At 48.1% G+C, this 60,948-nt stretch overlaps 1 protein-coding gene across 3 annotated transcripts; it reads left to right on the top strand.

Annotated features, from left to right (window-relative positions):
• The first annotated feature begins 8,978 nt into the window (after positions 1 to 8,978).
• Positions 8,979 to 51,661, top strand: SLA (Src like adaptor). Of its 3 annotated transcripts, XM_023546022.2 has the most exons (8): positions 8,979 to 9,111; positions 21,719 to 21,819; positions 35,051 to 35,150; positions 36,007 to 36,093; positions 39,490 to 39,593; positions 43,410 to 43,541; positions 49,460 to 49,592; positions 50,308 to 51,661. In XM_023546022.2, the coding sequence occupies exons 2-8, from the start codon at positions 21,759 to 21,761 to the stop codon at positions 50,519 to 50,521; spliced, it is 831 nt and encodes a 276-aa protein (XP_023401790.1). In that variant the 5' UTR covers positions 8,979 to 9,111; positions 21,719 to 21,758; the 3' UTR covers positions 50,522 to 51,661. The 3 variants fall into 3 exon arrangements, with proteins under 3 accessions (XP_023401790.1, XP_064124176.1, XP_003408238.1); XM_064268106.1 differs by lacking the exon at positions 36,007 to 36,093; XM_003408190.3 differs by lacking the exon at positions 8,979 to 9,111 and having other exon boundaries at positions 12,013 to 21,819.
• Positions 51,662 to 60,948: the final 9,287 nt, after the last annotated feature.

The raw sequence follows: 60,948 nt of genomic DNA, 5'->3' as shown, positions 1-60,948 counted from the left end.
TTAAGGCAGCATTCTTGCCTTAGAAGTCTGCAATCCACAGAGGAGAGTTTCTTTTTCTTTTTCTGCTTGCTCTCTCCCATTCTCCTTCCTGCTTTCCTTAGTCCCAGTACATATCTGCTTGTTGCTCCTGCCTGGCCACCAAGCTGCTAGTGCTCGGTGTAGATCACTGACGAAACAGATACGCTCCTGCCTTCGCAAAGTTTCCAGCTTTTGGAGGTCAAAGCAGCACAGAGATCAGGGAAGGTGGAGTGTGATGACAGATCCTTCGGAAAATACCCTTCGTGACCCTGACACCCATCACCACCATGCACTGACTTGTCTTTCTCACAGGAAGGAAGATTTGGGCACTTGTCTTTGTTCTTAAATATAGGTCACAGGGATTTCTCTGCCCCTTCCCAGAAGACCAACCACCAGTGGCCATCGAGTTGATTGTGTTTCATAGTAGAACTGTGCTCCATAGTATTTTCAATGGCTGGTTTTTGGGAAGCAGATTGCCAGACCTTTCTTCTGAGGCACCTCTAGGCGGACTAGAACTGCCAACTTCTCAGTTAGCAGCTGGGTATGTTGTACCACCCAGAGACTCCTTCCAGAGGCCAGAATATATATCACTTTAACCACTGCACCACCAGGGCTCCATACATAAAAATATGGGTAGTCCCCAGTGTGTATATATATATATATATGTGTGTGTGTGTGTGTATATACACACACACATACACAGGTAGTTCCCGACTTATGATGTATTCAAGTTACGATGAACCACACTTATGATAGTCCATTTTTGGTTATTTTGTATATCTTACTGTTAGCCATATGCACTACATACAATGTTGGGAGCACGCAATTTGCTGACATTATCGTTCTGAGATGTTGTGATCCAACCCTCAAAGACAAATAAAGATTGGTTTTATAAAGATACTGCTAATAAAAGGCAATAATAATCAAAACTGAAAAAAAAAGAATTATTCAGTTTACATCAGAACCAACTTAAGACAGAGTCATTGGAACACAACCCTGTCACAAGTCGGGGACTATGTGAAAGCTGGAACCTGTGTAAGGTGGAAAACCTGTCAGAGAAAGAAAACTCAAATATTGTCCACTTCAACGAGTGACAGAAGAGTGATAAGACCGCACCCTGTCAAAGGAGGAAAACATGTGAGACCCAGAAAAACAAGGCAGTCCTGTTGTGCTCTGGCTCTCACAGGTTTCACTGTGTATATACCCACCAAAGGAAGGTACAATGTCATGTTGCAAAATTCCTTGTGATGCTTCTGTTAGTCTGTTAGTCGCGTGGTACACAAATGGGGTGTACAAGACAATCCATTGGCATGCAGGAAAAAAATTCTAGAGTGTTTATTTATAAACATCATTTAAGAAATCTTATCTTTTTTAAAATAGTTATTTTTATGTTTATAATATATATCTTAGCAGATTCATCTATTTATCTAAATAACGACTAAATATATATGCAGGAGCCCTGGTGGTGCAATGGTTAAGCACTTAACTGCTAACTGAAAGCTCAGCGATTCGAACCCACCGGTGGCTCCACAGGAGAAAGACGTGGCAATCTGCTTCCATAAAGATTAAACCCATACCATCAAGTCGGCTCCTACTCATAGCGACCCTATAGGACAGAGTAGAACTGCCCCACAGGGCTTCCAAGGAGCAGCTGGTGGATTCAAACTGCCGACCTTTTAGTTAGCAGCCATAGATTACAGCCTAGAAAATCCTATGGGGTGGTTCTACTCTGTCCTAAAGTGATCCTATGAGTTGGAATCACACAACAATAAGAGGAAATTAGTTAAAAAACAAAAAAGCATAATTTCCAAAACTGAAATAAATTGGGCCCCTCTTCAGAGATCCTCCCCCTGTGTGGAAAGCCTGCTGACCTCTTTTTCATTCCTCACCAAAATCGAGAACATTGCCATCCCCCTTCCCCCTGTGAGGATCTGTTGTGCAATGACAGAAGAGAAGCTTCAGTGAATCAACACATTTGTGCAACCTTGCACAGCAGAGAAGTACTGTGGAAACGAAGCTTCTATTTTTTTCTTTCCTGAAAATAGAGATAGCGCGAAGAGACTGCCAAAGAAACATACACATTCAGGTCCCAGACCACTGGGGAATTCCCCTCATCCATAAGCTGGACAAACGGACCACTTAATCAACTTTGGAGATGGTTCCAGAAATACAAACAACTCCCATCTCCAGAGAAACAGTAGTTTGCTATCCCCCTAATGATGACTCGATGGCAACTAACAGCAACAGTGACATTGCTGGTTAGCTTATTGTCTTCCCCAGAAGCAAAAAGTCAATATTCACAATTTATGTGCTTTTGTTCAAAAGACAAAACCACATTTGTTCATTTATTCACTCAATGGATAATCATGAATGGCCTCCCCTGGGCCAGGCTCTGGCTTCCCAAAGCTTCTGCTCCAATTTGAAAAGAAAGGAGGGCATTCATGTTCAGAGGATCCCTGTGGCGCCCCTTGTACCATGCTGGGTAGTTTATACATGGTACCTATGGGTCCTAAGGAAGTATTATTAGTAACACCACTTAAACTCAGAAACCAAAACCAAACCCATTGCCATTGAGCCAGTTTCAACTCAGAACGACCCTACAGGACAGAGTAGAACTGCCCCAGAGAGTTTCCAAGGAGCGCCTGGTGGATTCAAACTGGGGAACTTCTGGTTAGCAGCTGTAGCTCTTAACCACTAGGCCACCAAGATTTCCTTTAGACTCAGAGAGATTCAGAAACCTGGGCAAGGTCAGACAGCACCTATATCCCTTGACCCCATCCGTTTCTCTTGAGTCCAATAAGCACATGTTCGATCCTGGTTGTGCGGATAAACCTACAAGGGGCATCTGAGGAAGGAGCAATCGCTTTTGGTTGGAGGGAGATCTGGGAATACATATGGACAAGGTGAGCCCTGGGTTGAGCCTTGAAATAGCATTTGCCCAGTGCCCTTGCAGAAGAGAGGGCATCCCGCACTTGTAGGGAAGGTCAGCAGTAAAGGTCAGTGATGAGGAGATGGGAAGTCTTCTGAAGCGCAGAGAGGAAAAATGTCCCAGGAAGCGTGGGGCACGGAGGTGACATCGCAGGAGATGGAGGTGGTCATGTGAGTGGAGAACAGACCATGATGAGCATCGAATGCCAGGAAAAGGGATGAAGTTTGTCCCGTGGGAAACAGGAGTGTTTGGCGGGTGCTTGAGGAGGGAGGGAGTGACGGGCCTCAGGTCTGGACTGGGAATAATAGAAGCATCAGAGAGGTACAAGTGCGGAGCCTTAGTGGGAGGCAAACGTAATAGTGACAGTGAGTTCACCCTCCAGAAGCAACTGAGCTAGACCCAGGTGGTATTGTTTATCAGGTAACTGGCTCCGTGTGAGTCACTTAAACTCTGTGAGCCTCAGGCTCTTCAAGTGAAGTGCAAACAGAGAAGTGGAAAAGAGGTAACGTGGGCAAGAATCAAGTGTCTTCCCAGCTTTCTTCAGCTTTCAGCTCCCTTTCCCTTCTTTCTGCTCCATGGACACAACACGTGCTTCCAGCCCCAGACCTTTACCCCTGCTGTTTCCTCTACCCGATGGCCCTTCCTCCTGATCTTCACTCTGACGTCACTGTGGGCTCATTTCAAAAGTCCCTTCTTCTGGGTGAGAGTCCCACACTGCCCGCATTCCCTCAGCCCCTGCCAGGCCATTACTTTCTCTATAGCAGTAATGCAACACCTGAAAATTCCTCCTTACTCATTGCCTTGTTTATTGGCTGTCTCCTCCTCTAGGATAAAGTCCCATGAAGGCAGGGACCTTGTCTGGTCCATTCCTAACTCAGCACCTACGGCAGTGCCTAACACACAGAAGGTGCTCAATAATTATGTACTGCGGCAATGATTGAATGAATGAATGAGTCGGTACTTATCCGGCCACAGAAGGGACATAAACTTTACTCTCATAGACTTTCTAGCTTGCGTGGGATCTTGAAAGTCATGCAGTCATACAGTTTAACCCCATTAGATACTGGAACCCTATCAACACTTTTGTAGCACAATGCTTTGCATTCAATAAATGCTTATTGGCTTCACTGCCTAGAGGACTGACTGACACTTAATTTTCTGCGTCAATGGGGAGCTTCCTATTTCCTGAGGATGCATTTTTCTTCTTCTAACCTTTCCCACATTTGTATTGAGATTAGGAAAAACACTTCCAAGCACAACTAGGAATTCGCCAACACTAGACCAAGCTGTAACTCTGACCCAGCACGAGCCTTCAACATCACACACCTGCCTCAGAGACTGTGTCACCTTAGGGACTCTAAGCCTCCTCCACCTGGAAGCCCTCCCGGATCTGAAGCTGGAGAAATGGGCTTCTTGTCAACTGGGTTAGGAGTCCTGCCGACCCCCACTCTGGGGAAATGTGACAAGTGGCTTTGGAGGACTTGAAGTGTGTCAAGGTAGCTGTTTACGTAATCGAACATTTCATGTCCATTGAGGTCGTGGCTACATACTCATATTTAGTTGAGCAATTCTCAGCCCATAGCTGGGATGATAGGAATCTGCCCATGGCCATGAGTCTGGGCCCTAAGAGCTAATTAGTTTGCAAAGTCCTCAGGAGATCAGCCACTTTCTGCACAGATGGACCTGGGTGTCTTTGTATGCCACGTACCACAGCCTCCCAACACCGTGTCACCACCAGTGAGTGAAGCCTGGGTTTACCCAAGATTTACACTCAAAGTCCTTGGTGGAGGGCATCACCTGCCAAATGTTTTGGTCTTTGTCTTCTTTGCTGACCCAGAATATCCAAGACCTCTAACTCTGACCATGCTGCTGGGATGGAATTAAACCCGCCTGGTCCTGTCTTGTTGCCAGCTCTCATGTGGACTCAGGAGATCTGGAGTCCTGCTCTTTCACCTCTCCTGGCTCCCTCCTGCCCCAGGTCTTTCTTTGTCTCACTTGGGGCCTTGATGCAGGTGATCGTCCCCTCTACTAGATCATAAAACTCCTTGAGGGCAGCAGTGACACCTCATTTAGGCTAAATCTGTGTATTCCCTCCCTGTCTGTTCCTCAGCCCAGGTTATACATATAAGTTTGCAATAAATGCTTGTTAAATCTATTAAATCAACAAATATGCAATGGGCACTCTATTGTGTGCTGGGCCTTGGGAGACAGGGATAAAAGGTGTCTGGCTGTGAGATCCTTGAGTGTAAGGTTTTGTCTTGTCCCCAGCACAGTGCCTGGGACATAGTGAGTGCTAACAAATGTTTTTTGGATGGATGGGTGGGTGGGCGGGTGGGCGGGCGAATGGATGGATGGATGGATGGATGGATGGATGGATGGATGGATGGATGGATGGATGGATGGATGGATGGATGGATGGATGGATGGATGGATGGATGGATGGGCAGGTGGGTGGCTGGGTGGGTAGATGGATGGATGGATGGGCAGGTGGGTGGCTGCATGAGTGGATGGATGAATGGATGGGCAGGTGGGTGGCTGCATGAGTGGATGGATGGATGGACGGACGGACAGACAGACGGATGGATGGATGGATAGATGGACGGATGGATGGACTGACGGATGGACGGATGGATGGATGAATCAATCAATGCCTAAATAAATGCCAACATTCTTATATTCAAGGACTTCTCCATAGACTAGGAGAGAAAAACGTGTGAACTGTTGAGATTCAGTATGGAAAGTGTTTGATGGCGGTCAGGGTGAAGTCCTGTAGGAACGGTGGGAAATGGTGGCAAAGGAAAGAGACAATCCTCTTTGAGGCCTTTGATGCAAACTGTCTACCTTCTGCCCTCCAGCTAGGCCCGACTCTGCTGGGCAGGGAGGCTCACCCACTCTCCCTCCCCAGCTCAAGCACTGCCTAGGCTGGAGATCTCTGTCCCAAACCCCCCAGGCCTCCTGACCAGACCAGACACTTGTTCTCCCTCTCAGGTCAGCTGTGCCAGGGTGGAGGGGGCAGGCAGAACAGCCAGCTCACAAGAGCCTCGCCCTAACACACTGCCCCAGGGACCACAGCCTGGCCTGCTGTAGAGCCCAGTCTGTGTGAAAGCGAGGGATCTTCTGGGCCCCATGCAGTACTTTGCACCTTGCAAGGGAATATTTTCACAGGTGTCTTGTTTAATGAGTTCAGAACCTCTAGGGAGCAAGTGAAATTCAATGGTTCTCAATCAGGGGCGATTCTGCCCCCCAAAAGATGTGCCAATGCCTGGAAACATTTTTGGTAGTCACACCTTGGGGCGGTGCTACCAGAATCTAGTGGTTAGAGACCAAGGATGCTGCTAAACATTCTACAATGCACAGGACAGTCCCCCACAACCAAAAATTATCCTGTCCAAAAAGCCAATGGTGCCAAAGTTGAGGACTACCTGGTAAAATTGGAAAACTGCGGATCAAAAGCCCCGAGTCTCTGGACTCACAGGTGAGCGCATGGCAGAATTGACTGTCTCCCACTCTTTGTGATCTATAGCCCAGGGCTCAGACTTCCACACCTCCTCACTCTCTGACACAGCCCCAGCTTCATCCAGCCACCTGTAAGGTTTTAGGAACTTTTCCTCAAACCTGCTCTCTTGTTTCCTCTCAGCTACTTTCATGAGGTGGGGGAACGGGGGGTGGTGGTGGTGTCGTGAATCACCTAGGATTCAGAAAGTCATAACAGCCTCCCTGGTCACCCAGTTCCCCACAAGAAAGGGGCTGAGCAGAGGCTGCAACCCCTATATCTGGGCCTCCAGATTTCGGGCTTCTCCTCCTGCAGCAGCTATCCGTACCTCCACGGCTTCTCCAGTTTACAGAACTTGTGCTTTGATGGCAACAGGACAGGCCTGTCTGCTTGCCCGCCTCTGCCAACAGACGTGAAGTTTCCTGAGGACTCGACTGTGTCTTTTCCCTGAACCTCCAAATGTTCCTTCTGGAAGCCTCCCACGTGTCGTCTGTCCTGTGTCTGGCTCCTTCACCTCCCACAGGTCTCAGCCCAAACAACACCTCCAACACCACCCCAGAACCCCACTACAGCACCGCCATGCTGCCCACCTGTGGAAAGTAGCACCTCAGGCCCCTCCATCAAGTCAGCCCAGTTCCTTATCTTCACAGCAGTTGCCAGGAGTTGGGGCCAACTCAGTGGCAGCTAACAACAAGAGCAGTCACCACAATCACAATTGCCTTAAACCTTTATCAGACGACTGTCCCCACCCCCACCCCCACCCCCATACACGGAAGATAAGCTCAAAACAGAAAGGTTTTTCCCAGTTTTTGTTCATGGCTGCTGAATCTCAGTGCCTGGAACAGCTTTGCTCCGTACATTTTTTATTGGATAAATGAAAGAGAGAATGAATTCTGAGGCTAACTCAACAGATTCTCAGTAAATGTTGGTTGGTAAGTCGCTACAAAGCTCACGGCCTCTTCCTCTAAGTGGGAAGCCCCTGGCCCACTCCGCGTAGATCTGGGGTGGGATGCCACTCCTGCATATTCCTACCTGTCTTCTCCTCCTCACATGTAAGCAAACGACCCCCTCGGTCTTTTGCAGTATTTCCTCCTTTCCTTTCCAGTCTGCTCTGCCCCAGCGGGTGTTTTCACAATCGTCTAAGGCAGCATATATCAAGTACAAGTCCCCTTCTAAATTTAGAAGCAGCCCCGATGTTTTTAATTCATCTGAGAAAACTGCAGTTTCCAAATGACTGTCTCAGGGTGGCTGTGTCGGCCTGGCCGGGTTGGGGCTGTGTGTCTCAGCCCCAGACTCTGGTGCTGGCTCTGTTTGGGTTTGAGCTGTGTGGTTCTGGGCAAGTCACTCGACCTTCTGAAACTCCGTCTTCTTTGTGAAGTGAGTGGTGCAGTCCAGCGTTCCCAGAGGGCCACCGGAATGCTGTCATCTGGTGCTCGGATCAAGCAGGCAATTCCCACACAATCTTGGAGGTGGCATTCCAGCCACTTGGACCCCCTTCACCAACAAGCCATAGGCCCCAGGCACTTGAGTGCCCCTGCTTAAGACTCACACGCTATGAGTTGGGGAGGTTTTTCTTTTTTAATTTCAAACCCACCCAAAAGTTGAAAGGGTTGTTCAACGCATGTCCATATACCCTTTGCCTGGATGCACGTAGTGTTAACATCTTGCCATGCCTGCTTTCAACTCTCTCATTCCCTCTCGTCTTTTTCTCTATTTTTTCATTCAGCGAATCATTTGAAAGTTGCAGACATCATGACACTTGATCTCTAAATACATCTTCTAAGAACCAGAACCTTCTCCCACAGAACCACAATATCATTATCGAACCCAAAAAATACTATCAGATATGCAGTGTGTATTCAAATGCCCACACCCCATCCCAATGTTGTTATTTCTAGCTCTTTTCCCTGACCCGGGATCCAACCAAGGACACGTTGCGTTAAGTCGCCAGGTTCCTTTGGTCTCCTTTGATCTAGAACTATCCTGGGGAAGCTCACTATTTCGTTAGCCTCCAACACCATTCGCTGTGGCAGCTACAGAGGCGGAGTGTGTCTCGCTCAGGATGCTGTTTTCTGTAGAGGGGGTTTGACACCCACTTAGTTCAAGCCCAGCCAGGCCGAGAGGCTCTGCACCAGGGTCTCATTTGCATCAATACAAGGAAGCTGCAAATATTGGGAAATGGAAAAAGGAGAAGTTGCCTCTTTGAGTCACGGCTTCATTGAGGTCAGCGAGCTCCAGGGATCCAAGAGAATAGTCTCACAGTCCCCTCTGCCTTTCAATTAGAGAAAAAAAAATTCAAGTCCCTGGAAGCCCAGGTGTGGCCTGGACATTCAGAATCAAGCTGCCTAAATTTCGCAGTACTTTGTTAGAAATTAATAAGGGCCTCTCTCTTCCCTGTCCTTGCAGAGAGAAATCTGCTCCAAGTGGTTACTGAAAACAGGAACCCACCTTTCTGCAAGCCCAGCCTGCCTTCCTCGTTTCTAGCAGAGGAAGTGTGTGGCTGGCTGGTGTGGCAACTGCCACGCGCTCTTGATAGCATGGGCTTCCCCAGGCTCTCAGGAGGCCCGGCCTCTGGCTCATTCCGCCCGAGCGGCAGCAGCTGATGGGGAGGCCGTGAGGGGGCTCCTGGCAACTGCTGCCTCCCAGGGGAGACCATACCCAGCTTTTGAAGGTATCTTGGGGCAGGTGGCAGGGGCTGGGTGGGGAGGGACCTCAGGACATCGCAGACACACTGCTGGCGGGGTTGACTTTCTGGGGACAGATGAGAGCTCGGTGAGCAGAGGGCAGGGTAGTGCTTTAAATAAGGCTCCAACAGCTAGCACGGTGCCCGGCCCCCGGCCCCCGGCAGCTGCTCAGGGCGTGTTTGGTGCATAATTCTAAGAAAAGAAGGGCCGTGGGCCTGGGAAACTCCGCCAGAGGCGAGCATCTTTTTACAGAACGGCTTGGCACCCAGCAGCCTTCTCACGAAGGACAGCTAGCCTCTGTTTGCCATCAGATTCCTGGCTGCGTAGCCGTGGGCCAGTCATGTGAGCCTTTCTAAAGCCTTTGCGTTTTCATCTGTAAAATGGGAATAAAACCCACTGCTGTCGAGTTGATTCTGACTCGTAGCGACCCTGTAGGACAGAATAGAACTGCCCCATAAAGTTTCCAAGGCTATAGTCTTTGCGGAAGCAGAGTACCACATCTTTCTCCCACAGAGTGGCTAGTGGGTTCGAACCACTGACCTTTCGCTTAGCAGCTGACCGTTTAACCACGTTACCACCAGGGCTCCTTCAAAGTGAGAATAATGACAGCCAATTCACACAGGAATTGAGCAGATTAAATGAGTAAATGCACGAAAACTACCTAGGCCAGTTTCAGACACACGCAGGTGCTCAGTAAAAGGTACCACATGGGACCACGATGTCTAAAGGTGCACAGAGCCCAGGTGGGCTGAGTCATCGGCTGTAGTGCTTGCTGGAGAAACGGGTGTGTGGACCTTCTTTGGGGAGAAGCTAGGGAATTGGCGTAAAATGGATAATTATCAAGGTAGGTAGTCAGGGCAGGAGGCTAAAGCCAAGCCCAATATAGGAGTTGTATAAATTCTGAAAACGAACTGTTAGAGTTGGGAGAGATTTTAGAGAACTAGAATTATCTGCACAGAGGGACCTGGGTATCTTCATGGCACACTCTACATTCTTTTAGGTGTCTAAGTATTGAGAAAGCCTGGTGTTCGGGTGATGGCTTGGGCCCAAATTGGGACTCTGTGTGTGTGTGTCTACCATTCTGGGTGGCAGGGGATGGAGTTACATGAAAAGTTATTTTCATACAATCCTCAGAACAATCCTGTAAGATTAAGATTATTATTTGCTTTTGACAAGTGAGAAAATGGGGCTCAGAGACTTGCCTGTGTCACACAGCCAGAAAGAGACTGAAGTTCTGAGGGGCTCTAAGGGGGAGGGCAGAGCCCCAGCAGGATTAGCAGCTGAACGCATAATCACTGCGCCACTAGGGCTCCATGTGAAGGACAAAGGTATGTAGGGAAAGCAAGGCTCCTCACTTGGAAAGCAATGCATCGCATATTCTACAAGTGTCCGTTATGTGCTTTGCCCTGGGTGCTGAGCCACAAGTTTATTCAATGAGGCTGTGGTCCTTTTGAAACTGAGGAGGTAGGCCTGAAGGACAGTTCTGGCAAAATCTGTTACAACTGCTACTTTTCAGTTTGGAAGAATGATATTCAAGAGTGCTTAATGCGCTCTGCAAAGTAGAATATAATAATAAAACTTTGGAATAGACAGACTGAAACAAGAAACCTTTTTAGACTCTGCCTCTTAGTCTACAATCAGGCTGGGAAGATGGCATCGTAGAAAGCACACAGCGCTGTAATTAACTGCACCTGGCTCCACATTCTCACTCAGCTGCTTATAGGCTGTGTGACACTGGGCAAGTCGCTTTACCTCTCTGAGTGTTAGCTTCCTCTTCATAAAAAGAAGATTATCATGGTGTTTGTTGTTGTGTTGTTGTTGTTAGTCACCGTCGAGTTGATTTCGACTCATGGCGACCCCATGTGTGCAGAGCAGAACTGTTCCATAGGGTTTTTGAGGCTGTGATTTTTTGGGATGTTTTGGAAGCAGATTGCCAGGCCTTTCTTCTGCGGCACCTGTGGGTGGGTTTGAACTACCAATCTTTCAGTTAGTAGTCCAACACTTAGCCATTTGCGCCACCCAGGTGTTTAAGAAGTCTAATTATATGCAGTATTATTATAAATAATATTATTATGTAATATTTATACAAATAATTATATGTATATTATTATATACGGTATGTAGATACTAAATACTAAATAGCGGCCGATGTTATTCCTAAGCCAAACATCTAAGGTACATCCAGTCCCTTTGGTATTCCTAGACAATAAGCAGTAACCAAAAACCCAAAACCAAACCCACGGCTGTTGGGTCATCCCGACTCATAGCAACCCTCTAGGACAGAGCAGAACTGCCCCCTAGAATTTCCAAGGCTAAAATCTTGACGAATGCAAACCGCCACATCTTTCTCCCACGGAGCAGCAGGCTGATGGGTTCGAACTGCTGACCTTTTGATTAGCAGCTGAGCACTTAACCACTGCATCAGCAGGGTTCCTTAAATAGTAACACCTTCTTAATAAAGGAAAAAACAAAACCTCCCCACTCGAAGAGTCACAAGGCCTGACGATGTACGTCCAAGGGGTCTGTGCTGCACTTGAAGACTTAGAAATCATTCCTGTCAGTAAACCCCAATCAGCTTTCTGCATTCATAGATGCTGATGGTTGTTAATTTTTCATTTCACAGGAATTTATTTCTTCCAGCTCTGAGAGAGGCTGGAGCTTAAAATTCTCACTAAGAATTTCCAGCATGTTGGACCAAACAGTTTGGTCCTTGACAGCAACCTGAGGAGACCCTGTTATACCTTTCTCCATCTATCAACCCCCCCACCCACCCATCCACCCACCCACCCACCCACCCATCCGTCCGTCCGTCCGTCCATCCATCCATCTATCCATCCATCCTTTTACTCATTAAATGTGCATTAAGGCCATACCACCTGACTGACTTCCTCCCTTTCCCCTAGGAGTCCCAAAAGAAATGAGTACGCTTTGTCCAAACCACTTCCTCCCATCTGAGAACCACCAAGGGAGGGAGCAGTTTATTCCGGTAACTCTAGCTGCAGACAGAAACTGTGGGGCCTCAAGGGCTCAGTGGCTTACTCTTGTTGTCAAACAGCTTTGCAAAGCCATACTCTCCAGCTTGGCACCTGCCAGGCATCCTGGCACCATGGCAGGGCACAAAGAGCTTCAGGAGAAAATGGAATTGTCCTAGGTACAAGGGGACCATTTCAAATTAATCAGGTTGCCCGTGAAAGCAGATCACTGCCTGCTTCCGCGAGGCTAGACACTGTACGTACAATACCTTCATCCAGCCAGCCAAATTAATTGAGCACTTATTATGTGCCAGGCACCTGCTAGGTAATGGTTTTCACTGAAGAATATAACAGACATGGAGTCTGTCCTCACAGAGTTTACAACCTGGTGAGGAAAGAGGTGGGTAGTAAACCTTAAAGAAACAAATACACGGTTACAAGTTGTGTTATGTGCTATGAAGGAAACAAACAGATCCCAGGGACAGAGAACAGAGGGGGACCAGTTGAATCAGTGACGTCTCCTTAATTCTCCCATTAACCCTGGCAGGTTTACAGATGTGGACAGGAAAAGTTACTAACTGCCACATTCCCTGCCCCCTCCACCACCACTCAACTCCAGCCCATTGCAATCGAGTCGATTCTGACTCATAGCCACCCTATAGGACAGTTGAATTTTGCCTGATAGGGTTCCAAGACTGTAATTTTTTTTTTAATTTGGTTGTCTTTTTTTTTGCTGTTGATATTATTTTTGTTTTATTTTACTTTAGATGAAGGTTTACAGAACTAACTAGTTTCTTATTCAAGTTAGTACACATATTGTTTTGTGACATTGGTTAACAACCCCACGACATGTCAACACTCTTTCTTCTCCACCCAAGGCTGTAATCTCTATGGGAGCAGACTGCCACAACCTTCTCCCATAGAGCAGCAGTGAGTTCGAACCACCGGCCTTTAGCTTAGCAGCTGAGTGCTTAACCACTGCGCCAGCAGGGCTCCTTGCAGTCACATGAGAGGTTTGAAATTGGCCATGGTGGGAGTATTTACACCACAGAAATTGGCACCCACTACAGACGAGCCGAGCCCACCCCCACCCCACGGTACTAGCACATCACTGAGCCATTCTCTCTCCGTGGCGCACGTTCCTTCAGTTCTCATCTATTCCTTTTTTCATTTCCTTTATGGAGCATCTACTGTGTTCCAGCCACGAATAAAACCAGACGATCACTGCTCTCCAGGAGCTTACAGTCAAAAAAGTGGGCGAGGCAGGCGTTAACCACACAAATGACTGTTTTTTAGAGGGCAGGGCAGGGTCCCTGAGGAGGGAAGGACTGAATAGCGAGCTGAAGAAAAAGCAGCACAGTGGTTCTCATGTTAAAAATGCCCTGGATCACTTGAGAGAGGCAGGTGCCAAGCCCAGTGTGGACCGGCCGCCTGGGACCACAGGGCAGGGCCTGGCACTAGTGTTCTGAGGAGCAATTCACCCTGGAGTCAGCAGAGGGCTCAGCGTATGCAAATATCCCATTAGCTGAATATTGCCTTCTTCCTTGATAAGTTCATGAGCAGTGCCAGTGATTCACATGTATGAATAAAAGACAAAACTGAGTCTTGATGGGAAACGTCAGGTGATAAAGAAATCACTGATTTCACACCCCTGTGCCTAGACAGCCTTCGGCATCTCCACAAAAGCCTCCGTCCACCTCCTCCTGCTCGCCTGAAGCCTGTAGTCCCCAAACATCCATACCTGAAATGACCAAAAATGGCCTCTTTCATAGTCACCGTTCACCCATTTTGTGTACTTGCTGGTATCAAAACTGCCAGTGTCTATTACATGGACCAGTTTACAGGTAATATATGTGTCCAGAGCCTGGCCTGGGCATAAACCCCATTTACAACATGGCTTTTGTTGGAATACGTGTTCTGGGTCCCACGGACTCACAGACTGGGTGGCACTAAGCCCCCTACCCCTCTGACGGCTCCAGAGTAGCGAGGAGAGCTCGCTATAGAAACGCTGACCTAGAAAAGAAAGGAGGTAGGGGCGGGTATTTTGATTCCAGTGAGATCCTAAGGCGGACTCCACTTTACACACACTCCATCGAGGCTTTTACGGGACTGCCTTGCGGTGTATTTACCATAGCAGAGAGAAGGGCCGTGGAGAATCTACCAAGTGCACAGCTTTCTACACGTACTGTCTCTAATCCTCACTTGTGAAAACTCTGCAAGGCAGATGTGTCATGTCCGTTTTCACAACGAAAGCAACAGAAAGAAGTTAGAGTGACGTAATAAGGGGTGAAATTGAAATTTGCCTTAGTATCAATAGATCCCAAACCTGGCTCCTTCTGTGATATCCTAAAATTGCCATAAAATGTTTATAAAACGCACCCATCCTAATCTGTTTTTAGCATCAAGCCTCTCTGTTAGCCTGAGTGTGAAATCCCCTCCAGGCACCCAAGAGAAGGGGACAGACACGAGCTTGTGGACTTGTGCGTCAGACGTTGCTAGGACCACCACGGTGATGATTCTCAAGCCAGCTGACAAATGGACAATGGCTCTGTTGGGGTGGGCAGAGCACTAAACAGGGAGTCATTGGCACTTGATCCAAGCTTACTGTGTGACTTTGAGCCAATTGCCTGCCTTCTCGGAGCCTTTTTAACAAGGGGGCATTGAATTGTTATTTTTCAGTCTTTGCTTTATGATATCCTAGGACTGGGGTGTCCTGTCAGGAAAGGTGGAGCCCTGGTGGTGTAGTGGTTAAGAGTTCAGCTGCTAACTGAAAGGTCCACAGTTCAAATCCACCAATTACTCCTTGGAAATCCTATGGGGCAGTTCTACTCTGTCCTATAGGGTCGCTATCGCAAGGGGTTTGGTTTTTGTTTTGTTTTGTTTTTTTCTCAGGAGAAGTAGATGGGCAAGAGGGCTGAGCCCCCAGGCCCCTAGACAGCAACTTGTTTTTACCTGTTTTATGTGTTGAGCTTCAGGAGAACCTTTCTTTAAAACACAGTTTTGGACCAACAGGTCTAGAATATCTTCTCCTTGGAGGGTAAAGGGCTCTGAGTCAGGGTCAGCCAGGAGGAGAAGGCTGGGGTGGTGGGCGCTGCTCGCTGAGCTGGTCACCTGCTCTCCATAGTGCCTGGCTGGCCAATGCCTGGTGCCCACAGCTGTACTGCAGCCTCCTCCGCGGTGCAGGGAAAGGAGGACACAGTGGTGGGGTGGGCAGGGGGCAGGCCTACGGCTGCACCTGACCCTGCAAGCAGAGTCGGACCAATGTAGGTCATGGAGCAGAAGGCCGCTGGCAGTCCCCAGACATGTGCTCCGGGAGGCGCACCTGTTGAGAGGGGTCAGGATGTGGTGGGGTGCCCCGGAAATCCTGCAAGGTCCTTGGCAGGGAGACCAACTGATGCTAAGCCCCTTGTGTTGGTCCTTGTTTTCCCTAAAACAGAGTGTCACCCACAGGTGGCGCTGAGTCAATCCTGGGGGACCGGCCACTGTCATGTTGGGGCGGAGGGGGGGCGGTCTGAGGCGAAAGAGGCCTGATTGGCTCGACCCCTTCCCCATCACATGCGAGTGCTCTGAGGCCTGAGAGGAGCAGCAGTTGGCTCCAGCTTGTGCAGGAAATCAGCTGGCCACCGAGTACCCCCAAGGAGTCCAGCTTCAGTAAATTTTTAGCTGCCATTTACCAAACACATCTCTGCTTTGGATAGGACCTATAGTTTAATTCTCAAAACAGCCCTGTAGGGCATGTGTTTATATCCCAAATTCATGGATTTGAACACTGAGGCTCAGAGAGGTGAAGTCACTTGCCAAAAGACACACAGCCAGTAGCTCTGGGAGTTGGAATTTGAATCCATGCCTTCCTGCTTTAAAAAGCCTTCTCTAAGTCTCCTTTACTCTTTCCAAGTTCTGTTTCAGATTATAAAAGCAATCCATGCTCCTGACAGACAATGCAGACATTCTAGAAAAGTGTAAAGAAGAAATTGATAAACTCGCCTATAAAATCACTACCAATCAGAGAGCCCCTGGCGAGTTCCCTTCAGCATTTTCTATGTATATATGCGCATGTTGTTGTGATTGCTGGTTGTCAACAAGTAGGTTCTGACTCATGGCGACCCCAAGTGTGCAGAGTAGAACTGCTCCACAGGGCTTTCAAGGCTGTGACCTCTGGGAAACAGATCGCCAGGCCTGCCTTCCGAGTCACCTCTGGGTGGGTTTGAACCACTAACCTTTCAGCTAGTAAAACAGTCAAGTGTTTAAGCATTTCCGCCGCCCAGGGGCTCCATGTATATGCAAGGACAGAGTAGAACTGCCCCACGGGGTTCCCAAGGCTGTAATCTTATGGAAACAGGCTGCTACATCTTCCTCCTACAGAGTGGCTGGTGGGTTCGAACCACTGACCTTTCAGTTAGCATCTGAGACCTTAACCACTGCGCCACCAGGGCTCCTTATGTACATGTACAGGCATGTTACATTTTCATAAAACTGGGATATTATAAACAAGCTTTGTATCACTTGTTCCCACTTTTTTCTTTTCTTTTTTGGCCCACAGCTTTAATTCTTTAAAACAATGAATGCTATGAAAGGCTGGACAACAAACATTCCACAGGGTTCACCCTGCCCTTTGACCACACCAGGCCACCTAAGAGTGGCCGTGACAACAGGGGCCTGAGCAGCCTTCGCTGGCCTCTCTCTCCTGTCCCTCTGCCCCTTCCAAGTGGAACCCCAGACCCAGGCTTCCAAAGACTTCCACGGTAACATCCAAGAGACTTCTCAGAGTCTCTGTGTCCCTTTTATTAAACATTTCCCCCAAGTGTATAGTTCTTGAAATTTGCTTTGATAGCTGCTAAAAATCACTTTTCTGTTGCATTCTTAGACTGGGCCAGAGGGCAGGAAAACAGGGTAGAGTTTCACAGGTTTTAGAGTTCGATCTGGCTTTGAGTCCGAGCTTTACCTCTTACTAATCTTAAAAGCATGGACATGTTACTTAGTTTTTGAGCCTCGGTTATCTCATCTATAAAGTAGGGTTGCTGGGAGCAATCCAGGATAGGATGAATATAAAGTGCTTAGCCTCGTGCTGGAGTTCCTGGTGATTGTAAACAATTAATACACTCAGCTGCTAACCAAAAGGTTGAAGGTTGGAGTCACTCAGAGGTGCCCCAGTAGAAAGGCCTGGATACCTATTTCCAAAAAAACAGTCACCAAAAACCCTATGGAGAGCAGTTCTACTCTGGCACACATGGGGTCACCATGAGTTGGGGCCGAGTTGGCAGTCATTGGTTACTGGTCAGCCTCATGCCTGACATGCAGTAAAACAGCTGGTCAAAGGCAGTGGTGGTGGTAGTTCTGGCTGTTACTGTTGTTGTTGAAGTCACCCCTATGGTGGACAGTGAGATTCTCCATTTGCGGCATCTCCCTCCAGTGCCTCAGAAGGTCATGTGAGGTGGCCTGCAGCCGGTTATTAATCCCAGCCATTGCCAAGGTTCCATCTCTGATTTTAGCCCAGAGCTGAGACCTGCCCTCTTTGGTCCCAGTTCCCTGGGTTCTCTCTCCCCTTTGGTACAACACGAAGCAGCATCTTCCTTTCCAACAATGAGGCCTAGGCCTTAGAAACACAGGGTGAATGGGGTACAGAACTATTGTGGCATGGCCCAGGGAGGGAAGGTTCTGAGAAGCGTGACCCCCAGCAGGTGAGGCACAGCACACAGTAATGCATTCGTGATCTGGGCAAACAGAAGCCCAACCAGAGAGGCGCTGCCAGCAGGCACCACACCCTCACGCCAGGTGCCAGCTCCCATGGTGGCCAACTACACACTGACCACAGTCCCTTGGTGATCCGTCCTCCCTGTTCAGACAGTGGTATGGTCCCAGGCAAAGGACGTGGGTTCAAAAATTGGGAGGGGAGGTGGCAGTCCTTGCCTCTCTGCTCTGTGGTCTCCAGCTCCGGGACCTGAGCAAGGGAGCTAACCAGGCAGAGTCCACACAGAGCAGGCGACAGAGGACCATCGGCCCCCAGGGTGCCAGGGGGGATTGAATGCAGGCCTGACTAAACTGTCCACCAGAAGTGGGCATTAAGGACACACAAGCTGCCTTCACTCAGCCCTGAAAATATGAAGACAACATCTAGAGTCTGTCTAATAAATACCAAAGCAGTTGGGTGAATTCTGACTCATGGTGACCCCACGTGCAACAGAGCAGAACTGTGCTCCACAGTGTGACCTTTCACAGGGAGATCATCAATGGGCGTGACCTTTCAGAAGCAGACCATCAGGCCTTTCTCCCGAGGCACCGCTGAGCAGACTCAGACTTCCCACCTTTTGGTCACTTGCTGAGCATGTTAACCATTGCGTCATCCAGGGACTTCTGTCTGATAGCAATTCCTAAGAATAAGTGATGTAGCGTTTTTCTCTTAGTCATGATTTTCCAAAAGCCACTGAATCTTGATTACTGGAATTAAAAGACTCTTTCTCTGGGGATCATCATTCCTACTCATTTCATTTTTCAGAAGAGGAAACCAAGGCTCAGTTTTCAAAGGTCACGCAAAGATGACAGTGTTGGTCCAAAGACAGGATGGAAAATAGGAGGTGAATCTCAGTTATGACCCCTTATCCTGGAGACCTGAGAGTTACACCACACAGGAAACAGAGATGGAGAATTCTCAGAGCCAGTGTTAATTAATCACCTATTAATTACCTCACTTCTCCTTTGCTCTTTTCTTTCTGTTCCAAGATGTGATTCTGTCTCTCGCCCTCTCTCCCACCTCCAGCCACTGCAAAAACCTGTCAGCGATTAAATCAAATTGTTCAACCATTTCAATAGGGAGACTCCCACTTGCCTCTCTGGGGCTTTTTCATTTGTCTCAAATAAAAGCCTCTTTCAGACCAGTTAACTCCTTCTTGGAGACTTTAGTAAGTCAGTGATCAAGCCATGAAGGGGCTGTTGGACCCTAATGGATTTTTCTGACTCAGGTGGGATATACAGTAGGCTTATAGCCTGGACCCAGCCCTGCTGGCCCAAAGGGTGGGCTCTGCCTGGCCAGGCAGAGAAGGCCAAGTGCGAGAAACAGAGAGAGAGAGAGCATGTTAGAGCAGAAGCCAGGCTCCCAAGCATCTGACTCTATTCTCTTCACCTTGTCACCCTGGGTTCATGTCTTTCCTTGGATGGACCTCAGTTTCCCCATCTGAAAAACGAGAGTTGCAGACCTTTTATTCCTGTCCTGGATTCCACAAATCCCGCCAAGGTAGCACCTAACGCCTGGGAAGAATTTTAACATTGCTGGAAAGGGAAGGGATGTTAGAAATCTCTCTGGTGAGAGCAAGGTTTTTTCTGGACGGGGTTTTCTGGAGGTATGACCTAAAGGAAGGACAGGGATAGGACATGATCACCTAGTTCTGAGAAACCAGCCGGTGAAAACCCCATGGATCCCAACGGTCCGATCTGCAACTGAGCGGGAGGCTGCTGCTGGACCGGTCGGACAGCGTTTCTTTCAGTTGTGCGTGGGGTCGCCGTGCCTCGGAGGCCGGCTCCACTGCGGCTGACAACTTACAACACGCCAGGCTGGGAATGGGAACAAGGCAGACCTGTCCCTGCCCTCCGGGGCTCAGAGTGAGGGTCAGGGTGATGCTGTTAACAGCTAACTGCCCAGCCCACGTGAGGATCAAACATGGTCCTGGGTGGCAGAGTAGGGCTGAGAGAGGGAGGAAGCAGGGCCTGAGCCCAGCACTGGGAGGGGCGTCACCCTTAGACCCTCCACTTTGTTTCCAACAGAGCTTATCCCTCTCATCACCTAGGGGCTGACGGGGAACAACAGGTCGCGCGTTTAGCTGCCATCACGTCGCCCCTCCCAGCCTCCATTTCTGAGGTGCATTTTCAGTTATATTTTTTGCAAGCCTTGTAATTACACTGGGAATATCACAATTATATTCCAACATATTATACTGAGTTAAAAGTGACAAATTGTCCACATACACGTTTAAAATATCATTAACTTTTTAGAAACACACACTTTGGTTTTCCTTCTTTCATACCCACCCTCCCAAAATAGAAGGTGGTACAGATCTCTCTCAACCTCTGAAAGGCCTTGCCCTGAGACCATAGATCTTTTTAGAACCTGAACATGGAGGACTTAGGAAAAGGATTTGAGGCTGGGGTGGGGGTTGGACTGGCTGACTTCTGGACCCTTTGGAACTTGTAAGATTCAGACTCCAAGCTGAAGATGAGGAGTGAGTGGAGAACAAGTGTCCAAGTGGGTGGACACCTGCTGAGGGAGCAGCCTACCCCTCATCCTCTTTGTCCCTACAAGACAGGAATCGCTACATCTCTCTGTGGGTGCTCCCTTCTTCTCTGTGCTTCCAGCAGTCTGGGAGATTGCAGATAGCCTTAATTCTGCCATCATCCAAGTCCCTTTTCTAAAATGCTTGCATGAGGGCCCAGGATTTCAGCATTTACCATTATGGACAGATGAGGAAATTCATTCTCGACAGCAACAACTAACACAAACTGTACACCAGGCCATGTTCTAAGTGTTTTGCACACTTTATCCCGGTTAATTCTTGCAGCCACAACCCAAAATTGTCCTGTTATTTCCTGAAAAAGGCAGAGAAGGGTCAATAACTTGCCCATGGTCATCTGACTTAGAAGCACAGAGCCAGCATTCAAGCCAAGGTGGTCTGGTGTCAGAGCTCCCTCTCATAACCATTACAGAACATACAGACCAGAGAGTCAGTTAGCATCAGAACTTCAAATCCCAGCTCCAGTGGACAAGCCACTTCTCGCCTCTGAGATTCGGTCTCGTTAATTGCAAAGTGGGATCGTGATGTAGGGAATTTACAATGATCAAACGTTAACAGCAGATTTAAGAGTGCTGCAACCAGTAGCCTGTTGCTGGGGAGTCAATTCCATCTCATGGTGACCCCATAGGTATCCAAGTAGAAACGTGCTCTATGGGGTTTTCAGTGGTTACGCTCTTTTCGAAGCAGAGAGCCAGGCCTTTCTTCAGAGGTGCCTCTGAGTGGATTCAAACTGTCAACCTTTTGGTTAGTAGACAAGCTCTTAACCATCTGCACCACCCAGGACTTGGGTAGCATATAAAGTGTGCTGCGAATACACAGTAGTGTCACAAAGATTTCCTTTTTCGCTGTTTGTTAAAGCATGTTGAAAAACTCTAACAAATGAGAAAAAGCAGAAGGAGAAAGCTCCCTTTGCTCACCCCTTTAGCTGGTAAAACCACACAAGGCCTGAGGGTTAAGTGCCCTGAATTCCTCGTGAGTGGAGTGCCTGGCAAAGTGGAGAGATTTTTCTGGGCAATCTGAAACAAGGCCCAGCTTTTCGCCATCACACACCCACCCTGCCTCACTGTGCTCAGCCAGGGCGCGGGGGAATGGAAACTTTTGCCACCAACAGTACTTGCTAGCAACTTCCTTCTGTGCGGTTTTTCTCTGCCATTCCCTTGATAAAAGTACCCGAGCTGCACCCATGTAACCCACACTCACGAATCTCATCTTCGCATACCAACAGCTGCCTTTCAAGAAGCAAGCTGCTGGAAATGATGCACGATGCACTCTAAACTGGGTCATTCTGCACGCAGAGGGCTCAGGGCTCAGCTGAATTTCCCTGTGTGTCTCCTGTGCCCTAGGCTCCCAGCGGATCCGATTGCCCGGTGGGGAAAGAGAGAAATGGGGAACAGCGTGAAGCCTGCGCCTGCCCCACCCGAGAGGCCTCTGCCCTGCCCAGATGGTGAGTCCACCTTCTTTGTATGGTGCTGAGCTCTGTCCACAGGACCCTGGACCCACAGCCGAGACTGAGCAGTGGTGGGTGGTTGCTGACAGTGGCTGAAGCAGAGCGATGGGTCCTGAGGGGTCACCGTGCTTGTCCCCCTCATTTTGTCTATGGTTAAAATTGTTCATGAGTAAAGTTTCAAGGGACCTGGGGGTTAGCGCTCCTGAAGGATGCTGAACCCTTGGCATTTTGAGATGGATCTTAGAGATGAGTGGTTGAATCCCTTTATTTTACAGTAGGGGAAATGGGCCCACAAAGGGATGTAGGTTCTTGTCAGTAGCTACTTGTAGAGTCAGAATTCTAACGCAGGCCTGTCTGATTTGGAAACTGAGGCTCTTGTTCCCACACCCTGCCAGCCCTCCCGTCTGAGGGAAATGAGATAAAATATTATCATGGACATAATTAGCTGAGAAAGAGCTTTTCCCTATGACTTTACTAAGCTAGACACTACTCCTGTTAGGTCGTCCTGAAAATAATGGAGCCTTCGTGTTCCCCTGGTAGGATTACAACGTGCCAAGCATTTTAGGGGAGGTGCAACCTTACAAGTTAATTAGCAATAAAAAAAAGTCAGCCTTCTGGAGAGATGCCAGGTTGAGACAGACTTCTTTTGTTTTTTTCCCAAATTTTACTTATTTTGGTGTTGTTAGAATATCCACAGCAAAACATGCACCTATCCAACAATTTCTACACATACGATTCAGGGACACTGATTACATTCTGCGAGTTGTGCAACCATTCTCACCTTCCCTTTCTGAGTTGTTCCTCCGTCATTAACATAAACTCACTGTTCCTAAGTTCCTATCTAATCTATGGAGTTGCTATTATCGATTTGATCCCATATAGATAGTTATTATAAGAGCATAATGCTCAAGGCTGACTTTTTTTTTTTTTTTTTACTAGTTAAGCTAAGCTATTATTGTTCGGTTTTAAGAAGACTTCAGGGGATATTTCTGGTTTAAAGTTTAAAGATGATCTCAGGCTGAGACAAACTTCTGATCTGACCGAGTCCTTTGGCAAGTGGCCAGAGGTCTGGCAGGTGATTATCAGCAAGCAGGGCCCAAAGCATGCACTGCTGTGTCCTGGCCCTTTCTAACACCTTGGCCATGTTTCTCCGGCTTCCTAGTCACGTGGTCGCAGGTGGGGTACACACACCGTGTGGGTTCTCTAGGAGAGTTGGCGGATGATGGCCAGCGAGGCCAGGTGGTCCACTAGGGTCCACAGAGCGGTCACGGGGGCACCTTAGCACACGCTACCCTCCCTCCTTACATCACAGGCTTTTGGGGGTTGCTCCCCTCTTCTAATGTCTTCCCAGCCCAGCGCTGACATGAGAGTGGGCGGAGCCAGGCTACTCCGAGGGCTACTCATTCTGGCCCCTTATAAAAAGCCTTTTCACTTTTTCCAAATGAAGACACCGGATTACAGTTCACAGCCCTTCAGATTCCCCCATCCCTCCCTCACACACATTCTCTCAGATGCAGGCATTCCACTGGCTCTTCCTCGTCTAGCCCAGCAACTCCCCCCAAATCAAAGGGGAGAAAACAAAGAGAGTGCACCCCAGAGCCCAGGAGCCCAAAGCACATGATAAGGTGAAGTAGAGTTCTGAGCACTCCTGGCTGAGAAGGGGCCCTTCCCTCCTGTGCAGATCTCAGAGCAGGCCACAGTTAGGGCAGAGCACTGGGCCTGCTGCTGCCTCGGGGCTAAGTCTGGCTCCTCCACCTTCTCCAAACTGGCTCCAGCCACAGCTGCCTCATCCAGTCACACCAGGTACTGTGGGGTCGATTCTGACTCATGGTGACCCCATGAGTGTAAAGGTAGAGCTGTGCACCGTAGGGTTTTCAGACATAGATTTGCCTCTGAGTGGTCTCAAACTTCTAACCTTTTGGTTAGAGACTAGACCGTTAACTGTTTGCACCATCCGGGAAACCTGACATTGTGATGATCAGGGCCCAGTCAGCTTAGGAGGCACCCCCGACCTAAGCCATTTTGTGGTGTCACCTCTCAGACTGGTGCCAAGGGGTGGCAAGCTTGAGCAAACTCCATGAAAACATCGACCTCCGAGGACTAGCTTATTTGCTTTATTTTTCCAATGCAAATCTTCATGAAATAAGTTTCTCTTTTTCTACTGTGTGGGTGGGGGGGGGCGTCACCTTGAAGAAGGAGGCAGAGGGGTCTCCCCTGCCTTCCACCCCCCAGGTTAAAAGAATTCCCCAGGTCAAGCCCAGTGTGTGATCCAGGCAACCACATCAAGTGCTGGTGGGCTGCCTTCCTCCCCCACCCCTGAGAAGTTTCCCTTGTGATCAGCCCTGAACTTTATTTCCTCTTTTGTTTTACACCTTCTTGAATAAAGGGGAAGGGGGAGGTGCAATGGAGGCCGGTTAATTAGTCCTTATCTGCATATTGCAGAGGGCCGGCTTTTCAAGGAATGAGACAGCTACTTCTCCTCAGCTTACTCGGTGAGTGTCAAATGCAGAGCCGGTGGTAGCAGCTCAGAGCACGCTGATTGCTTTAGGCAAACAGGCACTGAGAGGTTCCTCTAACTTACTGTTCTAGCCAAGAGCTAAAAGCCCCAAAGTCCCCTGGTCCTGCAGGGATCTGCAGGTGCCTGAACTATGGCCATTCAGGTAGACAAGTCTCCGAGCTTTCAGGAGATCATTCTGCCCCAAGCCAGGAGTGTGGATGCTTTGGGAGAAAGCTTTGACCATCCATTTTCTCCTAGGCTAAGCTTTCCAGAGCGTTCTTGATTAGTCTAGATTCCAAGGACGGTGCAAATGGTTAATGTGCCTGAGCTGAAAGGTTAGTGGTTCCAATCTGCCCACAGGTGCCTCGGAAGAAAGGCCTGTCGATCTCCGTCTGGAAAGTCAGCCACTGAAAACCCTACGGAGCAGCGTTCTGCTCTGACACACATGGGGTTGCCATGAGTCAGCATCGACTCAGTGGTAACTGGTTTGTTGTTTTATTTGTCTAAGGTCACAAAACCCACAGAGGCAGTAGGACTTGGTGGAAATAAGACAGGTTTCAGAGGCAAAAGACCCTGATTGGGCTTCAGGTATTGTCCCTCCCTCTGGACAGGTGTGATCTTAGGTAAGTCACTCAGCCTCACAAGGGACTTGGCTATAAAACAGAGACAGAACAACCCCTCCCTCCCAGCAACGCTGCAGCACAAAGAGCTGCCTGATGTGTCCGTAAAAGCAGTAAAAAAAAAAAAAAAAAAAAAAAAACTCCATTTGGGGTTATCTGATTGCAACAGGCTGGTATTAAACAGCCAGTCCCAAATGTTGTCAAGTGCTGGAACGGGCGATTCCAAGTAATCCCAATAGTTCACTTTACTCCACAGCTCTGCACAGGCTTCAGACTCCTCCTCTGGGCAGGCACTCGACACACCACAGGGAATTCCCAGAGTGCAAGCAGCGGCACATTTCCATCCTGAGAAGAGAACTCAGAGTTCCCTGTGATCTTTTCCCCCTCTTTGTTTCCTACCTTCCTATCCTCCACCTGAAAGAGACAGGCTGACAGATGTGGCAATGCAAATGCGAAAGCAGGTCAAGCCCTTTCTTGTAAGGCCTGGTGAGGATGGAAAAAACACGGCATTTACATACCTAGCTAGGCGGCTGCCTCGGTGGAAAGAAGGGGGTGGGCGAGGGCCCGCAGAGGAAGCCGGGCAGGGAAGGCTCAAGGCCTGGCTTGGAACTTCTCGGTGAGTAGTCCTCAGATCACCTGCATCGGAGTCAAAACCAGAAAACCAAGCCAGTTGCCATGGAGTCAGCTCTGACTCACTGGCGACCCCATGTGTGTCGGAGTAGAACTGTGCTCAGTGACTCTGACCTTTCAGAAGTAGGTTGCCAGGCCTTTCTTCCGGGGTACCACTGGGTGAATTTGAACCACCAGCCTTTCAGTTATTAGCCAAGTGCATGAAGCATTTGTGCCACCCAGTAACTCGGCCAAGTTAAAATGCAGACCTGCTGATCAGAACCAGGTGATGGTGGGCAGGAGCAGCAAGCTGATTTTTTTTATAAGCCCTTCAGGTGACTCTTATGAAAAACCCAGACCTGACCAGTTGCCATGGAGTTGACACCGGCTCACAGCGATCCTCTGTGTCTCAGAGTAGAACTGTGCTGCATAGGGTTTTAATGGCTGAACACTTGACCCAGGGATTCCAGGTGAATCTTAAACCCCCTAAAGCTTGCAGACACCAGACCTAGCTTTGAGTCTGGCCCTGACGCCAACACACAACACACACAATGAGAAAAGAGAGAAGGTAGCGTGTCTCCTGAGCGGCTCTGCGTGCTCATTTGTAACGTGGGGACCATTACACCAGAGCTGCTTAGGCTGTTCCTTTCCCAAAAAGCATCCCATAAGGTGATGTGGACTTGAACACGGCAGCCTTTGTCCTTAGGCTGCTCCACATCTTTCTGCCAGGTAACTGGTGCAGAGTGGGGTGCAATGCATGCTGGGTGAACGGGCAAATGTTTTGTAACTGTGCGGCTGTGAAGCTCAGCAGGGAGAGAAGGACAGAACTCTGGTAAACCAGGGGAAGGCAGCTGAGGGACATTGGAATGGCGTTGTCTTCAGGCATAGGGGCCTGGGTGCCGTGGACATAGCTGATGGAAGGCAGAGAAAGGGAGCTGTAGGTCCTTGTCTAGTCTGACATTGTACAGTTAAGCTTTTTAACTAGCCCATTACAGGTTCAGGGTCAGGATGGGCTGACTCTGGGTGCAGCCAATCTGACCTTCCGTGGCTGGAGGCATATTTTGTCATCTTCTAAGATAGAAGCTGTGAAGAAAACACTGGGGGAGGAGGGGGCATGGGATTCTCACTGAACTCCAGGGCCTGGGAGGCTGCTATCAGCAGCTGTGGGACTTTGGTTAGGTCCAGTATCTTCAATTGCAAAGCAAGAAGGCTGGCTTGGTGATCACCAAGACCCCTTCCACTGGGATGCTGCATGAATCTCCCAGCGTTGTCAGCTCTCTGAAGGGAGTGCTTGATCAAAAAGAGTTTCCACCTGTCCTAGGTGGCACTAAGAAGGGTAAGGGGGGACCTGTGGTTGGAAACTATGGGGAGATGGCATCCGAGTCAACCAAAGGAATCCTAGTCACACCTACCTGTTACTTGTGCTTGCAGGGTACCAAACACGATCCCAAGTGGTTCACAAATATGAACTCTTAAGTCTCACAACCACATGAGGCAATCACTGTTAGCATGGCAACTTTAGAGTTGAAGCACAGAGAGGTTAAGTTCCTTGCCCAAGATCACACAGCTCATGAGTGGAGATCTGGAATTTAAGCCCAGGTGGCCTAGCTCTAGAGTCCTTGCTCAGAACTGCCACAACAGATGCTTGGAGTGGGTGAGCTTTCCAGTGCCCTCACTCTTCGGAGAGTGGATGGTGCTGTCTAGATGGAGAGAGAGTTTGCTTTCCAGATTTAGTCACCCAGACCCTCAAGTGCCCCAGTGAGGGACACCAGGGACCAGGATCCCATGTCAGATCTTTGACTAGAAGATCCCCATTTCCCCATGTGTGGTGGTACCCAATCATTCAATTTTTATATAATTGTATGTTTAGTAACTACCACGCATCTGTCAGGTTGTTGTACTGTGGTGGTTTGCGTGTTGCCATGATGCTGGAAGCTATGCCACTGGTATTTCAAACACCAACAGGGCCACCTGTGGTGGACAGATTTCAGTGGAGTTTCCAGACTAAGCAAGGCTAGAAAGAAGGACCTGGTGGTCTACTTCAGAGAAAGCTGGCCAGTGAAAACCATGTGAATACTAGCGGAATACTGTCTGATCCAGTGCCAGAAAATGAGCCCCTCCGGTCAGAAGGCACTCCAAATACGAAAAGAAAAAACGAATCCTCACAACTAGACCCATAAGCAACATCACGATAAAGGGAGAAAAGACTGAAGTTGTCAAGGATTCCATTTTACTGGATCCACAATCAACACCCGTGGAAGCAGCAGTCAAGAAATCAAACTCTATAAAGTGTTAAAAAGCAAAGGTGTCACTTCGAGGACTAAGGTGCACTGGACTCAAGACATAGTATTTTCAATTGCCACATACACACACGAAAGCTGGCCAATGAGTAAGGAAGACTGAAAAAGGATTATAAATTGTGGTGAAGAGTATTGAATATACCGTGGACTGCCAGAAGAAAGAACAAATCTGTCTTGAAAGAAGTACAGCCAGAATGCTTCCTGGAAGAGAGGATGGTGAGACTTCACCTCGTGTACTTTGGACATATTATTAGACCAGTCCCTGGAGAAGGATATCATGCTTGGTAAAGTAGAGGGTCAGTAAAAAGAGGAAGACCCTTAATGAGACGGATTGACACAGTGGCTGCAACAATGGGCTCAAACACAGCAACGACTATGAAGCTGACTCAGGACGGGGCAGTGTTTTGTTCTGTTATACGTAGGGTTGCTATGAGTCGGAACTGACTTGATGGCACCTAGCAACCTAACAACAACAACGTGTGTAATGAATATTATTAAAAGAATATAACTAACCCATTAAACCATGACTTTCCATTGCTCAGAATGGGGCTAAAGTTTTAAAAAAAAAAGAAAGTGAATAGATACAAAGAAAAGCATTGTAAGTAAATAATAGTATGGGTGGTACTCAGCTGTGACAAAATAGTGTGGCCAAGGGCTCTGTCATCAGATCACCTGGTTGTGAAACCTGGCTCTCAACCAGTGTGTGCTCTTGGGCAAGTCTCTGACCCGCACTGTGCCTCCATGTCCTCATATGCGGAATGAGGTAGTAACAGTGCCAACTGAACGGTGAGGCATGAGGACTAAATGGATAACACGCAGCCCAGGGCCGGACTCCTAACAAGCACTCCAGCACCACGCACCATGCTGCTGGTAGAGATGGTGAGAACGAGGCTGGGGGTGGAGGAAGTGTAATGAAAGCACCTCGAGTCTGGGAAGTCCTAGGTGGCTCAGGCAAAGCTGAAATTCTCAGGCGATGGAGCCGAGCAGATTGGCTTTGGCCGTTTCCTACTTCTGCTCTGTCCCAGCTCCACCGTAGCATCTGAGGGTGCTGAGACCCAAAACAACCTTAGAGTCATCTAGTTGAAATCTGCTCCATTTAACAGATGGAAAAAGCAAGGCTTTGGGAGAAAAAGATTTCTGGGCCACTGTGTCTCCCTTCATAACCCACAATACAGCCCTTCACGTATAAATAAGAGGGCCCACAGGCACAAGCCATGGCTCACAGTGACTCCTCTCAGGCTAGTCTGTTTGGTTAGCAGTGTGTTTCCTGAAAAAGATAACTAAGGCCTGCTTCAGTCCCTCAGGAAGCCACGAGTTTGGGCATGACTAAACCAAAAAACCAAACTAAAACCCATTGCCATCGAGTGGATTCCGACTCATAGAGACCCTATAGGACAGGGTAGAACTGCCCCCTAAGGTCTCCAAGGAGCAGCTGGTAGATTTGAACCGTCAAGCTTCTGGTTAGTAGCGGAGCTCTTCACGACTGCGCCGCCGGGGTCCTGGGGCCTTGACTAAGAGGAAGGCAAAACCAGAAGCTGCAATCCCTGGTTGTTTAGCTCCTTGTCCACCAGCTGTACTGAGCTGCTCGCGCCAGCTCTGAAGTCTCATTTGTGCTCAGTCTTTGTCCTAACCTGCTAAGGATCGAGTATTAACTAGGAAAAGCCTGGTGACTAAGTGCCAAGGACGGCTGTGAGGCTTAGTGAAGTGACCGTGGCTTTGAAATCCTCATGAGCTCACTGGCCATCTTACTAAAACTCTTGCAGCCTTGGTTCCTGGCCGTTTCAGTGGGAATAGCTGTAGGATATTCAAAGTACCGAATGGCTAGTATTGCTAGACAGTTACAACCAGGAGCTACTGAGAATGTTGTCAGTATTTACAAAGAGATGGTAGCAATGTTCCAAAGGGCAATAATGCAAAAAAGGGCCCGTCCTCTTTTGACTCAGTGATTTTTGTGGCTAGTAAGTTCTACATAGGTCTCCTTCCTTTTTGGGGCTCATTTCCTGTTTTAAGTTTGTGTATGTTTTGTTCAACCTGACTCATTTTTGAGTTGAACTATCAGCAAATATTTGGTCTTTGAATTTCATCTTCTCACGAAATGGAGTTTGTTTTTAGATGATGAGACCATTTTCAAATTTACACTCCTAGAGGGTTTTCAGACTTCAGAACACTGCCAGCTGAAATTGGTCCCGGGTTATGGGATGATAACCTTATCCCTAAAAAAATGATACTGCTGCCATTTTGTTGAGGCAGGCCCGGTACATACGATGCATCATTAATCCTAAACCCAATCATAGGAGACAGATTTTGATATTCCCATTTTTATACACGAAGAAATCAATCAAGCTCAGATTAGTTACAAGTAAATCTCTCCCCTACTCCCTGAGCTGTTAAGTGGTGGGGTGGCGTTTTAAGCCAGGCCTGTCTGGTCTCAGAGCCTATCCACGTTCTCCTGTAAACCTTTGGCATTCTCCTTTTGTGCCCTGTGTGGGTTTCTCCTCTTCGCGTCTTTATCTTATGTCTGCCCTGATCCCGTCAACTGCCCAGCGCCCTCTTCTCCAGGTGACCAACTCACGGATCTGATTCCATCCAGGTGCCCCGCTCTCCATAAAACCACGGGGGTCCAGGAGGGCATCAGAATATGTCTGAACCAGGCTTCGAACCCCTGCTGAGAACTTGCCTTTCCTTCCCAAATATACTGAATCAGAATCTACATTTTAACGAGATCTCCAGGTGACTCTTCGGTATAATAAATCTTGAGAACCAGCGCTTGACTAGTGGTTCTCAGAATTGGTCCCTAACCAGCAGCTTTAGTATTACCTGGAAGCTTGTTAGAAATGCAAATTCTGAACAGGGAACTTGTTAGAAATGCGAATTCTCAACAGAGAACCTGTTAGAAACACAAATTCTTAGCAGGGCTTCAAAGCCCAGGTTTGAACTTTTAAATCTCCCAGCTTTCATCTATTTCACTGTAGGGACCTAGGCTTAGGGAAGACTGGCTTGAATCCAGGCATAAAATCTTGCTTAGAATGGCTGCCCTCTCCGCTTAGTAGAAGGTCAGCGAAAAAGGGGAAGACCCTTGAGAAGATGAACTGACACAGTGGCTGCAACTATGGGGTCAAGCATAACACGGATTGTTAGGATGGCGCCGGACTGGGGGGTGTTTCATTCTGTTATACACAGTAGGGTCGCTGTGAGTCAGAACCCACTCGAGGGCACCTAACAACAACAACCTCTCCACAATAAGTTACAAACCAAATTTCCATACATATGAGTGACTTTGTCCTTTGTTTTTCTAATGCTGGTGATAAAGATGATGGGGATATGAATGAAGTCCCCTGCAAGTGACAAGGCAAAGTCCATTCCCTTTAAATAAAGTCCAAATGAAAGATTTCCTCATGGGTTTTCCAACGTTCTAGCCCCAAAAGCATCACGGTTATGGAAATTCCATAGGAAATTTTGTTATCGTGAGCTTGAAATTCCCTGACCTCTTGAGCAACCCCCTCATTTCCCCACAGAACCAATTGTCTTTTTAGTGGGATTTTGTTTTTGTTTCTGTTTTTAATGTTACAAAAGATGGCGTTCTCTTTCACATCTTACTCTGGAATGAGACATTGAACCCCAAGTCCCTCCATAGGCTGACAATCTATTTCAAGGATCTATTATTGTCACGGGAGGAGCTCTGGCAGCACAGTGATTAAAGCACTCAAATGCTAACCAAAAGGTTGGTGGTTAGAACCCACCAGCTACTCCGCAGGGGAAAGATGTGGCAGTCTGCTTTCGTAAGGACGACAGCTTTGGAAACCCTATGGGGGCAGTTCTACGCTGTCCTATAGGGTCACTATGAGTCGGAATCAACTCAAAAGCAATGGATTTGGTTTGGGGTTTATTATCATCACAACCCAGAACGGATAACAAATCCTGGGCCTCTTGTTTCGACACTAGCCTTACACAAAGGGCTGGTTTTCTGATGGCCGCCCTCCCTGCTGCTCCCCCCCAGATGGGTTTCCTTCTGCCTGGATGGTTGTACAAACCCAGCACAGGGACAGTGTGAGGCTGGAGGAAGTGTATTAGGCCCCTCACTGCAGCGGCCCCTTCCAGGACCTGTACCTAATTTTGTGTTTGTAATTTCTTTCTCTTTCTGAAAGAGGACCTCCAAATTTGCATCAGCTTCATGCCCCACGGCATCTGGATCCACCCTTTATGAGAACTCAGGACTTCTGACTACACCCCACCCCGCGCTGCATGCATACACACACACCTCCTGGGCCCACCTCTAATAATTGGGTAGGGCCTGGGCTGTACAAGGGAAGGAAACCTTTTCTTTTTTTAATTGTATTATGCTTTAGGTGGAAGTTTACAGGTCATTTTAATTTCCCATTCAAAAATTTATACATATATTGTTTTGTGATATTGGTTGCAATCCCCACAATGTGATAGCATGCTCCCCTTTTCCACCCCAGGTTCCCTGTGTCCATTCGTTCAGTTCCTGTCCCTTCCTGCCTTCTCGTCCTGCTTTTGGGCAGGAGTTGCCAATTTGGTCTCGTATATTTGATTGCACTAAGAAGCACTTTCTTCACGTGTGTTATTGTTTGTTTTATAAAAATTATAGGCCTGTCTAATCTTTGTTTGAAAAGTGGCTTCAGGAGTGGCTTCAGTGCTGGGTTAGCAGAGTGTCTGGGGGCCATAGTCTCGGGTGTTCCTCCAGTCTCTGTCAGACCATTAAACTGGTCTTTTTTCATGCATTTGAATTCTGTTCTACATTTTCCTCCTGCTCTGTTCAGGGCTCTCTGTTGTGATCCCTGTCAGAGCGTCTGAAGTGGTAGGAAACCCTTTTCTTAATTTACCAAAGCAGGTGGGGGAGGCTCCCCTACAGGCTCAGGGCAGAGCTGTGGCAGGGAGGCCTAGGCTGAGCTGGGCCCACCCTTCCTCGTCCCAACTCGGTTCTTCCTCAGGCACCCTGACGCCTTTCAGAGGCCGCCCTTCCATCTCTCGGTCCTATAGGGTTCACAGTCGGCTGTGACTCAGTTTGCCAAGGGGATAGCACATTCAAGCACACTGGCCCACTGTGATAACTTGGTTCTGATTCATTTATCAATCAGTAACCACACCCCTTACCAAAACCCTCATCTGTATTTCTCACACATTCCCATATTTAATCTCTCTTGCAACTCAGTTTGTCCTGAGGCCCGGTGAGTCTGTGGTACGGGCAGAGTCTGGAGGTTCCAGCACGCGGATGTCTGGACCCTAGAAAGTGGCCGCTTGGGGCCACCATGCCTGTGTGCTGGGATTTCTACAGATTTTCCTGGGGTGAGGTGCAGGGATCGCCCCCTGCCATGATTATTCGTGTGTCATATAGGTCGCGAGCACCACAGAGCGGGAGCCTTAGACTGTTTGCTCACCAGCACTTGGCCTGTGCTAGGTGCTCAGTAACAACTGCCAAAGGAATCAATCAGCCATAAGTTATCCAGAATCTTGAGTTCAGATGCCCAGCTAGCAGATGGAGTGATAAACACCGTAGTAAGCCAACAGTGGGTTTCCTGATTTGTAAGACCTGTCATTTCCCCTCAAATGTACCCCAGTGTTTCCCTGCATCTAATCCGTATGCTGGGCAAATAATCCAAGAAGCTGGACTATCAGAAGAACGGGACATCAGGATTGGAGGAAGACTCATTAACGACCTATGTTATGCAGATGACACAACCTGCCTTGCTGAAAGTGAAGAGGACTTGAAGCACTTACTGATGAAGATCAAAGACCACAGCCTTCGGTATGAATTCCACCTCAACATAAAGAAAACAAAAACCCTCACAACCTGACCGATAAGCAACATCACCATAAACAGAGAGAAGATGGACATCGCCAAGGATTTCATTTTACTTGGATCCCCAATTAACACCCACGTAGGCAGCAGTCAAGAAATCAAACAACATATTACCTTGGAGAAATCTGCTGCAAAAGACCTCTTTAAAGTGTTCAAAAGCAAAGATGTCACTTTGAGGACTAAAGTGCGCCTGACTGAAGCCATGGTGTTTTTAATCACCTCATGTGCATGTGAAAGCTGGACAACGGATAAGGAAGACTGAAGAAGAATTGATGCCTTTGAATTAAGATGTTGAAGAAGAATATTGAATACACCATGGACTGCCAAAAGAAGAAACATATCTGTTTTGGAAGAAGCACAGCCAGAATGCTCCTTAGAAGCATGGATGGTGAGATTTCATCTCACATACTTTGGACATGTTATCAGGAGGACCAGTCCCTAGAGAAGGACATCTTGCTTGGTAGACAGTCAATGAAAAAGAGGAAGACCCTCAACAAGATGGATTGACATGGTCGCTGCAACAGTGGGCTCAAGCATAGCAATGATTGTGAGGATGGCACAGGACCAGGCAGTGTTTCCTTCTATTATACATAGGGTTGCCATGAGTTGGAACTGACCGGATGGCACCTAACAACAGCAATGTGCCTGAATTATGACAAAATCACTAAGGATGTGGAGCAGGGATTTTGCTTAGTGGCAAAAAGCAGATTCCCACCTCGTCACTGTGCCTCTGCTCTGTAGGCAGCTGCACTCACATGAACCAACTAGCATGCCTTCCTTTCAGCACACACACGATGAAAAGCACTCCATTTTTCTCCTCCTGTCCCAGAGAAAGCCCCGATTAAATAAATCCCCAACGATGTGCCTTACATTATGCAAAGAGGGAGTACGTTGCTGAGCCTCAGAGTTAGTGCCTCCCCATCCTGTTGGGTCCTCAGACCTCACTAATCATAGCCCTACCCCTCATCCCAGGTCACAGATGGAGACCCACGAGGCCCAGAGAGGGAGGGGAGCTGGCAACTCCCTCCTGAGTCGATGAAATCAAAGAGGGTGTCTTTATAGCACCTTATCATTCATGAGGTGCTGCACACGCTCCTCTCATCTCATAAGGACCCTGGAATGAGGGATTATTCTCCCCATTTTAAAGATGGGGAAATTGAGGCTAGTAGACGTTGCCTGAGGTTGCCTGTATCATTAGATGCAGGGGGCCGACCCTGGAGCTGGGTCTTGTCAGATGAGAACATCAGGGCCAAGTCACCCCTGAAACTAGCAGCAGGTTGCTTGACCCCCAGTGCAGGGATCCCCTAAGCACCCTCCGCTCCCAGGGCCACCTTTTTGTTCCCTGTGAATACAATCACAGCCTCTGGCCTTGTTTCCCCAGGACTGGACAATGACTTCCTCGCTGTGCTGAGTGACTACCCATCTCCTGACATCAGCCCGCCCATATTCCGCCGAGGAGAAAAACTGCGGGTCATCTCTGAGTGAGTCAGCTTTCCAAAATTCTCAGGGTCTTCAAAAGAGGGTGTACTCAATTTGGGTGGGATGGCTAGCTTTTAGTTATAGCTGTCCAATTCGCATCGCCCCTGGTTCAGTTGTGAGGGGAGGCTTCTGGCTCACAGTGTGGCCTTCCTCCTTAATGCTCTCTAACCTTCAATGGCTCTCCATTGCCTGCTGGACAAAAAGTAAATTCCTTAACCTGGGCCTTTGATACAACTTATGGCCCAGCTTCTGATTATCTTATTGGCCTCACTTCCCACTCCACGCACAGGCTTGATATTACATATCTGTACGCACTCAGGAAGGAGGATTCGGGGATCTGAAAACACTTCAGATGTAATGAATGAAAAATGTCACTTTTTACCCTGTTGTCTCTTCAGTCTGATTCAAAAAAAGGTATAGAGGAAAATAAGGGCTCCGAGTCCCTTTTACTTAGATTCCCACTGGTGTGGACACATCCTTGGTAAATTGTAAATTAATATAACGAACATGTATTTTTAAAAGCTCCCAACCCCCGACCATCAGTTGGGAGTATTGTCTGCTGAGCCCTGAAAAGCAGGTATTGCTGGAATGTGGGAAAGCTCCTAGATTAGCTTGGAATGGGAATATCTGTTGTATAAATAGACTGAAGGACCGAACTTTCACATGGAGAAATTCAGGTTAACACGGCCAGTGAGACATCGTAAAAAGGAACGTCCCAACCTGCCCCACCATTAGTTAAGCGTGATTACTGTGGTTATTCATTCATATCTAATCTGATAAACCTAGTCATATCTGATTACTCATTCCTCTGCTTTGCCATTTACCCACCTATCGGTCCTATCTGTTTTGCTCTCACAGCGAAGGGGGCTGGTGGAAAGCCATTTCTCTTAGCACTGGTCGAGAGAGCTATATTCCTGGAATATGTGTGGCCAGAGTTTACCACGGGTGAGTACATTGCTCAGATAGAATTAATAAAAGATGATATTTATGCCGGTGGCTCAGAAGATTGCAGAGAGATTGCAGCATGGGATAGAGAGAGGGCCGTTCACATTCTCGGGTCTGTCAGTAAGGACAGCAGTGACCTTGGGCTTAATCCCTTTCCCTCTCTGGGAATCAATTCCCCCGTCAGTAACATGAAGGCTGTTGGACCCGTCAGCTGTAACACGGGGTTCCTGGAACATAGCAGTAAACACTCAGGAACTGTCATCATAGGACGCAGTGTAGTGTAGTGGCTAAAAGTCAGTCTGCCACTGTCACCTGCTGGTGATGACGCTGGGCAGACTACCCAACTTCCTATGCATCAGCTTCCTCTCCTCCTCTGTCGAAGAGGGGTCATAATGTGCAATGATGCCCGTTGCCGTCAAGTCTATTCCAGCTCACAGAGCTGCCCCATAGCGTTTCCAAGGAGCACCTGGTGGATTCGAACTGCCCACCTTTTGGTTAGAAGCCAAGCTCTTAACCACTGTGCCACCAGGGCTCCATACAATGGTAGAAGCAATAATATACGGTAAAACCTGCAAAAGCTGGAGGCTGTGTAACATGAAAACCTGTCAGAGAAAGAAAATTCAAATCTTTTCCACTCACAGAGAGTGACAGAAAAGTGCTAAGACAGCGACTGTCAAAGGCAGAAAACGTGCGGGAGTCCCAGAAAAACAAGGCAGTTGAGTTGACTTCTGGTTCTCACAGGTCTCGCTGTCTAATGGTATGGCCGGAGTACAGGGTTGTTAGAAGAATTAGATGGGAAAGCACATGTAGAGTTCTTAGAAGAACAGCTAGCGTTAGAGTAAGTACACAGTAAATATCAGCTATCTCCTCGTCAAATGCGTATTCAGAAGCACAGAGAACGCTCACAGACCTAGCTGGACTAGGGGATAAGTCCAGCAAACGAGAAAACAAGCACAATATTTTTTGTACAGTTGTGCAGCTGAGGCCATTACAGCAACATGGTTGGCTTTGTAGCCCAGCAACCCTGGGTTCAAATCTTGGCCCAGCCACTTCCTTGGAAGGGCCTGGGTAAAGTAACTCACCACCTTGAGCTATAGCCTCCTCATCTGCCAAGCTATCCAGCCCGGCCCTTGGCCGGGAAGCATGTATATAGGACGTGAGAAGGAAGGGGGCACCATGTCCATTTGAAAGTGTCCAGAAATAACTTCTGACATTCAGAGAGGGACTTTGCAGGCCGCGTGCTCAAGAGGCGAAGTAGCGAGAACCGCCTGAATATTTTATGGAATGGAACTCAGTGCATTTAATTGCATTATTAATGATTGCAATTATGAATACCAAAACCATTTTCAAGCTTAGGATGATGAAGGTGACAATTAGTGGGGCAGTAGCTGCTATGTGAGTTATGGTCTGCAAAACACCTGAGACACAGGGCTCTTCTCAACCATCTGGGCATCACTGATCCATTCATGCATTTAGCAAACATGTAGCAACACCTTTATGTTTAAGATGTGGAGCTGAAATCTGGCAGGAACTAGGGGTGGTGAGGAACCCAGACGAGGAAAAAGTAGTCTTAACCCTGGGAAGCTTCCAGGGTAGCAGATGCAAGAAAAGTCCTTAGAATACAGACTAGGAAGAGGGGCAGGGCAGGGAATCTGATGGCCCAGAAAAATCCCTTCCAATCCTAGCCCTATTACTGGCTGATATGGTGACTTAGACACATTATTTAGTCCCTCTGAGCCTCAGTATCTTCATCTGTGAAAGAAAGGTAATATTTGCTTTCTTATAGGGTTGATAAGAGGATTAGATTTCAAGTATTTAATATGCCATGTGGTCCACCATTAGCACCCATACATGGTAAAGCTGGTTATTAACTGTTTTATTTATCTTTATTTTTATAAGTGGAGTTTCATGTAAAGACTTGAATGCATAAATGTTTGCACATACACTAAGACAGTTAATATGCCAACGTTGTGCTGAACTAAGGGAATAGCTGAAATATTTGGCCAAATACAGCAAAATCATGACCTTAGTGACCAAATCAGTCGGGGTGATGAGAATGTAAATGAACAGAATCTGATGCGACGTCCTGGTCTTCTCACACATACTGCTTCAGTGTTCCAGTGATCTGCCTGTGCTATTGTGAGTCCTACAGGGGCCGCAAGCAGTAAGCAATTCATAATGCTAAAAAAATTAAAAAAAAAAAAGTTGCCATTGAGTCGACTCCAACTTGTGGAGACACCATATGGAGTTCCTGAGTGGTGTGAACAGTTAAGTGCTCGGCCACTAACCCAAAGGTTAGCAGTTCCAATCCACCCAGAGGTGCCATGGAAGAAAGACCTGGCAATCTACTTCTGAGAATTCAGCTACTGAAAACCCTGTGGCACACAGTTCTACTCTGACACACATGAGTCAGAACTGGCTCGCTGGCGACTGGTACCTTGGTCACAGCACACGCTAATTCAGACATGTTGACTAAAAGCCAGGGTCCATTCACTGAAGTGCTTGAGACATGGGGTCGTTGAAACAGTGATGTCCTATTGCTTCCCAGTCCACACCAGCCAGCTGCTAGCAAAGCGTTTGCTTCCAAACAGAGCCAGCCAAGCCTGCTCTGCAGACTGAGAAAGGGCCCCCTCTCTCTGGAGCGTAGATTCCTTTGTGTATGGAGCTGCCTTCTAGAGAGTATTCAGGAGGGTCTGCTCTCATGTGGGAGGTGAACGTTCCATTGGAAAGGTGAGCCACAACAGTACAGCTGCTTTTTGTTACTGCCACATGGAAAAAAAACAAGGGACACATATAGATGCAGAGCACAATGACAACAGTCTTTAAAGTATATTAAACAAAGCAAACAAGAAGGAAATACAGTCACTGCAGAGCGGGGATTGGTCAGTTGTTGATATCACACACCTCTTCGTTTATTCCTTCTTGTGTCCGTTCATTCATTCAACAAACATATGCCAAGCACGATACCCTGGACACAAGGACGAACAAAAAACGGACAGAAACAGTCTTTGCTCCTATTGGGTGCTCAGGGAGGGGCTTGGCAGTCGGAGGCTAAGGGAGACAGACTTTAAACAAGCTACCAGACAGGTGCATGCATGTGATAGGATACAGGAAGTTTACATTCCAGTTGGCATTTGAGACACGAGGTAAGGAAGACACTTTATGCATCTTTGTGTTCTCATCATCCAGTGGGATACCTAGCACATAGCAGGTACTCAGGACATTTTATTTGAAAGAATGAATGAGTGAATGAACAATTAGTTGACTGCCTTCCTCTGTTAATTCCTAAAGCTTTGTACTAACTGGACCTACATCTTAGGTTTTGCATTTCCACCTTTTTTGGGGGGGGGGCAGAGGGCACACTCAGGGTGCTCATGGCTGTCTCCCTCTTCCCAGCTGGCTGTTCGAAGGACTGGGCAGAGACAAGGCTGAGGAGCTGCTGCAGCTGCCAGACACAAAAATGGGCTCCTTCATGATCCGAGAGAGCGAGACCAAGAAAGGTGAGCAGCTGCAGGCTCGTCTTGCCCTGGCTGGGTCGGACAAGCAGGTCTTTTTCCCTGACTGACTCATTACCTGGCTTCACTGTCCCTCCTCCTACGACTCAAGCAGACCATTCTGACGTCATTAGCTCCCTGGAGACCACACTCAGCCGGTGGGGTCAGCGTAAAGGCAAAGGGATGGAAATAGACAGCCAAGACCTGGCTGGGCGCAGCCACGGGCCCTGACCAACACCAGGCCCTGCCAGCTCCTGTTGGAAAACTTTCCAACAACTGAGAACAAAACCAAACCCAGGAGTGGGCAGCATGTTTGACAGCGGGACCTAGGACTCTGGAGCAGACCTGCCTGCACGCTCATGCTCTGTGACTTAGGCGTGTTATTTACCTCTGAGCTCAGTTTTCTCATCTGTAAAATGGGGGGAAAGTCCCTCCCTCGTAAGGTTATGCTGAGAATCAAATGACTAAGATTTGTAGTGCTTCTCCTACACGGAGGCCCTCAACATCCGTGCCTTCTGTGCCCTTAATTAGCTTAGGGCATCAGGACAAGCAAATGCCTGTTCTTATGTATTTACCATGATTTTTATCATAATTTCCTTGCATCTTGCTCATTAAGAATTTGGTAACACAGAAATAGCGGGGCCCTTTGTAAGGGTTTAGAGCAAGGGCCCTGAACTCTGGTTTCAGCTGCACCCATTAATAAAGAAGCCGCCTCCTCTCTCTGAGCCCTGGTTCCCTTACCTGTAACATGGAGTTAGCAATTGTAAAGTGCCTAGTACAGTACCTGGGATATAGTAAAAACTATTGTTGTTGAGTCGATTCTGACTAATGGAGACCCCATGTGTTACAGAGTAGGACTGTAGGGTTTTCTTGGCTGTAATCTTTACGGAAGCAGATTGCCAGGCCTTTCTTTGGTGGTGCCGCTGGGTGGGTTTGAATGGCCAACCTTTCATTTAGTAGTCGGGCACAAACTGTTTGTGCCACCCAGGGACTGTGGGATGTAGTTGCTGTTGCTGCTGGTGGCATTGAATCAATTTTGACTCCTAGCGACCCCATGTGGCAGAGTAGAACGGCCCCGTAGGGGTTTCTAGGCCGTAATCTTTATAGAAGCAGATCACCAGGTCTTTCTCCCATGGAGTCGCTAGGTGGGTTTGAACTGCTAACCTTTTGGTTAGCAGCCAAACTTATGTAGTTAGTACTTAAGAAAACTTGTAGGAGTAGAACAGTTAACAGCTAAGACTTTCCCAGAAGAATAATAGTAAATTTTTAAATATTGAAGATTTTTTCAAGTTCCCAACTTGCTTCTCGTACACTTGCTATCACAGAAGACAAAATGCAGTGTCTGAGCGTACTTCCCATGCACCTACTAAGAGTCAGAGCTGCCTGATCCTGGAACCCTTCACCCACATGGGCGTCAGGTTTGCTTTGGGGAATCGAGGACCATGCAGACAATGGGATCACAAAACCCAGAACAACCTTTCTCTCAAAAGTTCTGGTAGAGAACAAGATGGAAACAAAGGCAAGACTTCTTGTGCATGCCCCCGGGGGTCCCCAAGGCAGGACCTGAGGCACAGTCAGAGCCTCCTAAGCTGGCCCTGAGAGAGGGGAAGAACCGAGCACTTCTAAAAATAAAGAGGTCGTCAGGGAGACGTGCAGCAGGGCCATGCCGGGGTTGGGCGGCAGGCCCTGCTCATCGGCTATGCAAAGTTTCATGATTTTCCACCTGTCACCCTCAGCCTGCTTACCATACTTTCAGTCCCAATGGCATTACCAGAAAACACATGTCAGGTTGACTCAGAGGGCAAGCCTGGGCAAAGCTGGAATACCCACCCAACTGCTCCTGAGAGGACAAAGTCCAAACCCCAGGTTTGCATTCTCAAGCCATATCAGTCGGGGCTCCGAGCCTCAGTTTCTCCACCTATCAAATATTTGGGGACAAGAGAATTAACGGAGGTGTTGCTTGGAGACTGCCCAGCCCTCTTCCCAGCACATACAGCAGAGGCCCAATAATCCCTGGTTCCTGCCCCTTCCCACTGCCCAAGCGTCTCTCACCCATGCAGCCCAGATGACAGGGCAGGTAGGGCCATTAGCCATGACCCAAGTCCAGTCCCCTCACTTTGCATTTGGGGAAAATGAGACAAAGACAAGAGAAGACGCTTGCTCAGTCATTCGAAATGCTGGTTTCACTCTTACAAACCCACATAGGAAATCACACTAAGAGAAATGGCACACTCAGGACATCATGGTAGGAGAAATGACACACAGGACATCACGCTAAGAGAAATGACACACACAGGACATCATGCTAAGACAAATGACACCCAGGACATCATACTAAGAGAAATGACACACACATAGGACATCAGGCTTTTTACATGTTTCTTAGGGATGCTCAGAAAAAGGTCTCAGCTGCCATTTTTTCCAAATTTCTTAGAGAATCAAGCATAAGTCAAGGGAGTGGGGACCAAAAAAGGGGACATAACTATAAGCCCCTCCCCTCAACTGTGCGGATGGGGATGTGGTGGGGCAGTGGCTCGAGGGAGGAAAATGGCAGAGCATTAGAGGGATACACAGTAAGGACTTAGGTACGCCCGTAGATGCTGAGCTACAGATGGCAACCAAGCAACAATCATTTCATTTGGCCTAAGAAGCCATATAAGGATGCGGCAACACCCCAAAACTTACTTCAAAAGGCAGAGAAAACTGCGTACGTAAACACCTGTGATCGCGACATGACTAACCATGTGGGCTGCTAAAATAACATGGCCAGCTCTCCTTGAAACCCTGTGGGGCAGTTCTACTCTGTCCTGTACGGTCCTATGAGTTGGAATCGACTCTATGGCAATGGGTTTGGTTTGGTTTGGTGGTCTCTATAAGGTGCCTACTGAAAGATTACCGGTTCAAACGCACCAGCTGCTCCATAGGAGAAAGATGTGGCGGCCTGCTTCCGTAAAGATTACAGCCTTGGAAACCCAATAGGGAAGTTCTACTCTATCCTATAGGTTTGCTAGGAGCCGGTGTCAACTTGACAGCAATGCGTTTTTTTGTTTTGTTTTGTTTTGTTTTGATGGTCTCTAAAGTAGTCCCTGGCTGTGTAGTGGTTAAGTGCTACAGCAGCTAACCAAAAGGCTGGCAGTTGGAATCCACCAGGCGCTCCTTGGAAACTCTGTGGAGCAGTTCTACTCTGTCCTGTAGGGTCGCTATGAGTTGGAATAGATTCCACAGCAACAGGTTTGAGTTTTCTTTCTTTTTTGGTTTTAAAGCAGTCCCTGGAAACCCTGGTGGCATAGTGCTTAAGAGCTACGGCTGCTAACCAAAAGGTCAGCAGTTCAAATCTGCCAGGCACTCCTTGGAAACCTATGCAGCCATTCTACTCTGTGCTTTAGGGTCACTACGAGTTGGAATTGATTCCAGGCAATGGGTTGCTTTTTTTTTTTTTTTTTTAAGTAGTCCCTGGGTAGTGCAACTAGTTAATGCCTCATCTGCTAACTGAAAGGTTGAAGGTTCGAGTTCACGCAGAGGTACCCCAAAAGAAAGACCTGGTGATCTGCTTCCAAAAACTCGGCCATGAAGACCCAACAGAGCACAGTTCTAACCTGACACACGTGGGGCGCCATGCCTTGGCGTCGACTCCGCAGCAGCTGGTTTTGGGTGGTCTCCAGTCAGTGAGCTACGGAGTTGGAGGGCCATTGCTTAAGCCACAAGGGTGCCGTGTCCAGGTACCCCTGTTCTGTCACAGTGCTGACAGAAACCATCTCGCCAGCTGCTCATCCCCAGGCCAGGCGTGTGGAGCAGCACCGATTTGTTCTCTGCTTTCCTCAGGTTTTTATTCGCTGTCGGTGAGGCACAGGCAGGTGAAGCATTACCGCATCCTCCGTCTGCCCAACAACTGGTACTATATCTCCCCGAGGCTGACCTTCCAGTGCCTGGAGGACCTGGTGAATCACTACTCAGGTAAGCGGCCCTCCATTAGGACCACCACACAGCCTGCTTCGCTGACTTCCCTGTGGCACCGTCAGTCTAAGTGGGGGCAGAGATGGGCACGGGTCACCTAGAATGCCAGGTCCTCTAGACTTGCTCTCGGCCCATACTGCCCTCTTTAGAAGCTCCCGTTCTTGTTCACTCAGGCTGTACGTTGCAGGCTAAAGCAAAAAAAAAAAAAAAAAATCTGCTGCTGTCGAGTCAATTCTGAGTCATAGCGACACTACAGGACAGAGCAGAACTGCCCCATAGGGTTTCTGAGGAGTGGCTGGTGGATTCAAACTGCTGGCCTTTTGGTTAGCAGCCGAGCTCTTAGCCACTGTGCCACCAGGGCTCCGACTAAAGCACACTGCCTGGGAATGCTGCCATAGTCAGGCCAACACATGTGACCTCAAATCCGTCCCCTCTCCACCTGTAAGCAAAGCAAATTAAGATGTCTCCTTGTTCATAACCGCAGACAGCTTGCACTTTCCGAAGTGGGCCATTGCACTTTGGGCCTCTGGGGCTTTGTTCTGAAAGGCCGCATATTTCCCCTTTTCTGCATGTCAAAGTCCTCCTCATCCTCCAAGGCCACGATCAGCACGCCTCCCTGATGAAGTCTGTCCTCGAGTTAGAATCGTTGTCTGAATTCTCTGCTCCGTAGCACCCGGTATTTTCTCCCGGCGCTCTGGTCGGGCCACCTTGTGTTCTGATTATGTTCTAATCTGTATCTCCCAACAAGCTCTTAAAGATGAGACATTGTATTTTATTTATTTCTGTGTCCTCCCTGGGCCCATCCTCCAAGATGCTGGGAGCCTAGGGTGGTTTTCACGGAGGCAATGCCGTAGGGCAGAGTCAGGAAAGAAAAGGTCGAGTTAGACTGTGAAAGGCCTTGAACGCCAGGACAGGAGTTTGAATTTTTTTGTATGGAAAACAGGCTAAGCTTCCATATAGTGCAGTGGTTAAGAGTGAAGCTCTGGAACCTCTATGTTCACATCCCAGATGGGCTTCTTGTTAGTTGGGCGGCCTTAGGCTAGTTGCGTGTCTCCTTGTGGCTTTCTTTCTTCATCTGGGTGAGGCAGACACTAGTGGCTCCTGCCACGTTGGGGTGTGGAGTCTGTGGGGACCATGCTGAAGAAAGCCCCAGCATGTTCACGTGAGCCACCCTAACCCTTAGCTCCCTTGACTCAGCCCGAACTTCTCATTCTTCCTCCCTTCGTCTGCTGCCCTGGAGGAAGGAAGAGAGGTTGCTTTCTTTCGCTTTGTTGGTGCCTTCCCACTTCCAGGTTCATTATGTCTGGCCTCACACCCTCTGGGCATCTTTGCTAGTGTTTTTAGGATGCAGGTCTTGAGCTGAAGAAGCAAATGGCATTTCAAGACGCAGATGGCCTTTGGTTGTCACACTTGGCCTCTCAGAGGTCTGTTGAAGAGAAGACAATGGCTACTTGGGAGAGACAGGCCGAAGCTCCCACCTGGGCTTTGCCAACTCTGAGCTGAGGTCTCGGGCAAGGCCCTGCACTCCTCAGGGCCTCAGTGCCCCCCTTACCGGAGTGCATGGGAACAGCCCCCTTGCAGGAGGTGGTAGCGATGACGAATAATAGCACAACCATTTATGTAGTGTGTCCAGGACAACCGGGCTCATGGTAGATACAAAATTAATCATAACAAATATTACTCCTGTGATAGCTGAAAACCTAGCAGTTAGCTAAAAATGAAAGAGGAAGGGAGTCCTGGAAACAGGTAACCTTTAGTGATTATGAGTAAAAGGTGGTTGTGGTATTGGCTTTTAATAACAACCATCTGAGGGGTGTGGATACCAGAAGTTTTGCATAGACAGAAGCAAACATGGAAAGGAGGCAGCCCAGCAAACCTTGTACAAACAGGGGGGCCTCAGGCTCCCAGGCCAGGGATGCCCCAGTCCACCTGGCAGCTGTTCGCCCACTGGGGGGATCTTCCACCAGTGCAAAGAAATGCCTTCCTTCCCAAAACACATCCCTGGCAATTGCCTTGATAAATGGATCATAGGTATCAGCTCACCTCTGCAAATAACTGACAAGGGTTTGAAAACCTGAAATTTTTCTTATGCCCTTCAGGACCCCAAAGTGGAAACAATACAGCTAATTTTTACCTCCCACTAGATGCAAAGGGTTAAAGCACTGGGCTGCTAAAGGAGCTTGTCCCAGGTCACACGCTAGTGGGTGCCAGGGCACAGATTAAGCCGGGCGAGTGGACTTCTACGTCCTGTGCATTAGTGTGTTTTTAAAATAGGCTAATGGCAGGTTTCATGGCATTGCACTGGGCAAATCAGCTATAAGAGATCTCTTTATAGTCTCAAAAAGCAAAGATATCACTCTGAAGACTAAGGTGTATCTGACCCAAGCCAAGGTGTTTTCAGTTGCCTCACATGTGTGCAAAAGCTGGACAATGAATAAGGAAGACACAAGAAGAATTGATGCCTTTGAATTGTGGTGTTGGTGAAGAATATTGAATATTCCATGGACTGCCAAAAGAACAAACAGGTCTGTCTTGGAAGAAGTACCACCAGAATGGTCCTTGGAAGCAAGGATGGTGAGACTACATCTCACATACTTTGGACATGCTGTCAGGAGGGATTAGTCCCTGGAGAAGGACATCATTCTTGGTAAAGTAGAGCATTGGCAAAAAAAAGGAAGACCCTCAACAAGATGGATTGACACAGTGGCTGCAACAATGGGCTCAAGCATAATCACGATTCTAAGTTTGGCACAGGACCAGGCAGTGTTTCGCTCTGTTGTGCTTGGAACTGACTCAGCGGCACCCAACAACAACAACAGTGGAAGGGTGGAGTCCTGAAGCGGTGCGAACCAATGGTTTAATGCACTCAGATGCTAACCAAAAGGCTGGAGAGTCAAGTCCACTCTGAGGCACCTCAGAAGAAAGGCCTGGCTATCTATTTTCCAAAAAAAAAATTCAGCCATTGAAAATGTTATGGAGCACAGTTCTACTCTGACACACACGGGGTGGCCATGAGTTGGGGTTTACTTGATGGCACCTGGTTGGTTATTGGGTTCTAGTCAATGAAATGGGTTTGGATCATATTTCTGTGGCCCTGAGCATGTGACTTGATCCCAGGATCCTCAGTTTCCTCATCCCAAAAATGGGCTTGACAATCCTGACCACACAAAGTTGGTGTGGTGACTCAGTGAGAGAAAGTGTGGAAGGGTGGCTCAGTGCCTGGCAGATGTTACACGTTTATGAGTGTGAGTTCTTTTGCTCTTTGTAAAAATTTCTCTTTTCACTCAAGTACTAACCTTGATAAGGAAGGGCTTTCATGAGGTTTCCCTGCCTGGGCTGGAGCTGGCCTGGGCTGGAGCCTGTAGCTGATTTCTCTAGAATTTGCATCTGGCTTCATCTCTCTCACCTCCTAACCTCAAGGTCCTTTCAATTTCCAACCCAGGACATGTAATTATTTTAGATTCATATCCAATTAAGCTGTCCTCCTACCTCAAGGTCTGATTTCTCATTTCTCTGTGCATGCCTGTGTGGGTGGACACTCGAGTTCACAGTGAAATTCAGACTGAAAACCCTGAAACAAGGCATTACTGATGGTCACCCTCTGAGAGCCTGGGCTTGCTGCTGCAGCCACAGCTCCCTTTTGTTCTTTAGCAAGGATACGGAGGGCTCCATCAAGAAGGTGGAAAGCTCGCCGGGGTCATCTAGGCCAATAGGTATTACAAAGTTCATAAAGAAAATGTTCTACATCCAACTTTGGTGAGTAGTGTCTGGGGTCTTAAAAGCTTTTGACTAGCCATCTAAGATATATCTACTGGTCCCATCCCATCTGGGGCAAAGGAGAATGAAGAAAACCAAAGACATAAAGAAATATTAGCCCAGAGGATTAATGGACCACAAGTACCACAGCCTCCACCAACCTGAGCCCAGAAGAATTAGATGGCGCCCAGCTACTACCACCAACCCCTCTGATAGGGATGGAAAGAGAGGGTCCCGGACAGAGTGGGAGAAAAATACAGAGCAAAATTCAAATTCACAAAAAAAGGACCAGACTTACTGGTCCAACAGAGACTGCAAGAACACTCCTGAAGTTCACCTTTCAGTCAAAGATTAGACAGATCTATAAAACAAACAACCACACACACGAGGAACGTGCGTCTTAGTTTAGTCATGTATATGAGACCAAAAGAGCAACACCTTCCCAAAAGCAATGATGAGAAGGCAGGAAGGGACAGGAAAAATGGATGGATGGGAACTGAGGTGTGGAAGGGGAGAGTGTTGACCCATTGGAGGGATTGCAACCAATGTCACAAAACAATTTGTGTATAAATTGTTGAATGAGAAATTAATTTGCTCTGTAAAGTTTCACCTAAAGCACAATTAAAAAAAAAAAAAAAAAGAAGGTGGAGGGCATAGACCGTCTGGGTGCAATGTGCCTGTATGCACATTCATGCTCAACCTGGAGATGGACTCGCTCTGGGCCCCAAGGTGACCCACTCTGCTAGGGGCTATCCACATTTCCATCCGTGGACCTTTCATCTTGCTGTGACATGAAAAGCACCAGGGTCCTCAACCTGAAAAAGGCTACACGGTATTTCCTCAGTCTGTACAAACACCTGAGGCACAGCCAGAAACAAGTCCTCTTCAAAGAGATGGAGGTTACCTAGATCCTAACGTTCCCGGAAAGATGACAGGCCCTGGAAGCTCAGATATGCCACAGTAGCCATAGATAAACAGAAATGAATTTAATTTTCATTCTTTTTGTGCATGAATATCTAGGGTAAAGAAGAGAGACTTTCCTCCATTCACTCTTTGTCCATTTTCTCTCCTTTGCTCTTCATCTTCATTTTTCTCCAGCTTCCCTTCCCATGTCTTTCATCCTTTTTGTGCTTTCTTTACTTTTCCTCCTGGCTTCCTCTCTCTCCTTTCCTCTTTCCCTCTTCTGTCTGCCTTCCTTCCTTCCTTCACGCCTTCCTTCCTTCTTTCACGCCTTCCTTCCTTCCTCCCATGCTTCCTTCCTTTCTCTCGTTTCCTTCCTTCCTCCCACCCTCCCTCCCTCCCTTCCTCCCTCCCTCCCTCCCTCTCTCCCTCTCTTCCATGCCTTCTTTATCCTCCTTTCCTCCCACAAATGTACTTGGCTCACCAATGCTGTACTAAATGTCTTTCTGTGTACTTTGGGGGAACGGTACTGAACACAACCCATCAGTGCACACAAACCTCAGCCAGTGCATTGGTGGAAGGAACGGTGCCTCAGCGAGAGACCGCTGGAAGCTGTGCAAGTTTGGGGTCGGAAGCCGTAAGGCGTTTGAGGGCAGAGTCTGGATGGATTCCCCTCTGTGCACAATGTTGCCTGCCCTGTCATAATCATCGGCCCCTGGGCACCCTGCCAGGAGTTCTCACCTGTTAGCTCATTCCTCACATCACGTAGGAGGAAACTGCGGCTCAGAGAGGCTAAAGGCCATTTCCCATCAGGACTGACATCCAAACCCAAGTTTGGCCAATTTTAGATTCTAAGCTGTTTTTTCTCTCTGTGCCTGTGATTAAAGTGCTTGAGTGCCAACCAAAAGGTCAGTGGTTCGAAACCACCATCGACTCCATGAGAGAAAGATGTGGCAGTCTGCTTCTATAAAGATTTACGGCCTTGGAAACCCTATAGGGTTGCCATGAGTCAGAACTGACTACAACATGGCAGTGGTTTCTGTTTTGTGGTGTCTAACTAAGTGTAGGGTATGTTCAGGGTACAGAAACATTTCTTGAATGATCAATGCATACCCTCAGCCCTGCCATTGCCCACCATACCCCTTTCTAAATCCTGCCCTGTTTCCCTGCAGGAACGACCAGAGAGCTATGCTGATGGCCCCATGCCCCTCCCCACTGCGGCGTTCCACATGTCACTAACCAGGTGTCCTTTCCCTCCCCAGAGGTAGCTGATGGTCTCTGCTGTGTGCTCACCACGCCCTGCCTGACCCAGAGCACAGCCACTCCCGCTGTGCGGGCACCCAGCTCGCCTGTCACCCTGCGCCAGAAGGCCTTTGACTGGAAGAAGGTGGCCAGGTATGGGGCATGGTGTGTTTGTGTGTGTGTGTGCATGTGTGTGCGTGTGTGTGTGTGTGTGTGTGCACGTCCTCCATGAACATGGGAGCACAAAGCTGGCATGGGGCCCTGCTGGAACATGGGGTGGGCACCCTGAGCAGCTGCAAACTTGCCAAATCTCACAGACCCTGGAAAGCACACTGGGCCTTACAGCCTGGCAGCTCCAATGCCTGTGGACCTCTGGTTCAGTGCTGCAAACACTGAGTCACTGTTCTTTGTTAGCAGTGAATTTTCTAGTTGAGCTATATCACCTAGCTTCATCTAATTGTTAGAATCCTAGAGAATAACATACAAATAAATCTTGTGTAAATTTATCGCTATTTTAAACCCCTCTCAGAAAGCTTACACTCAGCAGGGGGATATGGCAACTCTGTACTTTCTGCACAATTTTTTTTATAAACCTAAAACTACCCTAAAATGTAAAGTCTATTTAAAATATATATAGTCAGTAGTTTTAGCCATCCAAGAAAACAGTGGTTCAGAGAGGTAGAGTGATTTGACCAAGATCACACAGCCTGCATACGTAAGACCCAGAATTAGAACAACCCGTTAGAGAAATATTAACCAAGCTCTTTGTTTTTTACTTCCTTTTCTTGTTCTCTTGTCCTCCATCCCCTCCTCCTGCTTGGTCCCTCTCTTCTTCCCCTTCCTTTGCCTCCATTCTTCCCACCCCCAGAATGCAAGAGGACCCCGAGGGAGCCGAGAACCCACTGGGCATAGACGAGTCTCTTTTCAGCCATGGCCTGCGGGAAAGCATCGCCTCCTACCTATCCCTGACCAGTGATGACAGTGCCCCCTTTGACCGGAAGAAGAAGAGCGTCTCCCTGGTATACAGCGGAAACAAGAGGAAGAGCTCCTTTTTCTCCTTGCCGCCCTACTTTGAAGACTAGCCTGAGGCCCATCGCCATGGCATATGCCAGAAGGAATAGGGTGGCCAACTATCAGCTGGGAACCTGCAGAGAGGCAGGGTCCCCTGGTCCCTGGAGACCCTTGCGTCTTCCACAAGCCGAGAGGAGCCCACGGGGACTCAAACTCTCGTCTTCTCCACCCACATGGTGGTGAAAGGTGCCCCTTCCAGGTGTCTGATCAGCATGGCGATGTTACAAATGTTGAATTATGACTCAATCGGGCAATATTTCAGAAAAACCCCACGTGCATGCATGTGTGCGTGTGATATGTATGTACGCACTCCACCAACAAGTGCGGAAGGACTGCTCTCCAGCAAACTGCCTAATTGGTCACACATTGTGATCATTCAAGAGAACTGCAGGAGAAAAGCCTGAGAAGAAGGCGAACCACAAACTGGTGGCCTGGCAGAAGACCTGGGCTTGCAAAATGCTCCCTGCATTGAACTTTTTTAACCCATGTGTGCAGAGACCTTGGGAATACCCCTCTTTTTCTTTGAATGGAACTCGGTGACACTAAACGTTAGCCTTCCTTATCAGCTGGCTTTGTGAGACAGTGAGAAACCCAGGGAGAGGCTGGGGTTGGAAGGAACGTGGAGGCCCCTTGTACAGACCCGAATCAAGAGATACCTTTGGCAGACTTCTGAGACAAAGCCAGATGTGCAGACTTGAGTGGCCTCCCCAGTTCTGAAGAGGGCAAGGCAGATGGGAGAAGGGGAGGCTGTAGGTGGGGAAGTGAAGGGGGGGAGCGGCCTGGAATGGCACAGGGTTTCACGACGCCCAGTCAGGGCTTTGCAACACAGAAAGCGTGTCTCAGGTTGCTAAGATTCTCGCCTATATTAATGCGTCAATCATTCATTCATAATTGCCTAGAGAAGCACTGTGTTAAGTTCTGCGTAAGATGCCAGTTAAAAACAAAACAAAACAAAAAAAAAACAAGATGACTAAACCCTAGCTCCCAGCAGAGACACCCACAGTGTAGACTGGGAGAAGGATGTATAAACAAATAACATAAAAATAATGTGAACGCGTGGAGAACTGTGGGGTCTAAAGCGGGAAATCAGCTCCTGGCTTCGGATGGGATGGGGAGCAGGAGAGGGGGGATCCAGGCACCCTGATTTAGCTGGATCTTCAGAGAGTGTAAGGATTGGCTGGACTGACGAGGTGAGAACTGTTGGATGTTTTTCAAAAAAGAAATTGATAAGAATCGCTATGAGTCGAAATCGACTCAACGGCAATGGGTTTGGTTTTTTTTGGTTTCCAAAAGAATTAATCTATCCAGTGTTTTATTCCCTGAAGGGTCTGGCATTCATATGAGTAAAAATGCTGAGCCTGAGGAAACATGACGAGAGAGTGGCTTGATCCCATAGGACATAATTTTCAGTGATGAGGGAGAAAGCTCCAGGGAGGTAAAGGCAGGGGCCACCCACCAGATCCTGTGAGGAAGGGGCTGTGGAGGACCCAGGAACTCATTTCCCATGTTTCAAAGGACCTGGGGGAAGGGCGCGTGGGGTATCTCTTGCGCCTGCAGGAAGAAGTCTTTCTGGTCACCAGAAGCATCCCATGGATCTGAGGTCACCAGGCCAGTGGTGTATGTATGTGCATTTACGTGGTTGTCTGCAATTGTCAGATTCCAGTGTGTTTATACAAGGCAACAGCGTAGTTTCCTTGACAATCCCCAAACGCCTGTTACACAGAGGCCAGCCAGCCTGTAAGACATGAATGTAACACTGCGGACATTGACTTCCATCCCAGGCAGGGTGACCTCTCGGACTCCAGATGGTTGTACAGTGTCTTGTGTATCGTTTCCCTTTGTAAGTCATGTCATTGGAATGTTTGGGGGAGCACTGGGAGGGATTTCTAAGTGGGAAGCATTACACTTTGCTAAATCATGTATTTATTCTTGATTAAAATAAACCTAATACATATCTAACCCTTGGAACATGTGAGAGCTTCTTGGAGGGCGGGGTGGGGGGACAATTTATGCAGAAACCCTGTAGGTTTTGAGTTTTCAGATGAACGCACAATGGGGGAGAGATGAGAGCCACGGACACCCAGAGGGCCTGCTCTGGCTGGCACTGCAGCCTCCTCTTGGTGAGCCTTTGGAAAAACCAGATTTGTGTCTTATCAAACTTGAAGGTGGACCTATGGGATGGACCGAGGGAGAGAACCGTTCTTAGCCATTGTTATGAAAATTCTATGGCTCACCTAGGTTCTTCTGCATCTCACTCGTGATACCTGTCTGTGCTATTCGTTCTAATCATTTCTTTCTTCGAGTATTTTTTAGACACCCACTAAACACTAGATCCTGCTCCAGTGGCTGGGGCTATAGCAGTGAGGAACAGACAAGGTCTCTGGAAGCAGGAGCTTGGTATGAATAAACAGGACACCTTCCTACGGTGGTACGACTATGCAAGAAACAGCCACATGCTCCTGGATTGGAGGGTAGTCCTTTAGGTAGGAGGCAAGAGGAAGTGTGCCCCTCCCCGCCAGGGCCCTGAGGACCATGAGATGCCTGGACTGCTCACCTTGGAGTATTATGAGAAAGAGAACGAGAAAAGAATAAACTTATTTCTTCTTTAAGCTCCTCCAGTGCTGGGTCTCCTAGTTACAGAAGCTTAGCATTTTATCGCAACCGGTACAGAAACAAAGCCTATTATTATTGGCAGATGGTGAGGTAATTTCATAGAAAACTCAAGAGAAGCAACAAAGCATTAGAAGGAACGAGAGATCAGCAAATTGTACAATCAACTCATTTCTCGACATCAGGATTTGTTTTGTTATTATTAGCAGCCATTGAGTCGGCCCCCGAGTCATGGTGACCCCACGCACAATGGAATCAAATGCTGTCCAGTCAGGGGCCATCCTCATGATCAGTTGTAGACTGGACCATTGTGATCCACAGGGTTTTCATTGGCCGATTTCATTGGAACTAGATCGCCAAGCCTTTCTTCCTAGTCTGTTTTAGCCTGGAAGCTCCACTGAAACCTGTTCAGCATCAGAGCAACATGCATGTTGCCACTAACGGATGGTGGTCACACATGAGGCACACTGTCCGGGAATCAAACCCAGGGCTCCCACACGGAGGGCCAGGATCCTACCACTGATCCGCCACTGTCCCCATGTCAGGATTTACCAACTAAAAACACACGATAGGAAATTAGACTCCATTCACAATGCTAACTAAAACTATGGCATTTGTAGAAATTTGCCTCATAAAGATTTCACAAAACCTTGAGTCGGAATCGACTCAATGGCAACCAGTTTGGTTTTGGTTACAGAAAAAAGTTCAAAACGGTATGAAAATACCTAAAGGTGACAAAAATACTATGTCCATGAGTGTGGTGACTGAATATGATTGATTCATGGATACAAGGTTTAACATCACAAAAACATAATTTTTTTTTCCTGAAATTAATAAATTCCATGAAGCTACAATCAGCAGGGGGTGGGGGGATTTTTAATTCAACAAACTTATTCTAAAACATCTACGGAAACATCCAAGTCCATGAATAGCTTGGCCAAGTTTGCATAAAATGAGCACAGGAATGGGTGCTTACCCGAGGAGGTAAAAAATCACGGTGCAAAAACAGCTGTGACCAGTGCTCTGGGCCCTGCCCATCATTTTTCTCCCCTAGGTTAATGGGACCCAGCATAGCATTAGGCATGCTCTCTGAACCATGTGTTATGCTCAGAGTTAAGAAAGTACCAAGAGGATTAAGAAGTCTCTGGGAGGTAGAAAAGAAGCCCTGCTGGTACGGTGGTTAATCACTCAGCTGCTAACCAAGAGGTTGATGGTTCACCCCAACAGCCACTCCACGGGAGAAAGATGTGGCAGTCTGCTTCAGTAAAGATTATAGCCTTGGAAACCCTATTCTATGGGGTCGCTATGAGTCAGAATTAACTCAACAGCAAAGGGTTTTTGGTTTCAGCAGGGTGGTACAAATGGTTAACACACTCAGCTGCTAATCTAAAGGTTGGGTAGTTCAAGTCCACCCAGAGGCACCTCGGAAGAAAGGCCTGGCAATCTACTTCTGAAAAATCAGCCATTGAAAACCCTATAAGGCACAGCTCTACTCTGACACACATGGGGTCACAGTGAGTCAGAGTCAAGTCAACAGCATCTGGTTGGTTGGTATTTATAGCTGAAGAATACAGGGTTAAGGGTTTTGCCCAAGGCCTAGGTCTTAACTCAAGCCTATCTGGTCCTAGCCCTGGGCTCTTCCTCTTAAATCCTGAGACCCCAAAGAAGCCCCAAGGTCCTGGGAGAAGAAGCCTCATGGAGTGGTAAAACACGGTCCCTGACAAGGCTGCTTCTTCACTGTCTTCTTCAGTAGGTCATTAAAACTCTGGGAGCCTCAGATTTCTTATCTCTAAGTTGGAAGTAAAATAAAGGCCCCATGTCAATCAGTGTTAGCAATCTGTGAGGTAATATATTGAAAGTGCTCAGCGGCCCCCAAACATGCTAAAACAAACAAACAAAAACCATTGCTGTTGAGTTGATTCCAAATCATAGCAACCCTACAGGACAGCGAAGAACTGCCCCATAGGGTTTCCAAGGCTGTAAACTTTACAGAAGCAGACTTACACATACTTCTCCCGAGGAGTGGCTGGTGGGTTCGAACCACTAAACTTTCGGTTAGCAGCCGAGCACTTAACCACTGTGCCACCAGGGCTCCTTGTGCTAAACAAATATATTATTAAATTACTATCACAGGAGTCTCTCTTGCCTAATGTTTCAACATTTCTGGCCCCAAGATTTGCAAAAAGACTTAAGATTTAATCTAAGGATAAATCACCATCTCACATTCTTTCGCCTAACATCTGCTGGTAAACAGCACATTTAAGAACCGCTAATATATTGAAGTATTTTAGTTCTCTCCCTTTCAAATAATTTCACAAGCATCCCCCAAGATGGTTGGGAGCAGTCGTCAAAAAAAAGCCGCCTCTAAATGACTAAAACAGACGGGAGGGTTTATTTTTAAATACACTGCCATTTGTTAAACCAGATTAATTTTTTAAAATCCCTCAAAACACCTAAATCCTCAAAATGAAAATTCTGCATTTGGAGCCTGTTAGAAGGTTGTTTGGGAATCTTCTGGGTCCTTGTGAATGTCTGGTTTCTGAGAATGCCCTGGAGAAACCTCTCCAGGACCAGCACCGCCAAGTCAGGAAGGTCTGCATCATGCATTGAATTGTGTAATCCAAAAAGATGTGTTGAAGTCTTACTTCTGCATCAGCCAATGTGCCCTTGTTTGAGGAAACAGGTTTTTGTTTTCCCCAGATGTTATCAGTTAACAAAGTCATACTGGAGTATGGTGGGTTCTAATCTGAGTGACATTTTATAAAAGAGGACAGACAGAAGAGCAGAGTCACGCACGGAGAGAAGACAGCCTGTGAGGATCACCTCCAAGCCAGAGCAACGCTAAGAAATGCTCAGGGCTACAGAAGCTAAAAGAGACAAGGAAGGACCTACCCCCAGAGCTAACAGAGAGAGCGTGGCCTTGCTGATGCCCTGAACGCAGAGGTCTAGCCTTGAGAATTTTGATAACACCAACGTCTGCTCTTTAAAGCCACCCACTTTGCAGTATTTCACTGTGGTAGCACTAGGAGACAAAGACTGTTTGTTTTCCACACCAGGAATTTGAAGACTGTTTGTCTCAGGCCTCCTGCCACTAAAATGGACCCACTTCAGAAGGGCAGCTTCAAGAAAGCTGGAATCAAAAGACAAGGGATACAAGAAGGGGATGGGAGAAGGGAACAGGGGTGGCCTGTGGGCCCTGGGCCCCAGAGCAAGCTCTGAGAACTCCGCCACTCCCATGCTCACTCAGGGCCCAGATGTTAATTCCTGAGTGTCTACTATGTGATACACTACGTAAAGGACTCAGGCAGCTGCGGAAAGCAAGGCCTGCCCAGCCCCTGTTCTCCTGGAGCTTACAGTCGTTTGAGGGAGACAGAGTTGGCACTAGTAATAATTGTTAACCGATGGGAAATCATGATCAGTGCTATATAGGAGAAGTGCAGGCTAGCATAGGCCATTCATATGGGGTCCAGTTCTCTGCAGAAAAGTCTAGAAGGCTTCCTGGGAGAAGGAGGACAGCAGATAAAATGGAGGGTGAGAGAAACCTGCTCCATGAAGAGGAAGCAGCCTGTACAAGGCAAAAGAGAGTGAGGACTCTTCAGGGTACATGAGCAGGCTCCTGTGGCTGAAGGAGAGAGACGGGGTGGCAGGTGGCACCACTTCCTCTCAGGAATGGTGACAATGCTGTTCTAGCCATCAGTCATGCCCGAACAATGACATTTCTCCTGCCCTCCTTATGGCCAAGCATTGGACCACAGGAAGGCTAGACAAACTGGGTGTACTCATATGACTGGCCTGAGAGGAATTCAGCCCATGGTGTTGCTGTCATTAGTTCACCATAGCTCCTTAATTTGTGTTACTCAGCAGTTGTCTAATTGCTTTCTTGCCCCACATAAATTCATCCTCCACCCAGCACTAAGGGAAATCTTCCTGAAGCGCAGCTCTCAGCAAGTTTCCCACGTGCTTACAAACCCTCCAGTGGTCCTGCGTGCACTCAGGATAAAGCCCAAACTCTCCAGGAGGATCTTACTACTCTCTTCTTCCCAGCCTCATCTCACTGCCCATCTGGGATCCTTCCCTCCAGTCACACCCGACAACTTGCAGATTCCTGTGAACAGCCAAGCTTTCTTCATTGCCAGGCCTTGGCCCATCAGCAAATGCCTACACAGCCCTCCGGAGTCAGCTCAGACATTCCCTCCCTGGTAAGTGTTCTTGACACTCCTTCCTTCCCCTGTATTTTGGCGGTACCTTCTCTATGAAGTGCCTTAAGCCCTTCTTTTAAATATCTGTTTTAATTGTCCTCAATCCCCCACAAAGCTACAAGCTTCCCGAGAACAGGGACATTTATTATTTACTGTGGCATTTCCAGCACCTAGCATAGCACCTGGCGCAAACTGGATGCTCAATAAAATAAGGAGCTAATCAGTGTCAGAACAACAGACACAGGACGTATGCTGTGATCAGCTGGGTTATTTCTGCCATCATAGTCACTGTCATCATCATCAGCGTCATTATTTCAACAGTGTCATCATCACCTAGCAGAGGCTTCAGGCCATCCAGGAGAATCACAATCAGTGAGTTCTATTCTTTGCTTGGCAATAGTTGACTTCATTCAACAGTCAAGGACTAAGTGGACCAATAATGAAGCAGAAAGGACCAGTGAGATTAAAGAGTCACTCAACATTGTTCTCCAAGGAAAATACACCAGAACTGAATCTCATAGGGGATAAAGCATGGGCCATCACAGAAACCAGACAGTGTAAGAGAGAGTCCAAGTTCAAACACAGAGACCATCAGGGCATCAACACTGGGAGGTGGATAAGGCTTATCTGGGTTCTATTCCTCTCCTGTGTGGGTGATCTGCCCGATGTAGTTCAGCTTTTCTGGGCTGAACTGTACCTTCATCCTTACCTTTTCCTCCACCAGCAAGCTTCTTATCCTGTGTTCCATCCCCTTCTTTTCGTCCGTCGACAACAGACTGACTAAAGGTTCAGAGCCAGTAAACCCAAATGAGGTACTCTCAGGAAAGAGACCCCCTTCACCATCTAGAATTGTTGTCACTTTAGATACGAGTGGGAAGTAGTTAGGAGAGCCCTTCTGTGTCCTGGAATCATGCATACATGGAAAGACGTCCATAGCAGAATCCACACTCAGGACAAAGGATGAGGGAAAACCATTCAAGTCAAATGGTCTCTGGAGGCAGTGAGAGCCACCTCCCCTGGCCAGCATCTGCAGTGAGATGAAGGCAGAACAGGTGACTCACCATCAGCACAGCCCTTCGGAAGAGTCGGGCATCCACAGCCCTGGTGGTGAGAAGGTGGATGCTGGCCACATCAGCCCCGCCGCGGTCTGCTGCCAGGGACACGCGCCGAGGATCCCCACCAAACTCTCTAATGTGGGTCTGCACCCAGGTCAGAGCCGCCACCTCGTCCTTCAGCCCCCAGTTTCCACTCACTTCGCTGGACCCTTCAAAGAAGAGGAAAGCCTTTTGTAGTGACTCTTGCAACCTCAGATTTAATAATTACAGTCTTGTCTACACCAGGTCCAGGTTCCACGGGGGGGACTCGAGCCCTTGACCCCACAGTTCTGGATTGTTGCTTCCAAATACAGTATAGGACAGTAGCAAGAATGTGGTCTTCAGAGCCACACAATCCCTGGCTGGAATCCTAGCTTTAGCCTTTGCTGGCTAGGAGACCTTGGACATGTCACTTAACCCTCCTGGGTCATGGCTTTCCTGTAGGTAAAGGAGGGCATTGTCTGTGGCCAGGTACGTGCTCAGATTACAACTCATGCATGCTCACACCACCCCTTGCTTAGCACAACCAGTGCGAGGGAGACAAACCTGCCCCACAGCGCCAACCCCACATGCCTCCTTCCTCTCTGGCCAGACTTGCCCAGCTATTGATCCCATGCCTTCCCACCTCATCTTTTGTGACCTCCCAGTAGTGTTCCACCAGGTCAATCTCGCTTTCCTTCTTTCACACAATTCAGTAAATACTTGTTGAGAGACAGCACCATGTTGTTTTGTTTTGTTGTTGTTGTTTAATGAAATGATTCAGATACAGAGTAGTAGAAGTAGTAGTAGTTCATCTCCTTACCTGTTTAAGACACTACATGTCCTCATCCTTCTGGTCTTCCCCCAAACCCAATGGATCCATCCTCCTTATCAGTCTATTCCCCTGACTTGTCCTTCTCTGCCAAACCCTCAGATGCAGACCTTGGTTCCGGTTTGATGTGAGGCCCGCTTCTTTTCTGACTGCACTGGGCAATGTCATCAGGTCCCATGGCTTCAATTACCACCTGCATGCTGATGGCTCTTGGATGTCTGTCCCTGCTCTGGACTCCACATTTCTACACGCAGCTAACACAGTCACCAAGAGTTCATCCAGCCTTCTGAGCCCCCAGCCAGCTGCATCTCAAGTTTACCTCCTTCAACCACCAGCTGTCTGCCAGCTTGTCATACTGTGGTGGCTTGTGTGTTACTACAACACCAGAAGATACATCACTGGTATTTTAAAAAAAGTAGGGTCACCCATGGTGGACAGGTTTCAGTGGAGCTTCCAGACTAAGACAGGCTAGGAATAAAGGCCTGGCAATCTACATCTGAAAATCAGCCAATGAAAACCCTACAGATCACCACAGAATATTATCGGATAGAGTGCTGGAAGATGAGCCCCTAGGTTGGAAGGCACTCAAAATACATAGTGGCCGAAACAATAGACTCCAGCATACCAAGGATCATGAAGATGGCACAGGACTGGGCAACATTTCATTCTGTTGTACATGGGGTCGCCATGAGCTGCCAACTCACAACAACAAGAAAATGGGGGTAATAGTACCTACCTCATTGTGTTGCTATGAGGGCTAAATTGGTCAACATTTCTAAAGAGAATAGACAAGTGCCTGGCATAAAGTACTGGCCATAGAAGTATTTTATATTAATTAAAAAAAAGAAAAGTTAGGTCCCAGCATTAGCTCACTGATGCTGTTGGTAGAAACTGCCTCCGTGATGGCACATCCGCTAAGCAGGATCCGCTGCCTGTTCTTCTGGTTAGAGGGTCAGGGGCCCTGTCCCTGCTTGTCATGGTCCTCAGAGCCCCTTGCTGCTCTGCTCTGTCCAAGAGGGAAGGGCAGTCGCGGTGCACCCAAAGTCCCAGGGCTGTGGAAATGGTCTCCTGTCCTCCACCCCCGGCCCCTCACTTCCTTCCAGCTGCTCTTTCCATCAGGAGCACCAGATCCTTTCACATGCTGTTGGGCTCGGCTGGCTCTTGCTCTGCAGAGAACCAGGTTTGTCTGCTCAGCTGTAGGACCGAGGTGTCTGTTCCATCTGCTCCCCACCCCTTCAGAAGCGCACCTCTGGAGACTGTCAGTCTCAGGACCCTCTGGGACCATTACACTCTGGGATCCAACAGCCAATGCCAGCTGCAAGGGTTTATCAAATGTGGGGAGATACAGAGGGGGGCTCTCAGCACAGGCCCTGACCGGGTGACTGGACGATGGCTGCTGTCCAATCACTAGTCAGCTTCATTGCAGATGCTGGCCAAAGCCCAGACTGGAGATGACTTAAACACAGCCCTGCCTTGAAAGAGTCCTCATCTAGGGACAGAAGAAGGATGTGCACTTGTGACCCTGCTAGGTGCCTGGCACAGTTCCATGTGTCTGTTCTTCATGCATTGTATCTCATATAATTGCCCCACAGGCCTCACCCCTATTGTGTGGCCAGTGGGCAGCATGCAAGGGGAGCAAAGTATCTGTCCAGCCCCTGGCTTCACTGAGTGACAGAGCTGCCCGTGGAGCCCCATCCTGCTTGAATGCAAGCCTGCGCCAGGCA

Source organism: Loxodonta africana, chromosome 14 (assembly GCF_030014295.1).
Source record: "Loxodonta africana isolate mLoxAfr1 chromosome 14, mLoxAfr1.hap2, whole genome shotgun sequence".
Classification (NCBI taxonomy): Eukaryota; Metazoa; Chordata; class Mammalia; order Proboscidea; family Elephantidae; genus Loxodonta; species Loxodonta africana.
This window is presented reverse-complemented; position numbering and strand designations above follow the sequence as displayed.

Bases quoted from the DNA above. Each gene is read 5' to 3' on its own strand.
- SLA (XM_003408190.3), top strand. From the start codon at position 21,639: ATGCACTCTAAACTGGGTCATTCTGCACGCAGAGGGCTCAGGGCTCAG. The intron at 35,151-36,006 runs GTGAGTCAGCTT...TTGCTCTCACAG, and splicing joins AAACTGCGGGTCATCTCTGA to CGAAGGGGGCTGGTGGAAAG. The intron at 43,542-49,459 runs GTAAGCGGCCCT...TTCCCTCCCCAG, and splicing joins CCTGGTGAATCACTACTCAG to AGGTAGCTGATGGTCTCTGC.